Here is a 72089-nt window from a genome sequence, read left to right on the forward strand (position 1 = left end):
TCGTCCGTGTTTCTCCCCAACAGCTCATCAAATGGTTTTATCTTCATTGGCAGGTAAGTGTTCATTTACATGTGAACACAAGTCTCAAAAAGGTTTTAAAATCCTTTTAAAATGCTGTTAAAGTCCACAAAAGTTAAATAACACGTTTGTAACAGAACATTGAATGGAACAGCTTTGACCATACTGGCAGTGTTAAACATTATTACTCATTAATCATTATTAATCATTTTTCCTATCATCTCTTTTCCTCTTTGTGAGCTGGTGAAGAGATCAGGCTGGTCAATGGCACTAGTCACTGCTGTGGGACAGTGGAGATTCTTTACAAGGGCCAGTGGGGAAGAGTGTGGTCAGAAGTGGGACAAATCCAATGTGGTGTGTGGCCAGCTGGGCTGTGGGAGAGCTGTGAGTGTCAAGAGTATGCAAAGCTGTCATCAAGGCAAAGGGTGGCTACTTTGAATGATCTAAAATCTAAAATAGATTTGGATTTGTTTAACACTTTTTTTGGTTACTACATGATTCCACATGTGTTATTTCATAGTTTTGATGTCTTCACTATTATTCTACAATGTATAAAATAGTAAAAATAAAGACAAGCCCTTAAATGAGTAGGTGTGTCCAAAATGTTGACTAGTACTGTAGGTCAGGGTAGTGGTGGCAGGCCGACTTGGCCGGATGAATTTGGGTGTAAAGGCAGTGAGAGCTCTCCTCACAGAATGCTCACATGGAGGATTGACACCCCAAGACTGTTTACAGTCTCAAGATGCCAAAGTTGTCTGCTCAGGTAAGAAAAGTCCCTCTGTGTTGCTATTGTGGTTGATAAAAGTCAAAATACCTTGATTATACTTGTGTCACCTTGACATTGATTTCGTTGAATATTATACTGAAATGCATTTATTTTATCCTTAATTGTCAAATTAAAACAAAATAAATATTAATGATTTCATTCATCAAATCAAAATCCAATCAAATTTTATTTGTCACATGCACATGGTTAGCAGATGTTAATGCGAGTGTAGCGAAATGCTTGTGCTTCTAGTTCCGACAATGCAGTAATAACCAACAAGTAATCTAACTAACCATTCAAAAACTACTGTCTTATACACTCAAGTGTAAGGGGATAAAGAATATGTACATAAAGATATATGAATGAGTGATGGTACAGAGCGGCATAGGCAAGATACAGTAGATGGTATCGAGTACAGTATATACATATGAGATGAGTATGTAAACAAAGTGGCATAGTTAAAGTGGCTAGTGATACATGTATTACATAAAGATGCAGTAGATGATATAGAGTACAGTATATACGTATACATATGAGATGAATAATGTAGGGTATGTAAACATTATATTAGGTAGCATTGTTTAAAGTGGCTAGTGATATATTTTACATCATTTCCCATCAATTCCCATTATTAAATTGGCTGGAGTTGAGTCAGTGTGTTGGCAGCAGCCACTCAATGTTAGTGGTGGCTGTTTAACAGTCTAATGGCCTTGAGATAGAAGCTGTTTTTCAGTCTCTCGGTCCCAGCTTTGATGCACCTGTACTGACCTCGCCTTCTGGATGGTGGCAGGGTGAACAGGCAGTGGCTCGGGTGGTTGTTGTCCTTGATTATCGTTTTGGCCTTCCTGTGACATCAGGTGTTGTAGGTGACCTGGAGGGCAGGTAGTTTGCCCCCGGTGATGCGTTGTGCACACTGCACCCCCCTCTGGAGAGCCTTGCGGTTGATGGAGGTTTAGTTGCCGTACCAAGTGGTGATACAGCCAGACAGGATGCACTCAATTGTGCATCTGTAAAAGTTTGTGAGAGTTTTAGAGGACAAGCCAAATTTCTTTAGCCTCCTGAGGTTGAAGACTCGCTGTTGCAACTTCTTCGCCACACTGTCTGTGTGGGTGGACCATTTCAGTTTGCCCGTGATGTGTATGCTAAGGAACTTAAAACTGTCCATCTTTCCGCTGCTGTCCCATCGATGTGAATAGGGGTGTGCTCCCCCTGCTGCTTCCTGAAGTCCAAGATCATTTCCTTAGTTTTGTTGACATTGAGTGAGAGGTTATTTTCCTGACACCACACTCCGAGTGCCTTTACCTCCTCCGTGTAGGCTGTCTCGTCATTGTTGGTAATCAAGCCCACTACTGTTGTGTCGTCTGCAAACTTGATGATTGAGTTGGAGGCGTGCATGGCCACACAGTCATGGGTGAACAGGGAGTACAGGAGGGGGCTGAGCACCCACCCTTGTGGGGCCCCAGTGTTGAGGATCAGTGAAGTGGAGATGTTGTTTCCTACCTTCACCACCTGGGGGTCGGCCTGTCAGAAAGTCCAGGACCTAATTGCACAGGGTGGGGTTGAGACCCAGGGCCTCCAGCTTGATGATGAGCTTGGAGGGTACTATGGTGTTGAATGCTGAGCTGTAGTCAATGAACATCATTCTTATATAGGTGTTCCTCTTGTCCAAACATTTGTCACTGTCCCAATACTTTTGGAGCTTACTGTATATATTTAAGATTCAGAGCCTTGATAGAGACAAGAGGCTGATTACCTAGTCCATCAACACACATTTCTCAGTTAAAAGGTGTGAATATGGAACCACATGACTTTCAAATTGCTGTTTACTTCCTTCCCAGTGGTCCTGCTACAGCCCAACATCTCTCTCAGTCCTCCAAATGGAGGGATGTTTTGGGAACCTCAAGGGCCAGAGGTGATCAGGGGCCACAGCTTCTTCATCACCTGCTCCATTCAGCCACAGTATCCTGGAGGCCTCTTCTATCTGGACTTCTCTGGGTCCAACAGGACTGAAACTAAGCCAGCAGTCAACCACTCTGCCTCCTTTCACTTCCTTGTTGCAGAGTATACAGACTGTGGGAAATCCAGCTGCAGCTATGTAGTCAACGTTTCCACTGGGTCATTCAGCTTGGCTAATAGGGAACTAGCTGTCACCATTAGAGGTAAAGTAACACACGCTTTTAAAAAAATCATATTTAAAATAGCTTTTACGTGAGAGAAAAATCATAGTATTGTAAGATGATTCATAGTCCTTCATATCACCATTTTTTGTTTTGATATCCTATGAATTTGCCATCTACAAGTCTTCATGGTCCCCATCATTGTCTCTGGAGGGATTGATGGGGTAGGACTGCTGTTTCTGCTTCTTCTAGTCATCTGTCTAGTCATCTGGAGGACAAGGATGAACAGAAAGCCATCTACAGAGGCTGACCAGAGAGAATGTAAGTGATATCACTATACTGTAAACTTGATTTACGCCTTGAGCCTGAAAAGTTAAGCAGCATCTCAAATTCGGGCCAACGATTTTTGTTTATATAATTTTGTTTGTAAGGTTTTTTTTATTCCCTTGAGTTTGCTTTTACGAAAATTCATGAGCAAACTGTTATGCAACAGACACAACAGAGGGGAGGACAACGAAGAGGAAGAGGACTATGTTAATGTTGAAAACGTCTGTTACCAGAGAGGTCTGAAGGGTGCAAAGAAAAATGAGAAGGAAAAAGGGCACAGCTATGGAAAATCAGAGGATGTCTATGTCAACGAGGACGGAAACACTCAAAGAAATGGTGTTTGTGGGGGGTCTCATGAGAAAATGAATAGTGAAGACGATGATGAAGTTTACGTTAATGTCTCAGCTCAGGACAATACAGCACATGATGTGAATGAAGACATTTATCAAAACTATTAGGAAAAGTAACAGTGGACTGTATGCAACCTGTCACTAAAGTAGCTGATTGGCATCAACACATGGATTTGGTCCTTCGTGACATGTTTATAAAGGGGCGGCAGGTGGCTTAGTGGTTAGAGTGTTGGGCCAGCAACAGATCGAAACCCCGAGCTGACAAGATAAAAATCTACCATTCTGCCCCTGAACAAGGCAGTTAACCCACTGTTCCCCGGTAGGCCGCCATTGTAAATAAGAATTTGTTCTTTACTGACTTGCCTAGTGAAATAAAAAATTATAATTAAGATGCAAAAGTATAACAACTACGGTGGCTGTAGTTGACACTTAAACTAGACATTTGAAATAATGGTATTGCTTTATTCTATTTAGCTTTTTGTATCCAATCAAAATGTTCAGCATATTTGATGCATTGGGTCGAATTCCAAACTAGTTTTTTTTTAGGTCAAGACCATCAATCTATGCATTCTCTTTTGAGTCTCTTTTGGTTTTCCACCAATCATACAAGGGCTATATTGACCACAGAACTGTCTACTCTGCAGTAAATACAGCCACAGCACAAATGGGGAAGTGACAGTGAGCTGTGAACTGGAAATGCATACTTATATAGTAGCATCTACATTCACAAGACATTTTGCGACAGAGAATGGTCAACACACTTTTCACCAGAACGCTTGTTCAGGTCGACTAGAGAAAATACCTGTCTTTATTTCTGACATGAAGACCCAAATATGGAATATCTTCTGTCTGACAATGGGTGAGTTTAATTTCCAAAAAAAGTCCAATCTACTGGAATATGTCAGAAAATAAAGAAAACAGTAATATCTTGAAATGAATATTTTTAAGGGCTGCATGTTGGATACAAGTACTCAGGGATGGATTCTACTTCGAATTGAGAAAAGTGTATCATGTTAATTAATCATTCATTTATTTGAATGGTAAATTTGCTTGAAGCTTTTATACTTGCACTGTTAGACCTCCACAGAGGGTTGAGTGTCTGCAGGTTCTCTCCTGTCTTGGGCTTGGTTGATTAATGAAGGTAACTGATTTATAAGGAACTCCCCTCACCTATAAGTCTTAATTGAAAGGAAGAATCTAAAAGCAGCAGACGCTAGGCCATCCATGTAATGAGTTTAATCTCAAGTAAAGATTTGGATCTCTGTCAGTAATGGGGAAGAACTAGGAGTAATCTCTCCAGATTATCATAAATCACTAGCCAATAGTCAAATGATCGGTCAATGTTTAGTAAAGGGATTGATATGCTCAATAGTATTCTTGAATAAGGAAATACTGACTTTTGCCAGATAATTGATGCAAGCAATTTATATTTTCATAGAATTGACGTATCTGACTACATTGAGATTGAGTTTTAAAACTAATTTCAATAATAATTCAACTTAAAATAATGATAACAATTACCAGTAGATGTATTTTAAAAGAGTGACTGAACTTCCTGATTTGGCCTCGTTTTGAAGCTTAGTCATTAAGAAACACTTGTGGCCTCATGATTGAAACCAAACAACAGTTTTCTTGGGGGTGTGGTTTTGACGTGGGTGTTTCTTGGGTTTGTTTTTGCCATTCAATCACAAGAAACATTGGAAGTAGTGAGTACAGAGGTAAGCTAAGTTATCTTTGCTATGGAGAGAAGAAAGTTTTGAAGTCGAGGACTTCTCCCCTCCTGACTGAATCGCCCATCTCAAGATCAGCTCAGTTCAGTTCCACATGTGTAGGCTAAAGCCTGCACTGACCTTGTGTTTAACCAAGCTGGCAGCAGCTTGCTAGCAAAGCTTGGGGATAGCTGAAGCTGGCTAGCCAATCAAGCTGAAATTCCCCTGTCAAATCAGTAATAGAAAAGAAGCAAGAGCCAGTGGTTTGGAATGTGTTTCATAAGACACTCGTTCTACAACGAGGGTGGCAGGTAACCTAGTGGTTAGAGCTTTGGACCTGTAACCAAAAGGTTGCTAGATCAAATCCCCGAGCTGACGAGGTAAAAATCTGATGTTTTCTTCCCCTGAACAAGGGAGTTAACCCACTGTTCCTAGGCCGTCATTGTAAATAAGAATGTGTTCTTTAACTGACTTGCCTAGTTAAATGAAGATAAAATCAAAATATATACAACATTTTGCTATGAAAGTAGCTTGCAATGTAGTTTCAACAAGATGTAAAGACAGTGGGACTGTGGAAACAGTATCAACTGCGAGTTGAATGCCCAGTCAGCTCAGCTTGCCTACAACACAATGCTCTAAATAAATATATCACTAGCCACTTTAAACAATGCTACCTAATATAATGTTTACATACCCTACATTATTCATCTCATATGTATACGTATATACTGTACTCTATATCATCTACTGCATCCTTATGTAATTACATGTATCACTAGCCACTTTAACTATGCCACTTTGTTTACATACTCATCTCATATGTATATACTGTACTCGATACCATCTACTGTATCTTGCCTATGCTGCTCTGTACCATCACTCATTCATATATCTCTATGTACATATTCTTATCCCCTTTCACTGTGTATAAGACAGTAGTTTTGGAATTGTTAGTTAGATTACTTGTTGGTTATTACTGCATTGTCGGAACTAGAAGCACAAGCATTTCGCTACACTCGCATTAACATCTGCTAACCATGTGTATGTGACAAATACATTTGATTTGATTTGATTTCTATAGCCTCGCTGGCTAGTCTTGGCTCGTCTCTCCTTATGTCCACTCTTAGACCTTTGCCCGGAGGACAAATCCCAGAACCACTAGTATCCCAACAGGTGTAGGCTACACGTGGAAATTACACAAACATCGCCCAGCTTAAGTCTGGATACCTTTTATCAACTAAAAATTGGCGAATGTGTTTTTTTTACAAAGACAAAACATATCCTATAAATATCATATTGGTGTGCTTATGAAGACAATATTTCTACTCTTACCTAGCAAATATATGTAAGTTCTGTGTAGAGTACAACTTCAGCTGTCTAACTACAATGGTATTCTATTTGGCGTCAATGCAAATGTTTTAGAAAATCAAATCAAACATGAGAGCCCATGAGCTCATGTTGCGCAACATAGGCTATGTAATTCGCTATTTATTTTCTATCCCATGCCCCTGATCCAAGACAGGTACATGATAATGGTCCATTCTATATCAAAACTATTCACACATACAGTGCATTCGGAAAGTATTCAGACCCCTTCACTTTTTCCAAATGTTGTTACATTGTAGCCTTATTCTAAAATTGATTAAATAAATAAAAAATCATCAATCTATCCACAATACCCCATAATGACAAAGCAAATACAGGTTTTTAGATACTTTTGCAGATTTATATATAATAAAAAAACACATTTTATTAGTCACATGCGACGAATAGAACCGGTGTAGACCAGTGAAATACTTACTTACAAGCCCTTTCTTTACCAACAATGCAGTTTTAAGATAAATACCTATAAAAAAAAAGAAATAAAAGTGCAGCAGTAAAATAACAATAGCGAAGCTACATACAGGGGGTACCGGTACAGAGTCAATGTGCGGGGGCACTGGTTAGTCCAGGTTATTGAGGTAATATATACACATGTGGGTGGAGTTATTAAAGTGACTTATGCATATATAATTACAGAGAGTAGCCGCAGTGTAAAAGAGGGGGGCAATGCAAGTAGTCTGGGCAGCTTCTTCACCTGTGTGATACTCTCGGGGGGGTTAATAATCATTCTGGTTGGCTGGGCTTGGCTCCACAGTTATGTGGAATCCATAGATTAGGGCCTAAGGATTTTATTTAAATTGACTGATTTCCTTCTTTGAACTGTAACTCAGTAATATCTTTGACATTGTTGCATGTTGCTTTTATATTTTTGTTCAGTATAAATACCACAGGAGTCCTCTTACTTTTGAAAAGTTTTACAGTCCTATTGATCAAACACTATGAACTGGTAGGCTCTCTCCCTCAGTTGCCAATGCACATCAACAACAACACGATCAACAACTGATGTTAGCTAGGCTAGGGGTAGAGGTTAGGGTTAAGGTTAGGATTAAGTTTAGGAGTTAGGTTAAAGGGTTAAGGTTAGGGGAAGGGTTAGTTAACATGCTAAGTAGTTGCAAAGTAGCTAAAAAGTAGTAAGTGGTTGAAAAGTTGAAAATGAGCTAAAATGCTAAAGTTGACTGTGATGAGATTTGAACTCACAACCTTCGGATTTCTAGAATTACTAGACGTTATACTGTCCTTGTCACGGATGGGCAGCAGATGACTATACTGGGTTCCAGTCCTATCAGCTAAAAACAAGAAGAGTTTTTAGCTGATAGTGGGCACGGGATCACCAACAATGGACAATTGAGGAGTGGAAATACATTGCCTGGTCTGACAAATCTCTGTTCCCGTTGTATCATGCTGATGGCAGAGTCAGGATTTGGCGTAAGCACCATGAGTCCATGGCCCCATCCTGCCTGGTGTCAACGGTACAGACTGGTGGTGGTGGTATAATGGGGTGGGGAATGTTTTCCTGGCACGTTAGTTCGTTTTATGCCAATTGAGCAACGTTTGAAGCCCAGCCTCGTCTGGGACACTCAAATTAGTATGATATGTTACATTTGGCATGGTTACATAAGATAGATGGTTACTTATGGCAAAAACAAAAGTAGGGTGGATGGGTAGGCATCTAACGCAAATATCTAGTTAAAATCTCATCATGAACAACACATGTCTAGCAAACCAAAGTTTGTGAGTTCGAATCTCATCACGGACAACTTTAGCATTTTAGCTAATTAGCAACTTTCCATAATATAATACGAAATGCTCTGAGACCAGGTTAGAATGCTGCACCTTGTATCATCCACTCCCCGAATAATTCAAGGTGTTCTGGAGGCAAAGTGGTGTCCTACCAGGTACTAGATGAACGTACCTAATAAATTGGCCACTGAGTGTATATAAAACAACAGCAAATCCAGTTTTAGACTGCCCTGGGCCTTTACGTAGTTGTAGTGGACAATTAGGAATACAGTAATAGTTTAAGGCAAACAAGAGAAAAAAGGTCCTGGAAGCAGACGGCTATTTTGTAATTTTTTAACCGCCGTAACTGCCATTTCCTGTAGTCTAGAGCAAACAGTACCCTATTAGGGTGTGTTGCCTGGCCTTAAATGATAACAAATAGAGTCAAATAATGCCCACATGTGGTTCAGCGCCACTCTTACATTCTTTGGGCAGAACTCTGATTAGTACATCTTCATGTTTGATTGAATTTAGTTTGTGCTAGCTAAACATTCTCACTATCCTCACTAAAATAGACATTGCCTTACACATATTGAACTGACCAATCACACAGCATGCTTCTTGTGACAGTTTGTGGTGAACCACAGAATATTGCCTGCTGGCTCATCTTCAGTTTTGTCTTGCTGAAAGGTTTGTGTCTCAGCTATGTGAATATTTTGAGACATTGACTACCACTAATTTCAATTTCAATTTCCTTTTATTTATTAGTCTATCTATGGAATGGACCTCTACCTGCAGGTAAGTGAATCTCCTTTGGTTTTAGTCATGTCAATTCCTGAAACCATTGCGTGAAACAAAACAATATCTTTAGTGTAGACATCTTTCTGACATCCAAATATTGATATTAAGATGTCTTAATAACATGAACATTAGAATCAGTAGTAGTTCATACTATACCGCATTCATAGTATGCTGCACATATCACAAAAGAAAATGCTGGGTTGTTTGGATGACCCAACTGCTGGGTTGCAGGCTCGTTATTGATGCTGGGTTGTTTATGCTGGGTTATTGAGTATATCTCAATAACCCAGCATAAACAATCCAGCACCTAGTGGGTCAAGGAGGTGTGGCTTGATAATAATTTTTTGTCATTCCGGTTAATACGTTCTGTTGTATTGTTATCACATATTAAGGCTGAACATTGATACGTTTGTAACTTTAATGAAGCTTATAAAAGTGTATGAGTTCGTTAAAAGCCTATGCACATCCCAATGTTGGGATATGTACATTTCAATGGAGGCTCCTCAGAGTTGGAAGGGGAGGACCATCCTCCTCAGTGAAATTCATAAAAAATTGTACATTTGAAACATTTACATAGTTATCCTATTTAGATAAAACAATAGTAAATATAGTCACCAAATAATTGCTTAAAACACATTATTTTGCAAAGGCTTACAGTAGCCTCAACTGCACTCTGTAGGGTAGCACAATGGTGTAGCTTGAGGACAACTAGCTTCTGTCCTCCTCTGGGCACATTGGCTTCAATACAAAACCTAGGACGCTCATGGTTCTCACCCCCTTCCATAGACTTACACAGTAATTATGTCAAATTCTGGAGGACATCCTGCAGCCTATCAGAGCTTTTGCAGCATGAATTGACATGTTGTCCAACCAGTCAAAGGATCAAATAATTAATCTAGTACTGAAAGTGTACACTACAGCTGGCTAGCAGTGCAGTGTATAAAATGTGGTGAGTAGTTGACTCACCCCCCCCGCCTGACACATTTCCATTGGGTGGTGAGATAAAAAAAAAACCTTCATTTTGTCCCCCCTCCCCCACTTTAGTTGATATCACGTAATGGGTGGTGAGATAAAAAAAAAAAGATTAAAAACTGTCCAGTTCCATGACTTGAATGACAATGGCCTTCATTTTTGTCCCCCCCAAACCTCCCCTCCCCAAACCTGCAAGGTGCCCAGGTCAGGCTGGTCAATGGGAATGGTCGCTGCTCTGGGAGAGTGGAGATCTATCACAACAGCCAGTGGGGATGAACAGTGTGTGATGACAACTGGGATATGAATGATGCTAAGGTGGTCTGTAAACAGCTGGGCTGTGGGAGTGCTATGAGTTCCCCAGGGTCTGCCTACTTTGGTCAGGGCACTGGGGAGATCTGGATGGATGATATTAAATGCTCTGGTAGTGAAAGCACACTCAGACAGTGCTCACACACTACAAAACATAACTGCAATCATGGTGAAGATGCTGGTGTTGTCTGCCTCTCAGGTAGGAGGTGGTTTTATCATGCTATTGACATCTTGTGACATGAGTGATGCACAAACAATTTGAGATCCTCGCATGAATGAATGCTTTGGCTGGGCAGGCTATGCACTGGGCAGATCTGGATGGATGATATTGAATGCTCTGGTAAGAAAAACATTAATATAAAAAATGAGTGATGAAATGAACAATGGGGTAGAATCACAACAAAATTATTTTGCAATACCATTGCTAGTGAATTTAAATGTGTTGAGTCAGTTATATGCAATGTTCATAGATGACCAGCAGGGTCAAAAATGAATCATAATCACCGTGGTTGTAGAGGGTGCAACAGGTCAGCACCTCAGGAGTAAATGTCAGTTGGCTTATCATAGCCGATCATTCAGAGTTAGAGACAGCAGGTGCGGTAGAGAGAGAGAATCGAAAACAGCAGGTCCGGGACAAGGTAGCACGTCTGCTGAACAGGTCAGGGTTCCATAGCCACAAGCAGAACAGTTGAAACTGGAGCAGCAGCATGACCAGGTGGACTGGGAACAGCAAGTGACCATCTAAAATCCCCAAATAAATCTGAGATCTGCCACAGAGGTTGCCTAGGGTGACGGAGTTGACATCCTCTGCTCCGTCACAACACAACACTTGGGTGGAGCATTCAAATTTCAGAAGACTTTAGGCTCGTTCAGAATGGACAAAACCACAAGTAGCAACTCTGTAATCTTCAACATTCCTAAAGAGGTCTTTAGCCATGAGGGGTCATACCGATGTCAGTATGAGTCAAGGGTATCCAGTCGAGACTTCAGCTCCCCTCAAAGTGACTCTGTTGAATTATCTGTTATAGGTGAGCAACTAAACATTAATGAGTGGACACTGGGTTCAGAGATTATACGTTCTTTAATGCAAGAGTTTGGATATCTCTTCATAATGTATTCTAACATAGTGTTCTCTTGTCGAGAAATATTACTGTTATGCTGCAGTTAAGTGCACAGGTTAACAACCTGCTCTTGTCTTTTGCTAGTTGTCTTGTTACAGCCCAACATCTCTCTCAATGCTCCAAATGGAGGGATGTTCTGGGGACTTCAGGGGCCAGAGGTGACCAGGGGCCATAGCTTCTCCATCACCTGCACCATTCAGCCACAGTATCCTGGAGGCCTCTTCTATCTGGACTTCTCTGGGTCCAACAGGACTGAAACTGAGCCAGCAGTCAACCACTCTGCCTCCTTTCACTTTCCTGTTGCAGACTATACAGACCAGGGGAACTACAGTTGTGTTTATGAAGTTAATGTCTCCACCCTGTCATTCCATTCTACCAAGACAGAGTTGCTGACAGTCAGCATTCGAGGTAAAATACATTTTATATTTATGTTTTCAAGTGCATTACCATGAAGGCCATATGTAATAATTGTGAGTAGACAAAAATGTTTTACATTGCAGAAGAATTTGATAGCTATACGAATGATAAAATGTGGTCTTCTGAAAGATGTTGAATATGGTGTTTCTCTCCATAGCATCCATAGTCCCCATTATTGCCTCTGGTGCAATAGGTGGGCTACTGCTCCTCCTCCTGCTGCTCATTCCTTGTCTAGTCTGGAAGAAGATAAGCAGCAGAGAGCAGTCTATTATGATAAACCCAAGAGAAAGTAAGATCTAGCTGCTCTAAACAGGATTCAGGTTCGGGCTGCAAAATACCCAGGTTTTCAAGAATACTCAGTTGGAATTGGAAAATTCCTGAAAATCAGGAAGGATTCATCAGGAAATATGGAATCCTCCAACCAGGATATCTTGAAAACCTGGACATTTTGATTACTGGAATTTTTCAACCCTAATTTTGTTGTGGTGTTGTACTGTTTATGATATTTATTCCTGCGTATATTCACTGACGTTATTTATATGAATTAAACTGATCAATCCCAACACTGTGGCTGCAGCGAGGGAGGGAAATGATGAAGAGGACTATGTCAACGTAGAAACCTTTGTCAACAAGAGAAAAGATGAAGACCCGAAAAAAGGATGCGATGCAGAAATGTATATGAAAAAGGAGTTGCTTAGCAGTAAAAATAATGAGTAAGTTATGCGTTGTCTCTACCTTCTTGCCCTTTGTGCTGTTGTCTGTGCCCAATCATGTTTTACCCTATTTTGTGCTGCTACCATATTGTTCTGCTGCCATGTTGTGTTGCTCCCATGTTGTTGTCATGTTGTGCTGCTACCATGCTGTGTTGTCATGTGTTGCTGCCATGCTATGTTGTTGTCTTAGGTCTCTCTTTATGTAGTGTTGTGTTGTCTCTCTTGTCGTGATGTGTGTCAGCGAGGGAGGAACATGATGAAGAGGACTATGTCAACGCAGAAACCTTTGTCAACAAGAGCAAAGATGAAGACATGAAAGAAGGATGCCATGCAGGAATGTACAGTGGGGAGAACAAGTATTTGATTCACTGCCGATTTTACAGGTTTTCCTACTTACAAAGCATATAGAGGTCTGTAATTTTAATCATAGGTACACTTCAACTATGAGAGATGGAATCTAAAACAAAATCATTTGCACTTCTTGACGCTACCCATCCCTTAAGCGGGATAATTGTCATCGGCAACCGCTGAATAACATAGTTCCTCAGTCAAATATTATGCTTTACAGCGAAAGCAATCCAAGCATTTGTGTAAGTTTATTGATCGCATGACAAACATTAAGTACACTTAGCATCAGGTAGCTTGGTCACGAAAATCAGAAAAGCAATCAAATGAATCGTTTACCTTTGATGATCTTTGGATGTTTTCACTCACGAGACTCTCAGTTACACAACAAATGTTCCTTTTGTTCCATAAAGATTATTTTTATATCCAAAATACCTCTGTTTGTTTGGCACATTATGTTCAGAAATCCACAGGAAAGAGTGGTCACGACAACGCAGACCAATTCCAAATAATATCCGTAATGTCCACAGAAACATGTCAAACGTTTTTTATAATCAATCAGGTTGTTTTTAAAATATATAATCGAAAATATCTCAACCGCAAATGTTTTTCACAGTGGGAGAGGGAAAAGCTATACCTATCCAAACTCTGTTGCGGGGGCAAAACTCATGTGACCACTTAACGCAATATTATTGTTTTGGCTCATTTTTCAAAATAAAAGCCTGAAACTATGTCTGAGTACTGTTGACACCTTGAGGAAGAGATAGGAAAAGGAATCTGGTTTATATCCCTTTAAATGTAGCAATGGGAGGCTATGGAAAATGAAGTTTTCAAAATAGAAGTCACTTCCTGGTTTGATTTTTCTCAAGGTTTCGCCTGCAATATTAGTTCTGTTATACACAGACAATATTTTGACAGTTTTGGAAACTTTAGAATGTTTTCTATCCTAATCTGTCAATTATATGCATATTCTATCATCTGGTCCTGAGAAATAGGCCGTTTACTGTGGGAAGGTTATTTTTCCAAACATAAAAATAGTGCCCCCTAGCTTCAAGAGGTAGCTCTCAGCGCTACCCCCCTACTTTATTCAATTTCCACCTGAAGACATACCCAAATCGAACTGCCTGTAGCTCTGGCCCAGAAGCAAGGATATGCATATTCTTGGTACCATTTGAAAGAAAACACTCTGAAGTTTGTGTAAATGTGAATTGAATGTAGGAGAATATAAAACAATAGATCTGGTTTAGATAATACAATGAAAAAAAGCATATGTTTTGTATTTTTATTGTTGTATCATCATCTTTCAAATTAACAAGATAAAACAAACATTCAGATAGGATGATGGGGACAATTTCAGTGAAAAATACAAGAGGGCAACAGTACTTGTGCAAAGTTTCAGAATGATAACTTCCAAAATGAGTGTGCTACATGACATTTATCATGAAGTCACCCAGGTGTCCCACACAAGTAGTCCAAATGTACCCAAGTGGCCAAATTGGTGAAGGTATACATTTTGAAACAAATAACTATACTACACAAAATGCCAAAATGGTATTCTAACACACACCCCCAAGAAATGGAGAAAAGAATATGGAAAAAAAATAAGAAAAAAATATATACATTTACAAAATAACATGGGTAACTATTTACATACTTTCAATATTTGGAAGACCCTCAGTCCTCTATCAAATCAAATTGAATCATATAGCCCTTCGTACATCAGCTAATATCTCAAAGTGCTGTACAGAAACCCAGCCTAAAACCCCAAACAGCAAGCAATGCAGGTGTAGAAGCACGGTGGCTAGGAAAAACTCACTAGAAAGGCCAAAACCTAGGAAGAAACCTAGAGAGGAACCAGGCTATGAGGGATGGCCAGTCCTCTTCTGGCTGTGCCGGGTGGAGAGTATAACAGAACACGGCCAAGATTTTCAAATGTTCATAGATGACCAGCAGGGTCAAATAATAATAATCACAGTAGTTGTAGAGGATGCAACAGGACAGCACCTCAAGAGTAAATATGAACAGTTTAGGGTTCCATAGCCACAGGCAGAACAGTTGAAACTGGAACAGCAGCAAGGCCAGGTGGACTGGGAACAGCAAGGAGTCATCATGCCAGGTAGTCCTGACACATGGTCCTAGGGCTCAGGTCCTCCAAGAGAGAATTAGAGAGAGCATACTTAAATTCCACAGGACACCGGATAAGACAGAAGAAGTACTCCAGATATAACAAACTGACCTTAGGCCCCCGACACATAAACTACTGCAGCATAAATACTGGAGGCAGGAGGGGTCAGGAGACACTGTGGTCCCATCTGATGAGACCCCAGACAGAGCCAAACAGGAAGGATATAACATCACCCACTTTGCCAAAGCTCTACACAATATTGTGCTGCTTGGGAATCGCTAAATGAATCGTCCTACAACAATCTCTGGCTCACTTTTCCGATCTATTTCTTCTAAAATTGTGTGTACATCTGTATATCTAGACTTAGATTTAGCTTTCCCTGACTTAGTTGCCATACTGATTGATATATAAACAGCTGAATCTGCGCGTTTACCAAAACAACGCTGTGCGTAAAATGCGTAGCTCCTTCCGGAATAAATCTTCAATAGCGAATGACTCTCTTTACTCCGGAGTTTACGACATGGGTTGGTCTTCCAACACACAACCACTGCATATTGCCGTTTACCTCAGCTCATTGGCTATCTACCCAGCTAGATTTCAAGACGATCAGTGGTCATTGGGTTAAAATACAGTCAATCAACGAAACAGTGGTCATATCATTGGTGCACAGTGATGTCATTACTTGTTGTCTTCAAATCGGTTTCTTTCAGTCAATACGTCCCGCGAAATGGCCCATCATGTTTGGTTGTGTTACAAACAAACCAGTTTATTGCAATGAAACCAAACATAACTGGAAAAGTCACGTTCTGTGTGGGTTATTTACCTGGAATGTGTCGTCGAAAATGGAATGAGACGGAATTCACGACACAAGCGGTTCACAAAATGTTTCGTGTTAGGCTATAAAAAACTGATTTTATCAAACAAAAGATCATTCATTGTGTAACAATGAGCATTGGGATTGCAAACAGATGACGATCGTCAAAGGTAAACTATTTATTTTAATGCAGTATGTGATTTTGTTACGCCTGTGCTGGTTGAAATGGGTTTTTTTGGGGGGGGGGGCTCTCTCCTTAGATAATCGCATCGTATTCTTTCACAGTAAATCCTTTTTTAAATCTGACGTAGTTGGATTAGCAAGATTCTAGGCTTTTGATACATGTGAGACACTTGTATTTTCATGAATGTTTAATATGACTATTTATGTAGCGATCACCGTATGTTGTGGAATTTCAGCCCGCTACCGGGTTCCGTGCTCAGAGAGGTTAAATCAAGTCAAAATACATTTCTACCCAATACCCTAAAATGTAACTAAACTATGATATTTCATACGGAAAGAAGTATGTTCAATAGGAAAGTAGAATTATCAGGTGCATGTCCTCTTCGTTGCGCGTGCACACACTGATTTCCAACTCTGACTCCCAGTACCAAAACTCACAATTCTTCCTCGTTTGGGAAGAAACAAGCCTGAAAACTTGAACAAAGACCGTTTGCATCTAGTGTAAGCCATAGAAATTGCAATCTGGTCGCTGGAATTGCATATGACCCATAGCTTTCCATTGTAAGAGCATGGGCTCTCTCTCAAAAAAAAAGTCTGGTTGGTTTTTCTTTGGATTTTCTCCTACCGTCTCAATTGTGTTATAGTCTTATACATTATTTTAATATTTCTAGAAACTTCACAGAGTTTTCTATCCAATGGTACCAATTATCTGCATATCCCGGCTTCTGGGCCTGAGTAACAGGCAGTTTACTTTTGGCACATCAGTCAGACAGGAAGTGGAGAATAATAGACCCTAGCCTGAGTTTTTTCGTAGGTAATGTTTGGTGAATCTGGGCCTAGGCATGTAACTCAAATGTTTGTATTCATCCTCAGGAATGCTCCAGGAGCCATGAACAAGTTTGGAAACAACCAAGGTGAAGGGCCAGAGGCAAGTGAGGAAGATGAGTCCGACTATGAAAATGCAGATATCTTCACAGAGAGGGATTTTGCTGAAGACATCTACAATGAAGACAGTGAGTCTTTAGACCTGGAGCAGCTCACTTCATGTAAATCTGGAAGGGAGAATGACTATGAAGAAGATGACAACATATACGCAAACAATGAGTGAAGGCCTTGTAATAAGAATGCTGATGCAGAGATATTAATGCCAGGAAAGGCATGAAAGGTTCGCTTTGTGAGTTGAATTATAAGGGCTTAAAAAACAACTTTTTCATCAAAATATTCACTTAGTAGATAAGAGGAAAGGCTTTGTTTGAATATGAATTAGAATTTCTACGTAAATAGTTTGGGTGTATTATTTCTAGTTGTATTGTTTCCAGGTACTTGTATGAGATTTCAGACTTGACTATGTTATATATGTTTTAAAATAATGACATTATATTATGACATTATTTACTTCAGTTTAAAAAGAGTGATTGTCTTGATGAATTGGATGAACGCATTGAACATAATCTATTATTTCATTTTTTAAGTAAATATATTAATACTTTAGACTATGTCTCTCCTATAACGTTCAGTGTGCTGTCAAAGAATAGTCTACAGCAATGACTGGTTGTGATGTGCTAAACTTGAGATCTACTGTATGACAAACTGTAAAAAAAAAAAAAAACATTTGTACTGTGTGTGTTAATCTAACAATAATTTGATTTCAGTGTACATTTTCAATTATTGTGTGTATGGCTTTAAAGAACATGAAATCCATGAACCCTGACTACTTTTTACATTGTTAAATTGTTATTGTTGATGTGAGACTTCACTCGATACAGATATGGTCTTAAAAATATGTGGAGATTTAAATATTGTACAACTATATGGTCAACATTTAGAAATAGATCTCTGGACGCAGGAGGCCAAAATCGACCCAGACCAACAACTTTCATTTAGAAAAAACCTGTTAAGCAAAGGACTTGATGATGCAGATCTTATTATCACCACAAGGAGGAAATTGTGTCACATCATTCATTATGTCCAACACGTTGTGTGTGTGTGTGTGTGTGTGTGTGGTTTTGGGACCGCACAACGATATTAAAACAAGGAAAATTGGGGACATTTGTGGGAACCCCACAAGGAAAAAGGCCATTTTAGGCTCAGGGGTTAGGTTTAGGGTTAGGGTTACTATTAGGGTTAGGTGTTAAGTGTAGGGTTAAGGTTAGGTTTAGGGGTTAGGAAACATAGGATTTTTAATCGGAATCAATTATTTGGTCCCCACAAAGATAGTTAAACAAACCTTTGTGTGTGCGTGTGTGTGTGTGTGTGTACCTGCTTTCTCCTGAGTGTCATTGATTATACCCGAGTGTGTGTATGTGTGCCTGGCTAGAGGTGAGTGGGACTTTAATGTGTGAGGGCACCTGTCACCCAGAAGCACCCAGTAAAACTAGCTGGCCTCGCTCAGAGGCTAACCAAGGCTGACGGGACAGGGGGTAGGGCTGTGGTTGTCATGACATTTTGTCAGCTGGTGATTGTCAAGCAAATAACTGCCATTCTCACATTAATTGACTGTTAATTAACATAAACACATGTAGGATCTCCTGGATTCCACGTATAGCCTACAAGCCAACGATGCAGACCTTTGCAACATCTACATTTGAAAAAGTCGATTAAATCCATGTAATATAGCCTATGCCATCGCAATAAATCCATGTATAGCCTACGCCATCACAATAAATCCATGTAATATAGTCTACGCCATCGCAATAAATCCATGTATAGCCTACGCCATCACAATAAATCCATGTAATATAGCCTACACCATCACAATAAATCCATGTAATATAGCCTACGCCATCACAATAAATCCATGTACAGTGGGAAGTATTTGATACACTGCCGATTTTGCAGGTTTTTCTACTTAAAGTATGTAGAGGTCTGTACTTTTTATCATAGGTACACTTCAACTATGACAGACGGAATCTAAAACAAAAATCCAGAAAATCACATTGTATGATTTTTAAGTAATTAATTTGCATTTTATTGCATGACATAAGTATTTGATACATCATAAAAGCAGAACTTAATATTTGGAACAGAAACCTTTGTTTGCAATTACAGAGATCATACGTTTCCTGTAGATCTTGACCAGGTTTGCACACACTGCAGCAGGGATTTTGGCCCACTCCTCCATGCAGACCTTCTCCAGATCCTTCAGGTTTCGGGGCTGTCGCTGGGCAAAAGGGACTTTCAGCTCCCTCCCTCCTCCCACTATTGGGTTCAGGACTGGAGACTGGCTAGGCCACTCCAGGACCTTGAGATGCTTCTTATGGAGCCACTCCTTAGTTGCCCTGTCTGTGTGTTTTGGGTCGTTGTCATGCTGGAAGATCCAGCCACGACCCATCTTCAATGCTCTTACTGAGGGAAGGAGGTTGTTGGCCAAGATCTCGCGATACATGGCCCCATCCATCCTCCCCTCAATACGGTGCAGTCGTCCTGTCCCCTTTGCAGAAAAACATCCCCAAAGAATGATGTTTCCACCTCCATGCTTCACGGTTGGGATGGTGTTCTTGGGGTTGTACTCATCCTTCTTCTTCCTCCAAACACGGCGAGTGGAATTTAGACCAAAAAGCTCTATTTTTGTCTCATCACACCACATGACCTTATCCTATTCCTCCTCTGGATCATCCAGATGGTCATTGGCAAACTTCAGACGGGCCTGGACATGCTCTGGCTTGAGCAGGTGGACCTTGCGTGCGCTGCAGGATTTTAATCCATGACGGCGTAGTGTGTTACTAATGGTTTTCTTTGAGACTGTGGTCCCAGCTCTCTTCATTGACCAGGTCCTGCTGTGTAGCTCTAGGCTGATCTCTCACCTTCTTCATGATAATTGATGCCCCACGAGGTGAGATCTTGCATGGAGCCCCAGACCGAGGGTGATTGACTGTCATCTTGAACTTCTTCCATTTTCTAATAATTGCACCAACAGTTGTTGCCTTCTCACCAAGCTGCTTGCCTATTGTCCTGTAGCCCATCCCAGCCTTGTGCAGGTCTACAATTTTATCCCTGATGTCCTTACACAGCTCTCTGGTCTTGGCCATTGTGGAGAGGTTGGAGTGTGTGGACAGGTGTCTTTTATACAGGTAGCGAGTTCAAACAGGTGCAGTTAATACATGTAATGAGTGGAGAACAGGAGGACATCTCCTTACTTCCGGCACTGACAGAGATGGCCGCCTCGCTTCGCATTCCTAGGAAACTATGCAGTTTAAAAAATTAAAAAACGTGTTATTTCTTACATTGGTACATCAGGTCATCTTAGGTTTCACCATCAGTACGACCAAGAATATGACTTTCGCGAAGCGGATCTTGTGTTCTGCCTTACACCCAGGACAACGGACAACTTCGTAAAAGGGGGAAACGAAGCGGTCTTCTGGTCAGACTCCGGAGACGGGCACATCGTGCACCACTCTCTAGCATTCTTCTCGCCAATGTCCAGTCTCTTGACAACAAGGTTGATGAAATCCGAGCAAGGGTAGCATTCCAGAGGGACATCAGAGACTGTAACGTTCTTTGCTTCACGGAAACATGGCTCACTGGAGAGACGCTATCGGAGTCGGTGCAGCCAGCTGGTTTCTCCACGCATTGCGCAGACAGAAACAAACATCTTTCTGGTAAGAAGAGCGGCGGGGGCGTATGCTTCAAGGTTAACGAGATGTGGTGTGGCCACAACAACATACAGGAACTCAAGTCCTTCTGTTCACCTGATTTAGAATTCCTCACAATCAAATGTCGACCGCATTATCTACCAAGGGAATTCTCTTCGATTATAATCACAGCCGTATATATTCCCCCCCAAGCAGACACATCGATGGCTCTGAACGAACTTTATATGACTCTTTGCAAACTGGAATCCATATATCCTGTGGCTGCATTCATTGTAGCTGGGGATTTTAACAAGGCTAATCTGAAAACAAGACTCCCTAAATTGTATCAGCCTATCGATTGCGCAACCAGGGCTGGAAAAACCTTGTATCATTGCTATTCTAACTTCCGCGACGCATATAAGGCCCTGCCCCGCTCTCCTTTCGGAAAAGCTGAACACGACTCCATTTTGTTGATCCCTCCCTACAGACAGAAACTAAAACAAGAAGCTCCCGCGCTGAGGTCTGTTCAACGCTGGTCCGACCAATCTGATTCCACATTCCAAGACTGCTTCCATCACGTGGACTGGGAAATGTTTCGTACTGCATCAAACAACAACATTGACGAATACGCTGATTCGGTGAGCGAGTTTGTTAGAACGTGCGTTGAAGATGTCGCTCCCATAGCAACGATTAAAACAGAAAACTGTGGATTGATGGCAGCATTCGCGTGAAACTGAAAGCGTGAACGACTGCTTTTAATCAGGGCAAGGTGACCGGAAACATGACCGAATACAAACAGTGTAGCTATTCCCTCCGCAAGGCAATCAAACAAGCTAAGAGTCAGTATAGAGACAAAGTAGAATCTCAATTCAATGGCTCAGACACAAGAGGTATGTGGCAGGGTCTACAGTCAATCACGGATTACAAAAAGAAAACCAGCCCCGTCACGGACCAGGATGTCTTGCTCCCAGGCAGACTAAATAACTTTTTTGCCCGCTTTGAGGACAATACAGTGCCACTGACACGGCCCGCAACCAAAACATGCGGACTCTCCTTCACTGCAGCCGACGTGAGGAAAACATTTAAACGTGTCAACCCTCGCAAGGCTGCAGGCCCAGACGGCATCCCCAGCCGCACCCTCAGAGCATGCGCAGACCAGCTGGCTGGTGTGTTTACGGACATATTCAATCAATCCCTATCCCAGTCTGTTGTTCCCACATGCTTCAAGAGGGCCACCTTTGTTCCTGTTCCCAAGAAAGCTAAGGTAACTGAGCTAAACGACTACCGCTCCGTAGCACTCACTTTCGTCATCATTAAGTGCTTTGAGAGACTAGTCAAGGACCATATCACCTCCACCCTACCTGACACCCTAGACCCACTCCAATTTGCTTACCGCCCAAATAGGTCCACAGACGATGCAATCTCAACCACACTGCACACTGCCCTAACCCATCTAGACAAGAGGAATACCTATGTGAGAATGCTGTTCATCGACTACAGCTCGGCATTTAACACCATAGTGCCCTCCAAGCTCGTCATCAAGCTCGAGACCCCGGGTCTCGACCCCGCCCTGTGCAACTGGGTACTGGACTTCCTAACGGGCCGCCCCCAGGTGGTGAGGGTAGGCAACAACATTTCCACCCCGCTGATCCTCAACACTGGGGCCCCACAAGGGTGCGTTCTGAGCCCTCTCCTGTACTCCCTGTTCACCCACGACTGCGTGGCCACGTACGCCTCCAAATCAATCATCAAGTTTGCGGATGACACAACAATGGTAGGCTTGATTACCAACAACGACGAGACGGCCTACAGGGAGGAGGTGAGGGCCCTCGGAGTGTGGTGTCAGGAAAAGAACCTCACACTCAACATAAATAAAACTAAGGAGATGATTGTGGACTTAAGGAAACAGCAGAGGGAACACCCCCCTATCCACATCGATGGAACAGCAGTGGAGAGGGTAGTAAGTTTTAAGTTCCTCGGCGTACACATCACAGACAAACTGAATTGGTCCACCCACACAGACAGCATCGTGAAGAAGGCGCAGCAGCGCCTCTTCAACCTCAGGAGGCTGAAGAAATTCAGCTTGTCACCAAAAGCACTCACACAAACTTCTACAGATGCACAATCGAGAGCATCCTGTCGGGCTGTATCACCGCCTGGTACGGCAACTGCTCTGCCCACAACCGTAAGGCTCTCCAGAGGGTTGTGAGGTCTGCACAACGCTGTCAGGACCCGGTAACAAACCCGGGTCTCCGGAGTGAGAAACAGTCACTTAACCAACTGAACCACGAATAGTCGGCAGAACCCAGAAGATAAGGCAGACACAGCAGTACTTGATTGGAGTATTTAATAAAGTAAAAAAGGAAAGTCCTTCAGGCAAACATCAAAAGTAATTCCACGAGAACAAAGGTAATCCTCCAAGACAAAAAGGTAAATCCACAGGGTGGTAGGTATAGCATGAAAAAACCTCAAAGGATACTCAAAACTGTATAAACAAGAACAAAAACAGAATTCCACAAGAGAGTCCAACGGGAGCAACAAAAGTTCACAGCATACTAGGGCTGGGTGCTAACATACAAACACAGAGCAAAGAACTGAGGAAAACTAAGGGTTTAAATACAATCAGGGGAAACGAGGCACAGGTGCAAATAATAACAGGGAACAAGGGAAAACAAAAGGGTCAAAAAGCACAATGGGGGCATCTAGTGACCAAAGACCGGAACAACCCTGGCCAAATCCTGACAAACGCATCACCAGGGGCAAACTACCTGCCCTCCAGGACACCTACACCACCCGATGTCACAGGAAGGCCATAAAGATCATCAAGGACAACAACCACCCGAGCCACTGCCTGTTCACCCCGCTATCATCCAGAAGGCGAGGTCAGTACAGCTGCATCAAAGCTGGGACCGAGAGACTGAAAAACAGCTTCTATCTCAAGGCCATCAGACTGTTAAACAGCCACCACTAACATTGAGTGGGTGCTGCCAACACACTGACTCAACTCCAGCCACTTTAATAATGGGAATTGATGGGAAATGATGTAAAATATATCACTAGCCACTTTAAACAATGCTACCTAATATAATGTTTACATACCCTACATTATTCATCTCATATGTATACGTATATACTGTACTCTATATCATCTACTGCATCTTTATGTAATACATGTATCACTAGCCACTTTAACTATGCCACTTTGTTTACATACTCATCTCATATGTATATACTGCACTCAATACCATCTACTGTATCTTGCCTATGCCGCTCTGTACCATCACTCATTCATATATCTTTATGTACATATTCTTTATCCCCTTACACTTGTGTGTATAAGGTAGTAGTTTTGGAATTGTTAGCTAGATTACTTGTTGGTTATTACTGCATTGTCGGAACTAGAAGCACAAGCATTTTGCTACACTCGCATTAACATCTGCTAACCATGTGTATGTGACAAATAACATTTGATTTGATTTAAAGAAAAATTAACAGGTCTGTGAGAGCCTGAATTCTTACTGCTTGGTAGGTAATCAAATACTTATGTCATGCAATAAAATGCAAATTAATTACTTAAAAATCATACAATGTGATTTTCTGGATTTTTGTTTCAGATTCTGTCTCTCACAGTTGAAGTGCACCTATGATAAAAATTACAGACCTCTACATGCTTTGTAAGTAGGAAAACCTGCAAAATCGGCAGTGTATCAAATACTTGTTCTCCCCACTGTAATATAGTCTACGCCATCACAATAAATCCATGTAATATAGCCTACGCCTTCACAATAACTCCATGTAATGTAGCCTACGCCATCATAATAAATTCATGTAATATTTTGTTTTTATTTTATTTCACCTTTATTTAGCCAGGTAGGCAAGTTGAGAACAAGTTCTCATTTACAACTGCGACCTGGCCAATAATTAAGCAAAGCAGTTCGACACATACAACAACACAGAGTTACACATGGAATAAACAAAACATACAGTCAATAATACAGTTGAAGAAAATCTATATACAGTGTGTGCAAATGAGGTAAGAAAAGGGAGGTAAAGGCAATAAATAGGCCATGGTGGCGAAGTAATTACAATGTACCAATTAGACACTAGAGTGATTGATGTGCAGAAGATGAATGTGCAAGTAGAGATACAGGGGTGCAAAGCAGGAAGATAAATAAATAAATACAGTATGAGGATGAGGTAGTTGGATGGGTTATTTACAGATGGGCTATGTACAGGTGCAGTGATCTGTGAGCTGCTCAGACAGCTGGTGCTTAAAGCTAGTGAGGGAGGTGAGAATTTTTGCAATTCATTCATTGGCAGCAGAGAACTGGAAGGAAAGGTGGCCAAAATGAGGAATTGGCTTTGGGGGTGACTAGAGAGATATACCTGCTTGAGCGCGTGCTACGTGTGGGTGCTGCTATGGTGACCAGTGAGCTGAGATAAGGCGGGGCCTTACCTATCAGAGACTTGTAGATGACCTGAAGCCAGTGGGTTTGGCGACGAGTATGAAGTGAGGGCCAGCCAACGAGAGCGTACAGGTCACGTTGGTGGGTAGTATATGGGGCTTTGGTGACAAAACAGTGCACTGTGCATCCAATTTGTTGAGTAGAGTGTTGGGGGCTATTTTGTAAATGACATTGCCGAAGTCTAGGATCGGTAGGATGGTCAGTTTTACGAGGGTATGTTTGGCAGCATGAGTGAAGGATGCTTTGTTGCGAAATAGGAAGCCGATATATAGCCTACGCCATCACAATAAATCCATTTTAGACAGGTTTAAAGAAACATGATATGAAGAAAATGTAGTCTATTTCAGAAGAACAGAACAGCATACTCTGAGTTGTCCTTATGTTAGGCCCTGATCTGGCTGTGCCATTTGTCTGAGGATTACACTAGTTAATTTTTCTAGAATTCCGTGGCATTATTTTATATTATTATTTAGGAATCCAATTGGACATAGCTGAATAAAATAGAACTGAGGTTTCCTCTAAACAATTTTAGGGAGCATGCACATGCGGCTATTCGGTGTTGAGTGGTTGACAAAGAAATGCTTAATTTAGAGTTATTTATGCAACATTAGTTGGGCTATATGTTTAGATTTTTTGTGTATTCTAAGGCTGCATTATGAGATTCTAATGATGATTTGAAAGAAGCTGCATGAATGGCATGAGCTCTGCTTAGTTTTTAGCTCAGGCTACACATACTTCATCAGTCTCTCATTCACAATTTGACAAGCACTTGATAATGCCTCAAATTTCCCAGCGTCATTCCCCTTGTGTGCCTCTTAAAAAATCCATGCCTTTGGCCGTTGTACCCTTGGGTTGAATAATTATAATTCCCTTCTCCCAGCTGCATGCTCCAAAGCACCTCTTATTCACATGGCTCTCTCAGATAGCTCAATTCTCATTAGCCAATGTCCATCACGTGATTGAGTCTTTCTCACAGGCTTCAGGTGAAGACAGACACATCGGGGACGCAACTGAGCGTGTTCTTATCCATTTCCGAGGCCCATATTGAAGAAATTGGAAGAACTGTGCACGTTTATTTATCGTCAGCCAACAGGATGAGTAGACCTAACAAACAGCAAAAGCACTAGCTTATGTCAATCTACTATCCCCCATAGTATAAAAGTTGACCCATTCTATTTTGTGTGAAAAATAAATATTCCAAACATAGTCTGGTACAGTTGTGGGATGTGATAGATCCCAAATTAATACAACCATTACCATCAAAAAACCTATGCAATGAGACTGACATAATGAGCTTTGAGAGGAATTGAGGAACAAGGATGGAGGAAGAAAGTAAGAATTTGACAGCTCTTCCCCTCTCTCTTGTTCTGGGTAGGCCTTTAGTTTGGCCTGAAATCAACAGCCTTTTCATTTTCACCCTCCTCTCCCTCCTTCCTTCCCTGCCTTTCACACCTTCTCTTCAGAGGTTGTTTTCAATTCCTTCAAATATATTATTTTATCGCTGTACTTGTGTGCACTCCATCTAATGTCATTGAATTATATTGTCGCTAACCTTCCTTTAGTCACACTTCTATCTGTTTTCTCAGTAAGTAAGCAGAGCTACATTAAATACTGTTTTATCCTCATGCCTCTTTTGTTCTGTTTAATGAGAAAGGAGCAAGTGAGTCTTCTCTCTCTATCCGTCTCTCTTCTCCACGCTAGTTAATGGATGTCCTCCATAAACACATTTACAATTACTCTACGTTTTGGAGATTCCTCCTTCTATTTCAGCCATATCAGATATCAAAGATGTTGCTCTCTCTTGGAGATCATAGCCTTTGAGAACTGAGTCTTTACATAGCCTACAATTGGACTCTTTCGGCCTATTTTACGATGGCTGACAGACAGTTTAGCTGAAGGTCGACTTCTTATCATGTCTGTAACTCCATATGTCTCAAACTGGGTCTCAAATGACTGTTGAGAGTAGGAATAGTAGAATATAATAGGTGAAATTTAGAAACTTAGTTGTGCATCAGCAGTTTTCATCTTCATATACAGTGCCTTCAGAAATTATTCAAAATTATTCCCCTTGACATTTTAAACTTAATTTCATTGTCATTTTTTGTCAATGATTTACACAAAATATTCTGTAATGTCATAGTGGAAGAAAAATTAGAACATTTTTAAAAATAAATATGAAAAAAATAAATATAATACATATTTTTATTTGATCTATTTAACCTTTTTTACTAGACAAGTCAATTAAGGGACATGGGCAGCTGTGAGGAGGAGGGTTATTCTCCAGGTCTTTCATTGTTTCCAGAACTTGTCCTTAAAGTATCTAACTTTGGCCTTCCGGATAGCCTGAGTGCACTTATTTCTCATTTGCCTGAACGAGAGCCAGTCAGCCTGAGTATTTGTGTGTCGAGTTTAAGGTGGAGTAACGCTAACAGATCACGGTCAAACCAGGGGCTGAACCTGTTTTTAATTAGCAATTTCTTTATAGGGGAGTGCTTATTAACAATACCACTGGGGGGGAAAAGAAGGTCCACGCAACTTCGACAGAGCGGATAAAGCAGATTCTATACCAATTTACAGAGACCAGGTCATGAAGGAAGGCTTGCTCATTAACGTTTTTCAGCAAGCATCTATGACAGATCAGGACATGTCATTTAACTGAGCAGCCATTACGAACACAGGTTGTAAAACAGTGATGAAATAGGTCATTACAGAAAACACCGGACTGATACCTTTCAGGATTATTTGTGGGGATGATATCAAGGAGAGTTGCCTTTTCTGGGTGTTTGTGGGATTGGTAATACCTTGTGGGATTGGTAATAATCTGAGAGAGATTTAGGGAGTTCCATTGTTTTAAGACACTGTTTAGGTCACTTAGCATTACAAATTCAGACTTAGAGTAGGGTGCCAGGAGAGAGCTTAGGGTATGTAGGGTACAGACCAACGCTGATGGTGGGCAATACCACCCAGCAACAATCAACAAAGAGCTATTTGAAAGCTTAATGGTTAAAACCAGCAAATCAATTGTTTGGGGAACAGACTTGGTGGAGACAATCTAGCACTGAAGGTGTTCCTTGGTAAAGATTGACACTCCACCACCTTTGGAAGATCTGTCTTGCCGAAAAAGGTTATAACCAGAAAGGTTAACATCAGTGTTCAGAACACTCTTTCTTAACCATGTCTCAGTCATGACCAACACATCTGGATTGGAGCTGTGAACCCACACATTCAATTCATACATTTTAGGTAATACGATTATAGTGTGCAGAAAACCCAGACTTTTATGAGAGCATGAATCAGCAAAGCAGAAATTAGATCACAAGTCAGAATTGGGGCTAGCAACAGTCAACAGTCCAGGGTATACATGCATATTTCCAGATATCATCAGCAGTAATATAATCAGTGTATGGCAGAAGACAGTAAGAGCTTGGCAATGTTGTTTTTTATGACATTTGAATGTGCATCAGATGGCAACAAGATCATATTGTACAGAAATTTCATCAGGTAACATGAATACAAAGCGGTTGAGGGGGGGTTATGATGGGACGCAAAGAGTCTGTGTAACTAATAGAAAGTCAGAGTCGCTAGTGTGGGACAAACATGATCTGTCCCACGGTCGGGTGAATGAGCAAGTCATGGAGTCATGGAACAAATAGCACAAGAAAAAAATGGATTGGGGCTAGCCATTGTAAGTTCAAAGAGTCACTAGCCCCAACAAAATAATGTGAGAGAGCTCTCTATGAGTCCAGTAGGCTAGAAAAGTCTGATTTAAATATATAGTATGCTTATGCTAATTAAGTAAAGTGTTTCTGTGTAAAGCTCACACAATAAGATTCACCAGTTAATTAGCCTACATAAAATTCAGATCAATCCAAACGTCTGTGGTGTGTGTGTGTGTCTATATGTAGGTGTGTGTGTGCTGGAGGCGAGTGAAAGCTTGTGAAAGAGGGGGGAGTGTGCTGGGGGTACCTGTGCCAGACAGGGGGAGACAGGCCAGAGCAGACGGGGTGCAGATCGGCGGGTGGGATCCAAGCAGCAGTGCAGCAGGCAATGAGGGAGAAGCTTTTGTCAGGAAGCTGAGTAGGAGAGGAAGAGTTCAACCTTACCATACCGGTGCGTGGTGGGGCAGATAAAAACATCCAAAGTGAAAAGCTTAACGAAAAACATTGGGCATAGACAAGACCAAGATGCAGTAAAAGCGCAAAATTCGTAAGCCAGATCAAACAGCAATTAAAGTTAAGAGTGAAAAAGTAAACACTGCATGTGGACATAAGGGCATATGCAGTGTTACTCTTCCGGGTCACTGTAGTTGTTTGTATCTTGATTACATAAGTATTCCACCCCGTTTTAGAATCACCTTTGGCAGTGATTACAGCTGTCAGTCTTTCTGGGAAAGTCTCTACGAGCTTTGCACACTTGGATTGTACATTGTTATTTAAAAACAACTTTATACTCTGTCAAGTTGGTTATTTATCATTGCTAGACAGACACATTTTAAAGTCTTGCCATAGATTTTCAAGACGATTTAATAAGTCAAAACTGTAACAAGGTCATTGTATATTTGGCCTTGTGTTTTAGGTTATTGTTCTGCTGAAAGTTGAATTTATCTACCAGTGTCTGTTGGAAAGCAGACTGAACCAGGTTTTCCTTTTGGATTTTGCCTGTGCTTACCAGTACTCAATGTATTTTTATCCCCAAAACACTTCCCAGTCCTTTCAGATGACAAGCATACCCATAACATGATGCAGTCACCACCATGCTTGAAAATATGAAGAGTGGTGCTCAGTGATGTGTTGTGTTGGATTAGGCCCAAACTTAACGCTTTGTTTTCACGACATAAAGTTCATTTCTTTGCCACACTTTTAATTTTTTTTAAAACAGTTTTACTTTAGTGACATATTGCAAACAGGATGAATATTTTTTCTTCTTTACAGGCTTCCTTCTTGTAACTCTGTAATTTTAGGTTAGTATTGTGGAATAACTACAATGTTGTTGATCCATTCTTAGTTTCCTCCTATCACAGCCATTAAACTATGTAACTGTTTTAAAGTAACCATTGGCTTTATGGGTTTCCTTCTCCGGCAACTGAGTTAAGAAGGACGTCTGTAACTTTTAAGTGACAGGGTGAATTGATACACTATCCAAAATGTAATTAATAACTTCACCATGCTCAAAGGAATATTCAATGTCTACTTTTTGATATTTTTTACCAATCCACCAATATGTGCTCTTTATTGCGAGGCATTGGAAAACCTCCCTGATATTTGTGGTTGAATCTCTGTTTGAAATTCACTGCTCGACCGAGGGACCTTACAGATAATTGTATGTGTGGGGTACAGGAATTAGGTAGTCATTCAAAAATCATGTTAAACACTATTATTGTACACAGAGTGAGCCCATGCAACTTATTATGTGAATTCTAAGCACATTTTTACTCCTGAACTTATTTAGGCTTGCCATAACAAAGGGGTTGAATACTTATTAACTCAAGACATTTCAGCTTTTCATTTTTAATTCATTTGTAAAAATGTCTATAACATAATTCCACTTTGACATTATGGGGTATTGTGTGTAGCCCATGACAAAAATATCTATATTTAATCCATTTTAAATTCAGGCTGTAACACAACAAAATGTGGAAAAAGTAAAGGGGTGTGAATACTTTCTGAAAACATTGTACTGTATATTGAAAAGGGTTGGGCTTAAGTTGCATCCCTGTCTCACCCTATGGCTCTGAGAAAATACATCTGTGTGTTTATTGCCAATTTTAACAGCACAATTGTGACCCGATTCAGGAAACTAGGCGTATGTCTCAAGTCACGACTTCACAGGAGAGCCGTTTGAACCTAAAACATATATTTTTTTTTATCAAAGTGTGTTTTTTGGGCAGAAATGCCCTCTCGAACATGTGAACTTTAATGTGCCTTAATATCAAACTTGTATGTCATCTGTAAATACGAATACAATATTAAATTTTGAGTCTAGTTGGTTTAGCCACAGAAAAAGAGAGCCACCATCCCTCTAGCCATGATCGGCTGAGATAATGAGTGCGCTGGACATGCCGAGAGATGAGTTTGGATTTGTCTGCTGTGAAGCATCTTTTTGTCTATAAAATGAGCTGCTCGTAATGCGTAAATAATCCTTTCTACTGCAACTTTTTCTAAAGATATAACCTTAGCCATGGAGAGTTGCAAATATGTTGTTACTGCTCTCAATAACATTGCTGCCCTGAATTTATCAGGCACAGTCGACAAAGGTCAGTGGGAAAAAGTTGCGATGGACTACTTTCTGGAGGACGATCGTGCCATGCTGACTCGCTCTGACTCTGAAAATGAATAAGGAAATCCTTGATTTAGGTTAAAAAAAAAATTAATTGAAGAAGACATTGGAGAGTCTTGTGATGACAGTGATGGAGAAGAAATGGTGACAATCAACAGTGTTGTTGTCACGGATGTAGTTGACCGAGTTTTGAAATCTGTGGAATGTCTGGTAGAAGCAGCGTATGATAAGGAGATAAATAGAATTCTGGCGTTTGATTGCAAATGCATACGGCTGTTGTATAAAACTGTTGTATAAAATCTCTCCGGATTCTTCAAACTATGGGCAACCATGGCATCGGTGACAGAGAGGGAGAAAAATCTGATGATTCTTATGGCATTGCACACGGTCAGTGTGAACCAGAGTGACTTGACACAATGGGCCAAACAAGCTGTTCAAACTAAATGGAAATGGCACAAGATGTCTTATTTAATAAAAGGGGTTGCAGTCTACCGTGAATCTTTCACTCATGTGTACGGGTAAGAATCTAATATTGAAGTTATTTTGGTTAATCTAATATTGAAGTTATTTTGTAAAGCTTATGGGGTCCCCTACAGGATAGCTCCCGCATTACACTAATTGCTTTCACACATAATCTCCTTTATAGCTGAACATTGTGTGCCCGAAGAGGATTCTACGATGAACGCCAATGGCGGAAGACTACAGACTACACCCCAGCTGAACCAATCCAAAGATTCTTCCAGAATCAACCTACTTTCTGTGTGGTGTATTGATTGTAACGGTCTCTTTGCCTGCAGTTCCGTGGTCGCTTGTCATACAATTTACCACCTTGTCTGAATCGATCCTTGACCGACTCGCCCGTCTACATATCTAATTTCTAACACTAGCTAACGTTAATTTTACAGGTCTAAATAAAAGACCCCAAGTTAAAGTTTGTTGTTAGCCAGCTAACGTTAGTGGAAGTTAGATGGCTGGCTTGCTAGCTAACATTGAACATATTTTGGTTAACTTTAGCTAGCTATGACAATCGGTTTGTATTGCTAGTTAAAGTTTGCTGTTAGCTAGCCAGCTGGACTTCAATGGCTGGCTTACTAACATTACTCTGGATTGGGATTTTAGTTCCCTTGTTAGCTAGCTAACGTTAACGTTACATGTCTAAACAAAAGACCCCAAGTTAAAGCTTGCTGTTAGCTAGCTAATGTTAGCAGAGGTTAGATGGCTGACTTGCTAGCTGACATGGACTTACATGTATGAAGTGTTTGTAACATTAGTATCATTAGGATTTGTCTTTCAGCATCAGTAGAACACGCCTGACTCTCCTCCACCAGTCATACAAGGAGAATGGTCTAATGCCTCCCATCAAAAAGAGAGCTGGCCCAAGCTAGCACAGGAAACACCTGAAGCATGAGGACTTGCAGCGAGTGGTGAACTTCATCAACAACTACGCAGAGGCCTCATCAAGCAGCTCTTCAGAAAGACCAGAGGGAACACTTTGTCTGAGATTGCTGGTGTTGTGAAGGACAGCACTGTGACAGGGGTCAACATCCCACAGCTGGTTGGATTGGAGGATGTTACGGTGCTGGTGGAAAGCTATGGCTGGCAACAACACCTGACTCCGTACTTCAGGCCGCTGCCACAGATCAAGCAGTACCAGCACTTCAGGTCAATATCATTTTCATTGCATTGTATGAGGTAATTCTTATCTAAACTTGGGAGGTGAATTGATGTTGTGCAAGGTTGTAATGTCTTCAAAATGCAACGCTGACATCCTTCCTCCCATAGATGGTCTGCCTGTACAAGGACCACCTGGCCTGGACACAGCTAGACAAACATATATTTTTAAGAAGATCAGGGAGTTTTGTGACAAAGAGGCTATAGACATCACATGCCCTGTACTAAAGTCAAGGGCAGAACAGAAACAGGCTCTCCGAATATAGATTCCATTGTCCATGCGTGGTCCGGACTGACCAGTCATCAGCACTATCTGCTCTCTCCTAACACACACGCCATACGTTGTTGCTACTAAATAAAAATTATCCTGCTGCTCAGCCACTTTACCCCTGATTGTGTGCATACAACTACCTCATTTGTCACTATCGTTATTGAAGTTGTTTGTGTACATAGTGTATATTATTTTATTTATATTGACATGATCTATTTCTGATATTGCTACTATGCAAGTAACCATTGGCTGTACAGTTTACACCTTCTGTAGAGACCCATCCACTTAGCAAGACTTAACAAAATCTAGATTTTTTAAAATGAATATTGATATGTGTGGTCGTGACATGATTTTGTGACATATCATACCGACTCACTAAACACAAATGCTTTGTTTGTAAATTATGTCTGAGTGTTGGAGTGTGCCCCTGGCTATCCGTCAATAAAACATTTAATTGGGCCTTCTGGTTTAAGGAATTTGAAATGATTTATACTTTTGATACTTAAGTATATTTTAGCAATTCCATTTACATTTGATACTTAACAATTTTTAAAACCAAATACTTTTTGACTTTTACTCAAGTAGTATTTTACTGGGTGAGTTTTACTTTTACTTCAGTCATTTTCTATCAAGGTATCTTTATCTGGACACTTTCTGTTTTCCTGGAATTTGTCCTTATTGTAGGCTACTACCACTTTTAGTCTTATTCTTTACTAAACTGCTCACTGTTTAGCACATGACATCCCATGTGAATCCTTAATGAGACGGGTGGGGCTGGCATAAGAGGGTATGGAACAATGCTGAATGGGTGTAGACAAAGGAGAGCTCTCGAGTAATTATCAAAACATTCAAAGGCCCTTTTCTCAAAAGTGAGTTCACAAGTTTATCAACTTTCAAAGCAGAATTAAATTCCCATTGTTCCTTTAAAAAAATGCAGTGTATTATTTACCATTTTGTATTGTATATATAAATATACACTGCTCAAAAAAATAAAGGGAACACTAAAATAACACATCCTAGATCTGAATGAATGAAATATTCTTATTAAATACTTTTTTCTTTACATAGTTGAATGTGCTGACAACAAAATCACACAAAAATGATCAATGGAAATCAAATTTATCAACCCATGGAGGTCTGTATTTGGAGTCACACTCAAAATTAAAGTGGAAAACCACACTCCAGGCTGATCCAACTTCGATGTAATGTCCTTAAAACAAGTCAAAATGAGGCTCAGTAGTGTGTATGGCCTCCACGTGCCTGTATGACCACGCTCCTGATGAGGTGGCGGATGGTCTCCTGAGGGATCTCCTCCCAGACCTGGACTAAAGCATCCGCCAACTCCTGGACAGTCTGTGGTGCAACGTGGCGTTGGTGGATGGAGCGAGACATGATGTCCCAGATGTGCTCAATTGGATTCAGGTCTGGGGAACGGGCGGGCCAGTCCATAGCATCAATGCCTTCCTCTTGCAGGAACTGCTGACACACTCCAGCCACATGAGGTCTAGCATTGTCTTGCATTAGGAGGAACCCAGGGCCAACCACACCAGCATATGGTCTCACAAGGGGTCTGAGGATCTCATCTCGGTACCTAATGGCAGTCAGGTTACCTCTGGCGAGCACATGAGGGCTGTGTGCATCCCCAAAGAAATGCCAACCCACACCATGACTGACCCACCGCCAAACGGGTCATGCTGGAGTATGTTGCAGGCAGCAGAACGTTCTCCACGGCGTCTCCAGACTGTCCCGTCTGTCAGATATGCTCAGTGTGAACCTGCTTTCATCTGTGAAGAGCACAGGGCGCCAGTGGCGAATTTGCCAATCTTGGTGTTCTCTGGCAAATACCAAACGTCCTGCACGGTGTTGGGCTGTAAGCACAACCCCCACCTGTGGACGTCGGGCCCTCATACCACCCTCATGGAGTCTGTTTCTGACCGTTTGAGCAGACACATGTACATTTGTGGCCTGCTGGAGGTCATTTTGCAGGGCTCTGGCAGTGCTTCTCCTGCTCCTCCTTGCACAAAGGCGGAGGTAGCGGTCCTGCTGCTGGGTTGTTGCCCTCCTACGGCCTCCTCCACGTCTCCTGATGTACTGGTCTGTCTCCTGGTAGCGCCTCCATGCTCTGGACACTATGCTGACAGACACAGCAAACCTTCTTGCCACATCCCGCATTGATGTGCCATCCTGGATGAACTGCACTACCTGAGCCAGTTGTGGGGGTTGTAGACTCCGTCTCATGCTACCACTAGAGTGAAAGCACCGCCAGCATTCAAAAGTGACCAAACATCAGCCAGGAAGCAGAGGAACTGAGAAGTGGTCTGTGGTCCCACCTGCAGAACCACTCCTTTATTGGGGGTGTCTTGCTAAATGCCTATAATTTCCACCTGTTGTCTATTCCATTTGCACAACAGCATGTGACATTTATTGTCAATCAGTTTTGCTTCCTAAGTGGACAGTTTGATTTCACAGAAGTGTGATTGACTTGGAGTTACATTGTGTTGTTTAAGTGTTCCCTTTATTTTTTGAGCAGTGTATATATACTTTGTAAGAAACCCAATTTCCAAACCGAATCCAGGTGGTGAGTCACAATTGTTGTTTGTGTACATTCATTTTATAATATCGTATGTTTTCCCCCCAACACCACTTTCCATAAATTTGGATAGCAGACCCTCATGTCAAATTGAATCAAACACGTTTTTAATTGTTTAACTATTTTGATTATGCCAGATCATTGGGCGAAGAGAATAACATTTAATAAAGAGCCATGTCTGTGTGTGTTTTTAAATGTTGTTTCTTAACTGGTGGTGGGTCCACTATTAGGCTGAAAGTAAGATTGTGGTGGGACTTGAAGGTCAGCATTTCGGTGAACCAGGGACTATAGCAGGTCACGTTTCAATAACACATACAAGATTCAGAGACCCTTTAAGGGTTGTACTACAGTTTTTGTTTGGGGTGACATTTACTCCTGAGGTGCTGACTTGCTGCACCCTCGACAACTACTGTGATTATTATTATTTGACCATGCTGGTCATTTATGAACATCTTGGCCACGTTCTGTTATAATCTCCACCCGGCACAGCCAGAAGCGGACTGGCCACCCCACATAGCCTGGTTCCTCTCTAGATTTCTTCCTAGGTTTTGGCCTTTCTAGGGAGTTTTTCCTAGCCACCGTGCTTCTACACCTGCATTGCTTGCTGTTTGGGGTTTTAGGCTGGGTTTCTGTACAGCACTTTGAGATATCAAAGATCTCCGCCACGGCACAACCCAAGGGGGTGTCAACAGACAGGAAGATCACATCAGTGACTTAACCCACTCAAGTGACGCACCCCTCCTAGGGACGGCATGAAAGAGCACCAGTAAGCCAGTGACTCAGCCCCAGTAATAGGGTTAGAGGCAGAGAATCCCAGTGGAATGCGGGGAACCGGCCAGGCAGAGACAGCAAGGGCAGTTCGTTGCTCCAGAGCCTTTCCGTTCACCTTCACACTCCTGGGCCAGACTACACTCAATCATATGACCCACTGAAGAAATGAGTCTTCAGTAAAGACTTAAAGGTTGAGACCAAGTTTGCGTCTCTCACATGGGTAGGCAGACCATTCCATAAAAATGGAGCTCTATAGGAGAAAGCCCTGTCTCCAGCTGTTTGCTTAGAAATTCTAGGGACAATTAGGAGGCCTGCATCTTGTGACCGTAGCGTACGTGTAGGTATGTATGGCAGGACCAAATCAGAGAGATAGGTAGGAGCAAGCCAATGTAATGCTTTGTAAGTTAGCAGTAAAACCTTGAAACCAGCCCTTGCCTTGACAGGAAGCCAGTGTAGGGAGGCTAGCACTGGAGTAATATGATCACATTTTCTTGTTCTAGTCAGGATTCTAGCAGCCATATTTAACACTAACTGAAGTTAATGTTGTGCTTTATCCAGGTAGTCAGAAAGTAGACCATTGCAGTAGTCTAACCTAGAAGTAACAAAAGCCTGTATTAATTTTTCTGCATCATTTTTGGACAGAAAGTTTCAGATTTTTGCAATGTTACGTAGATGGAAAATTAACTGCCTTGTTCAGGGCCAGAATGACAGATTTTTACCTTTTCAGCTCAGGGATTCAATCTAGCAACCTTTAGGTTACTGGCCCAATGCCCTAACCACTAGGCTACCTGTCCACTTTCAGAGCAGCATTTCAGTGGACCTGGGACTATGGTATATCACATTACAAGAACAAACACAAGATTGGCATCAAACACAAGAACATGTTTGGGGGGGTGACTTATTTTTTACTTTCTGTGCATTTCTTATTGGCCCCTCAGTTAATTTTCGTGTTTTATGGGTTTCATATTATTTGTTTTAAAAAAATTAAACAAATTATGTTTGTGGCGTTGAGCTCAGTGTTGAGCTCAGTGTTGAGCTCAGTTTAGTGGAATTGGTGGCCAGACCAGAGACTAAATACAGTAGTGGGCCAGGATTTCCTGTTTTGTGGCTGTGTGACTCTGAAAGTGTGTAGAAGATCACACATTGATCTTTTTTACATGGATGTAGCATTGCCAGACCATGGTAATTTAACTCTCAATTTCGGTTCAGCAGAATTTTGGTTGTATTAATAGTTGAGTCCATTGTATTGTAACTTGAAAATAGTTAAATCTGGGGTAAAAATTGCAATTTACTGCCAAGTATTGGTGAGAATCATACCTGATATTGGAGGACATTACAAGGATCAAGATGGTGACAATTCTACTCTTTATGGCATTAGGTGAGTCTTTGTGTATTACAATAACTAAGTTTTCATGAAGGAAGGTCTTTCAAGTGCCTCACATGAATAACAATAGACTCTATATATAGATTGGTATCTGTTGTCTCTGTGACTTCTGCTATATCCAAGTGCACTATTATATTGTTCCTTTCTAGTTTAGCCGTGTTTCAATAGGCTATGATTTATGTACTGGATATACTTATGTCTGCAATGGAATTTTAACGTGCTAGATTTGTGGATTTTGGTCTCCATGAATTGATGATATTGCTCACGAGCGACTTGGTAGACAGTCACAAAATCAAACTGACCTATAACAAAGGATTAATTTCCAGTTCTCATGTCTGCTTTCTTGGCTCACACAACTGTGACTTCAAAGTTAAATATATGTGTGCTTTGTGGACCTATACTGTAAAAGTTGAGCAATTTTGCAATTATTAACTTTGATAGAAAATGTAGCAAAATAGGATCTTGAAACTGCGGAGAGGATAACTCCGGTCCATCTATGCAAAAAATTACACTGATTAATTCCCTAGTGATATCATAGTTTACATATTTATTAATGGTCTAGAATCGTCTTTCAAGTCACACGATAATTGTTTTTTATTTGAAATGGCAAACCAAAGTTAAACAGGCATAGGGTTGGGGTCAATTTCAATTCTTGAATTCACTCATGAAGTGGAGAATTTACATTGTTGAAATTTTGAAATGAATTCAATCTTCAAGTTTTAGAATTGTAATTTAAGTGTTTGGACTGTTTTGAATTGGAATTCAATTAGAATTCAATTTTTGTACATTTCCCAGTTAATTGAATGAATGGGAAAGTTTTCAGACCCCTTCCCCTTTTCCAAATTTTGTTACGTTACAGGCTTATTCTAAAATGTATTAAATAAAACATTTTCCTCATTAATCTACACAGAATACACTATATTGAAAAAGTGAAAACAGGTTTTTAGAATTTCTGCAAATTTATAAAAACCAAAAACAGGATTGTGTCGAGGCACAGATCTGGGAAACGTACCAAAACATTTCTGCAGAATTGAAGGTCCCCAAGAACACAGGGACTCCATAATTCTTAAACGGAAAAAGTTTAGAACCACTAAAACACTTCCTAGAGCCAAACTCAGGGAGGTGACCAAGAACCCAATGCTAACTCTCACAGAGCTCCAGAGTTCCTCTGTGGAGATGGAAGAACCTTCCAGAAGGACAACCATCTATGAAGCACTCCAACAATCAGGCCTTTATGGTAGAGTGGCCAGAAGGAAGCTACTCTTCAGTAAAAGGCACATGACATCCCGCTTGGAGTTTGCCAGAAGGCACCTAAGGGACTCCAAGACTATGAGAAACAATATTCTCTGGTCTGATAAAACCAAGATTGAACTCTTTGGTCTGAATGCCTATCGTCACGTCTGGAGGAAACCTGGCACCCTCCCTATAGTGAAGCATGGTGATGGCAGCATCATGCTGCGGGGATTTCTTTCAGCGGCAGGGACTGGGTGACTAGTCAGGATCAACGTAAAGATGAACGGAGCAAAGTACAGAGAGATCCTTGATGAAAACCTGCTCCAGAGCACTCAGGACCTCAGACTGGGGTGAAGGTTCACCTTCCAAAAGGACAATGACCCTAAGCACACAGCCAAGACAATGCAGGTGTGGCTTTGAGACGAGTCTCTGAATGTTCTTGATTGGCCCAGCCAGAGCCCGATCAAACATCTCTGGAGAGACCTGAAAATAGCTCTGCAGCGACACTCCCCAAACAACCTGGCAGAGATTGAGAGGATCTGCAGAGAAGAATGGGAGAAACTCCTCAAATACAGGTGTACCAAGTTTGTTGCGTCATACCCAAGAAGACTCGAGGCTGTAATCGCTGCCAACGATGCTTCAACAAAGTACTAAGTAAAGGGGCTGAATACTTATGTAAATGTGATATTTCCCATTTCACCAGTTCTTTCCATTAAAGGCGAAGGTCCAGGACCTGTGGTCGGCCTACTGAGGATGGAGGTTTTTCTCTCTCCTCGAGAAAGGTCCAGCTTGAGAGGTCCAGCAGGATAAGAGGCTAAGAACGACGAGAGTGAGTGGGAGACAGGAAGCACCAGTGACTCTGTCAATAAAGAAGTGGTCAAATGATGCAGATGCTAAGTTACAGGATGGGTTTGCTAGCACAGACTGGAATATGATCCGGGATTCTTCCGATGGTATTGAGGAGTACACCACATCAGTCACTGGCTTCATCAATAAGTGCATTGATGACGTCATCCCCACAGTGACTGTACGTACATACCCCAACCAGACGCCATGGATTCCAGGCAATATCCAAACTGAGCTAAAGGGTAGAGCTGCCGCTTTCAAGGAGTGGGACTCTAACTCGGAAGCTTGTAAGAAATCCCGCTATGCCCTCCGACGAACCATCAAACAGGCAAAGCGTCAATGCAGCACTAAGATTGAATCATACTAGACCGGCTCAGATGCTCGTCGGATGTGGCAGGGCTTGCAAACTATTGCAGACTACAAAGGGAAGCACAGGAGAGAACTGCCCAGTGACACGAGCCTACCAGATGAGCTAAATTACGTCTATGCTCGCTTCGAGGCAAGCAACACTGAAGCATGCATGAGAGCGTCAGCTGTTCCAAACAACTGTGTGATTGCACTCTCCGTTGCCGATGTGACTAAACCCTTTAAACAGGTCAACATTCATAAGGCCCAAGGGCCAGATGGATTACCAGGACGTGTACTCCGAGTATGCGCTGACCAACTGGCAATTGTCTTCACTGACTTTTTCAACCTGTCCCTGACCGAGTCTGTAAAATTGATTCTCCCAATGGTAGCTGTCATGCCTGCTCCCGCTCTCCCTCTCCTGGGCTTGAGGGCGCCAGACTGCCTATCATTACGCACACCTGTCCCCTTCATTATGCGCACCTAAGCCTTATTGGACCCACCTGAACTCCATCATTATTTCATTGGCTCTATCTGTCTGCTTCCTCTGTTTATTCTCTGTGTTGGCATTGATGTCGTTATTTTGTCCCCTGTCCAGACGCTGTTCCTGTCCTGTTTCTTGTCCGTTATTTATTAAATGTGCTTCGTGTCTCCAGCGTCAATCCTCACAGGTAGCTATAGTGTAGCTGAATTTTTTACTCCAGTGTGAAGTAGCTGGTAGCAAGCTAAACTATATTTTCAGAGTAGCTTCCTGCTGACATTTTATATCAGGAAATAACATAAGTCAACATCAAGTGGAGAAACAATTTCACAAAATAAAGTATTGAGAGTCATTATTAGCATTTAGCAGAAAGCAGGACTAGCTGATTTTTAAACAAAGGAATTGGGCCATTTTGTGTGAAACTGATACATTCTTTTATCTGTATACTAAACAGAAGTTTGTGAGAGTCGGGCAAATGTCAACCACGACAAGTTCACTGATGTACATGAGAGACAGGGTAGTTTCAGGGCAGTTTCAGGGCAGTTTCAGGGAAGTTTCATAAAGGAAATCCTTGAACTCGATATAGACCCACCTATCTGGCTTTACAGATGGTGAAAATACCACAACAGCATATGCAAATAATGTTTGCTTGCCTGATTTATGTTTAAAATTGTTTATAAATATGTAAATAACTGTCTATATACAGCTTACTAACATTTACAAATGTAGCAATAACAATTCATAAATGGTGAGAACTTACATATAAAAAATGTAGGATTTTTTAATTGACATTATTATAAGCTGTTATCCATTTACAAATGGCAACCTCAGTAAATGTGTGTTTAATTGAAATGTTTTGGTTGTCTGTGTTTCTACCCAACAGCTCATCAAATGGTCAAATCTTCATTGGCTGGTAAGTATTCCTGTGTGGCGGCAGGTAGCTTAGTGGTTAAAGCGTTGGGCCAGTAACCGAAAGGTTGCTAGATCGAATCCCCGAGATGACAAGGTAAAAATATGTCATTCTGCTCCTGAACAAGGCAGTTAACCCACCGTTCCTAGGCTGTCAAGTAAGGATTAGTTCTTACCTGACTTGCCTAGTTAAATAAAAAAATATATGTGAACACAAGTCTCAAAGGTGCTGTTAAAGTCCAAAAAGGTTAATTAACACATTTGAAACAACTTTTAATAGAACACTTTTGACAACTGGCAGTGTTAAATTTCATATTTGCTTATTAATCATTCATAATTTTTCCTATCATCTCTTTTCCTCTTTGTGAGCTGGTGAAGAGATCAGGCTGGTAAATGGCACTAGTCACTGCTCTGGGACAGTGGAGATTCTTTACAAGGCCCAGTGGGGAAGAGTGTGTGGTCAGAAGTGGGACGTTGACGATGCCAATGTGGTGTGTGGCCAGCTGGGCTGTGGGAGGGCTGTGAGTGTCCAAAGTAGTGTCCATTCAGGTCAGGGTAGTGGTGGAAGGCCGACTTGGCTGGATGATGTTGGGTGTAAAGGCAGTGAGAGCTCCCTCACAGAATGCTCACATGGAGGATTGAAACACCATGACTGTTTACAGTCTCAAGATGCCAAAGTTGTCTGCTCAGGTAAAAGTCCCTCTGTGTTGCTATTGTGGTTAATGAAAGTCAAAATACAATTGATTATAAGTGTGTCAACTTGGCATTGATTTAGTCGAATATGATACTGAAATGCATTTATTTTCTCCCACATTGTCAAATGTTTTTAATTTTCTTTAATTCCTAGTTAAACATAATATCAGACTGGTCAATGGGAGTGACCTCTGCTCTGGGAGGGTGGAGGTCTATCAAATTGGTCACTGGCAAACCGTGTGTAACGACATATGGGATTTAAATGACTCTGCTGTGGCATGCAGACAGCTTGGCTGTGGGAGAGCTGTTAGTGCCCCAGAGAGGGCTTACTTTGGTCAGGGCAGTGGGCCTATCTGGCAGGATGATGTTGGCTGCTCTGGCAGTGAGTGCTCCATCACACAGTGCCCACACACAGGAGGAACACATGACTGTCATCATGGTAACGACGCAGGTGTTATTTGTTCAGGTAAGGGAGTCTCTTTTCCTTGTCTAGACTTGAGTTTTGGTTTGAATGGTTTGAATTGTGCAAAAATGTCTTATCGGAGAGAAAATCCTAAAAAGCATATTACTGCAGTATAATAGCCTGCTCTGCCACCTAGTGGAGACTTGACTGTTGCACAAAGAATCTTAACCCATGCCAGACTTGGTGCTATGTGACCAGATGGGGGCAGCCTAGATCAGAGCAGGTGTCTAATACAGTATGAAGACCCAGTAGATAGGTTGTGATTACTGTTGCCTAACTAAACTACATGTCTTTGACCAACAGGTGTTGTCATGCAGAAGCCTTCACTCTCCACAAACCAATCATATTCTGCCTTATTGCAAGGAGAGGAGGTTCAACTCACCTGCACTCTTCCATCCCGTATCCTCTGTAATGCTGTGGAGTTCATCTTCTATCTGAATGGAGACTCCATCATGACCGTGACCGTTGGATCCTCACAGCCCAGGGCTACTTTAACAAAGTTTAAGATGGATGCTTCACACCAGGGCAGTTACCGCTGTCTCTACAGAACCCTCTCCAACAGCCAAGCCATCAGCTCCCCTTACAGCAACATTACTAAAGGTGAGGTGGTAGTTGGGAAACAAGTGTTGCTTAATCTACAGTGAGCTCCAAAAGTATTGGGACAGTGACAAATATTTTGTTTTGGCTCTGTATTCCAGCACTTTATATTTGAAATGATACAATGACTGAGGTGAATGTGCAGACTGTCAGCTTTAATTTGAGGGTATGTTTATTTATATCAGGGAACCGTTTAGAAATTAGAGTACTTTTTGGATCTAGTCCACACATTTTACAGGACCAAAAGTATTGGGACAAATTCACTTGTACAGTATGTGTATTAAAGTAATCAAAAGTTGAGTATTTGGTCCCATATTCCTAGCATGCAATGATTACATCACGCTTGTGACTCTACAAACTTGTTGGATGCATTTGCTGTTTGTTTTGGTTGTGTTTCAGATTATTATGTGGGGTATGATATTTGTGTCTAACTTTCTCACTCATCATTATTCACAATTTATTCAGGACTATCCGTAAACATGGTAGAACATTAATGTAGAAGTGTTTAGAAACATATTCTATTCTTATTTAAAATAAAGGTATATCCAAAATGACACAATGCACTTACCATTCATTTCTATTGGGCGTATTATTGTGGCCCTGGTGGCACAAAATCAAAGGTCTGACTGCATGGAGATGCTTGGGAAATGGTCACTACAGGGGACCATGTTGTGGGTGTTTCAGGGGAAGGGGGTATATCTGACCTCCATCATCTAGGATGTGACAATGGTTAATCAAATCTCCCCATTTCTGCCCATTTGTTTTGCACAATTTTGCAGGCCTTTTCATACAGCTGCAACTGTATATGCATTTGCAAATCAAGACCTTTCTTGATTTGGGCTCTGGGATGGTGCAACTGCTGAGAATCTGAGTCTATGGTTGTTGTGGGGGAAAGGGGTTGAGTGTGTGAGTGTGTATCCCACAACTCTTGCGAGGGAGTAAAAGATGTTAGAGACAATACAGGATGATTCACAATAATTGTTTGCTAATATAATAACTGCTTGCCATACTGTAATTTTGGTAATGGTGAGACTGGTGAGAGGTAAAAATCCTTTGCATAAATTACTACAACTATTAATAGCTAATTATGGAAAATAAGAAACAGGATTTTAAAAATATATAGAGATTTTTTGATGGCTATATATAATACAAATCAAGGTGAGGGCGATGGAAATGCGTTTGGCGGTTGATCTGCCTCTATTCTGCGGGTGGCACTGTGCTCTTTTCGAAGGATATAGGTCCCAGTCTCTCCGGGGCTGTGGGATCCGGGGGTTGATCTGCCGGGCATTGGGATGACAACCCAACTCGGGATGAATAGGGGTTTTAGCGGGTGGAATTGGAGGTTTATTTATTAGCAATGCAAATATCGTGGTACAGCTACATAGACACTCATTCATCATGTTATTTTTTAATGGTACGTTTACAAACATATATTTTGATAAATAGAATTAAAACTTGTGACTCATTATGGTAAGTGGTGAAATAAGTATAGCCAGTTATAATGGCTTAGCAGATAATAAGAAAAGGCGATCGGTATTTACCTGGCTAAAAGAGAAGGAAAATAATATATATTGTTTACAGGAAACTCATTCAACAATTTGACGTTTTGTGGAAAAAGGACTGGGGGGCAAAATATGTTTCTCCCATGGGCAAAGAAATTCAAAAGGGGCGATGATATTAAATAACAGTAATTTTGATACAAATGTGCAAATTGTCCAAACAGATCATCAAGGTAGATGGATTATTATAAATGTTATTGGACAGTAAACAGATTTGTTTTATTAACCTATATGGTCCAAATAATGATGATCCAAGCTTCATTGAAAATATATATAAGAATGTATCAACTCTATAAGCAACAGTAGACTCTATTATCATGGTGGGGGATTTTAATAGGGTTTTAAAATACCTCTATGGACCGCAAAGGAAATCTTGGGTTGGGTATTCTATGTTCTTTAATTTGTATTTCTATGTTTTGGCTGGGTAGGGCTCTCAATCAGGGACAGCTGTCTGTCATTGTCTCTGATTGAGAACCATCCTTAGGTAGCCCTTTCCCACCTGTCTTTGTGGGAAGTTGACTTTGTTTATGGCACATAGCCTCTAGCGCCACGGTTTGTTTTGTAGTGTTTATTGTTTTATTTGTCGTCTTTTCTAAGTAAAAGAATATGTACGCTCACCACGCTGCACCTTGGTCCAGTTCGGCCGTGACGGCCGTGACAGAACTTCCCACCACAAACGGACCAAGCAGCGTGGTAAGGAGGAGCAGCATGTTCAGGAGGACTGGACATGGGAGGACATCCTAAATGGCAAGGGATCCTGGACATGGGAGGAGATCCTGGCGGGAAAGGATCGCCTATCGTGGGAGCAGCTGGAAGCAGAGAGGAAGGTGGATTCAGCGAGAAAGAAGGCCCAGGTTTACACAGGGTCACAGCTGGCACTAAAGACCGGGAGGCCACGGCAAAAAAATGTTTGGGGGGAGGCACACGGGGAGTGTGGCAGAGTCAGGATTCAGACCTGAGCCAACTCCCCGTGCTTACCGTGGCGAGCATGTGACGGGTCAGGCACCGTGCTATGGGGTGATGCGCACGGTGTCTCGAGTGAGCATTCACAGGCCGGTGTGCTCTGTGCCAGCGTCCCGCATTTGCCAGGTGGAAGTGGGCATCCAGCCAAAACGGATTGTGCCAGCTCTGCGCTCGAGACAGCCAGTCACCTCCACGGCCCAGTCTATCCAGTGCCTCTGCCAAGAACTAAGCCTCTTGTATGTCTCCCCAGCCTGGTGAGTCCTGTGCCTGCTCCCAGAGCCATGCCTCCCGTGTGTCTCTCCACTCCAGTGATCCATGGCAAGAAGCCTACAGTGATGAGCCATGGCACAAAGCCTCCAGTGATGAGCCATGGCACGAAACCTCCAGTGATGATCCATGGCACGAAACCTCCAGTGAGGATCCATGGCAAGAAGCCTCCAGTGATGATCCATGGCACAAAGCCTCCAGTGATGATCCATGGCAAGAAGCCTCCAGTGATGATCCATGGCACGAAGCCTCCAGTGAGGGTCCATGGCAAGAAGCCTCCAGTGATGATCCATGGCACAAAGCCTCCAGTGATGATCCATGGCAAGAAGCCTCCAGTGATGATCCATGGCACGAAGCCTCCAGTGATGATCCATGGCACGAAGCCTCCAGTGAGTAGTTATGGCACAAAGCCTTCAACGACGGTCTCCAGTCCGGAGCCTCCAGAGACGGCCTCCAGTCCGGGGCCCGCAGCGAGGGTGCCCAGTTCGGGGCCCACAGCGAGGGTGCCCAGTCCGGGGACCACAGCGAGGGTGCCCAGTCCGGGGACCACAGCGAGGGTGCCCAGTCCGGGGCCCGCTACGAGGGTCCCCAGTCCGGGGTCGGTGACGAGGGTCCCTGCACCAGAGGTGCCACCAAAGTGGGGTGAGCCAGTGGTGGAGCGGGGTCTGCTTCCCGCACCTGAGCCGCCACAGCGGATAGATGCCCACCCAGACCCTCCCCTATATGTTCAGGTTTTGTGGCTGGATTCCGCACCTTTGGGGGCGGGTACTGTCATGCCCTGAACTTAGAGATCCTTTTATGTCTCTATTTGGTTTGGTCAGGGTGTGAATTGGGGTGGGTATTCTATGTTCTATTATTTGTATTTCTATGTTTTGGCCGGGTAGGGTTCAGAGGCTTAATTAAGCTAGTCGTCTTGATTACTTTCTCATGTCATTCTCTCTGGCACCAAAAGATTAAAAAAGTTTTGATAGGGGACAGAATGCGGCCCGGATCATCACATAGTTGGTATATTTATTACTCTTACAGAATTTTTACGTGGGCGAGGATTTTGGAAATTGAACCAAAGCCTACTGCATGATAACTTGTTTATAACTAGGACAGAAGAATTTATAACTTACTTTTTCATAACATAGGTACAGCAGATCCCCTTATTGTATGGGGCACTTTTAAATGTGCCTTTAGGGGCCATGCAATTCAGTACTCATCTATAAAACAAAATAAATTTAGATCTAACAGTACAGTTAGATAGCAATAAAAACTGTACCATAGAGGCACAGAATAAGTTTGAGGGAAAAGAAATGGAGGAAATTATTCAAAAAAGATCCAGTGTAATATATTATAAAAATAAAGTGAACTGGATAGAATATGGGGAAAAATTTAACCAAATTCTTCTTCAATCTTCAACATAGAAATGCTACTATTTTGTTATTGAAACTTGTTACAAATGAAGGAGTCACACATGATTCACCGAATGATATTTTGAAAGAGGAAGTAAAGTACTTTAAGAATATGTTTTCATTTCAGTTTTCTGCTAACCAAAGCTAATTGTATGGATTTTCTTCCTATTAATAATGTAAAATTAACATCTGTACAGAAATACTCATGTGAAAGCCAAATTACGTCTTGATGCAATTAAAGCCTTTAAGGCTAGGAAAACTCCAAACTTTTTTGATATACTCAGAGGACCATTATTAGCATATTATAACCACTCCTATATAAACGTTAGATCATTGAGCACACAACAAGAAGGTCTGTTTTTATCTCATTGTATGATTTTTAAGTAATTCATTTGCATTTTATTGCATGACATTAATTACTTAAAAATCATATAATGTGATTTTCTAGATTTTTGTTTTAGATTCTGTCTCTCACAGTTGAAGTGTACCTATGATAAAAATTACAGACCTCTGCATGCTTTGTAAGTAGGAAAACCTGCAAAATCGGCAGTGTATCAAATACTTGTTCTCCCCACTGTATATATATATATAGATAGATAGATCCAGTCCATTTAAAAAATGGAGGCCTCTTACACCAAAAATTCTAGCTAAATGCTTGGTGCATAGAATTAAGAAGTTATTGTCAGATATTATTCATCCTAATCAGAAACATTTTTTTTCATGGACGAATCATTGGAGATAATGTAAGACAAGCACTGGAAACAATAGAATACTATGAAATAGATTTTGAAAAGGCTTTTGATAAAGTACAATTGGATATATATATATATATATATATATATAAATGCATAGAATATTTAAATTTTGGAGAATCGCTTATAAAATGGGTTAAAGTTATGTATAGTAGTAACCCTAGGTGTAAAATAGTCAATTATGGCTACATCTCAGAAAGTTTTAAACTATCAAGAGGAATAAAACAAGTTGTCCACTATCGACATGTATTTATTATTGCCATTGAAATGTTAGCTGTTAAAATAGGATCTAACAATAATATTAATGGATTAGATAGCCGTGGCTTAAAAACAAAGGTGTCATTGTATGCTGATGATTCATATTTTCTTTTAAACCCACAATTAGAATCCCTCCACAGCCTCAAAGGGGATCTAGATACTTTTGCTAACCTCCCTGGATTAAAACCAAATTTTGATATTACGTATTGGATCACAAAAAAATACAACTTTTACATTACCATGTAGTTTACCAATAAAATGGTCTGACGGGGATGTGGACGTACTCGGTATACATATCCCGAAAGAAAGAAATGATCTCACTCCAATACATTTTATATAAAGTTAGCAAAAATAGATAAGATCTTGCTACCATGGAAAGGAAAATACCTGTCTATTTGTGGAAAAATCACCCTGATTAACTCTTATCACAGTTGACCTATTTGCTTATTATCAAGGCTGTGGGTAACTGGTGAAAGGAGTCAGGCGCAGGAGAGCTGAGATGCGTGGACAAGGTATTTAATACAAGACAACACAAGTATAAACACAATACTATGGTGCGGGAAAAATACCGGTACAACGAAATAAACGGGCATAATAACAAAACCCGGCAACAAAATATCGGCCGTCAGTAACAGCCTGAACAATAGAACAAACACGCACACAAACATGGGGGAAACCAGAGGGTTAAATAATGAACATGTAATGGGGGAATTGAAACCAGGTGTGTAGAAAACAAAGACAAAACAATTGGAATATGAAAAGTCTTAAAGTAATGATGGACTGTTGTTTCTCTTTGCTTATTTGAGCTGTTCTTGCCATAATACGGACTTGGTCTTTTACCAAATTGGGCTATCTTCTGTATACCCCCTACCTTGTCACAACAGAACTAATTGGCTCAAACACATTAAGAAGGAAAGAAATTACACAAATTAACTTAACATAGCACACCTGTTAATTTAAGTGCATTCCAGGTGACAACCTCATGAAGCTGGTTGAGAGAATGCCAAGCGTGTGCAAAGCTGTCATCAAGGCAAAGGGTGGCTACTTTGAAGAATTTCAAATATAAAATATATTTTGATTTGTTTAACACTTTTTTGTTTACTACATGATTTCATGTATTATTTCATAGTTTTGACATCTTCACTATTCTACAATGTTGAAAATCGTAAAAATGAAGAGAACCTTGAATGGGTAAGTGTTGTAAAGCTTTTGACTTTAATTGTAGGTGAATTTGTCCCAATACCTTTGGTCCCCTAAAATGGGGACGTTGTACAGAAGTGCTGTCATTTCTAAACTGTTCACCCGATATGGATGAATAAACCCTCAAGTTAAAGTGGACAGTCTGCACTTTAACCTCATATTCATTGTATAATTTCAAATCCAAAGTGCTGGAGTACAAAGCCAAAACATTTGTCACTGTCCCAAAACTTTTGGAGCTCACTGTATATATATAACATTCAGAGCCTTGATAGGGACGAGAGACTGATTACCTTGTCCATCACACACATATTTCTTAGTCAGAAGGTGTGAATATGGAATCACATGACTTTCAAATTGCTGTTTACTTTCTTCCCAGTGGTCCTGCTACAGCCCAACATCTCTCTCAGTCCTCCAAATGGAGGGATGTTTTGGGAACCTCAGGGGCCAGAGGTGGTCAGGGGCCACAGCTTCTCCATCACCTGCTCCATTCAGCCACAGTATCCTGGAGGCCTCTTCTATCTGGACTTCTCTGGGTCCAACAAGACTGAAACTAAGCCAGCAGTCAACCACTCTGCCTCCTTCCACTTCCCTGTTGCAGAGTATACAGACCAGGGGAAGTACAGCTGCAGCTATGTAGTCAATGTCTCCACCCGGTCATTCAGGTCGGGTAATAGTGAACTAGCTGTCACCATTCGAGGTAAAGTAAAACATGCTAAAAAAACACATTTAAAATTGTGAGAGAAAAATCATAGTATTGTAAGATTTATAATCCTTCATGTCACTTTTTTGTTTGTTTTTATATCCTATGAATTTGCCATCTACAAGTCTTGATCTGTAGATCTAAACCTTAATATACCTACATTTTCTTCAGCGTTCATGGTCCCCATCATTGTCTCTGGAGGGACTGGTGGGGTAGGACTGCTAATTCTGCTTCTTCTAGCCATCTGTCTAGTCAGCTGGAGGACGAGGATGAACAGAAAGCCATCTACAGAGACTGGCCAGGGAGAATGTAAGTGATATCACTATACTGTAAACTCAAAGGCTGAATATGAACTTGATTTATGCCTTGAGCCTGACAAGTTAAAGCAGCATCTCAAATTCGGCCGAAATACTTTTGAAATCATTTTCTTTGTAAGGCTTTTTCCCCCTTGAGTTTCCTGTAACGAATATTCATGAGCGAACTGTTATGCAACAGGTATTGACAACAGACACAACAGAGGGGAGGACAACGAAAAGGAAGAGGACTATGTTAATGTTGAAAACGTCTGTTACCAGAGAGGTCTGGAGGGTGCAAAGAAAAATGAGAAGGATAAAGGGCACAGCTATGGGAAATCAGAGGATGTCTATGTCAACGAGGATGGAAACACTCAAAGAAATGGTGTTTGTGGGGGGTCTCGTGAGAAAATTAACAGTGAAGATGATGAAAATGATTATGTTAATGTCTCTGCTTAGGACAATGCTGTAGCACAGGCAGGTGTGTCAGTTGACTATAGCTTTAAGACCAAAAAGTTAAAAGTAGGCTACAAAAAAAGTTGACTAAAATCATTCAAATCCGCCATTAAAATGCAACGGCTGTTTAGCGTATCTATGGGCTGGCTTTAGGACTACGCAGCAATTAGCTCGGAGGGCCTGTGTGCCTTTCTCTCAGCATTGAGCAGAGACAGTACCTAACAGCTTGCTTGAGGTCAACCTATTTAGGCAGTTCGCCGATTGCTTTAAATTTGATGTCGGCATTTGAACTTGGCCTTGTAAGCCTCACAGCCAGTTTTATGCACCTGCTACTTATACATTGATGTCGGCATAAGCGGCGCATCCGGTAGGCTAGGGGAAGATACGCTTCGCCTAATGTCAATAGAATGACATTTCCAAAATGAGCTATATAATTACTTGTGCCTTATACAGAAATAAATAACATTACAAATACAACACCATATGATTTGACCATAGAGATTCATTAGCTTCTTTTAAAAATGAGCTGTTTTTATTGAAATTAGTCATTTGGGCAGCAGGCGGAAGATAGCCTACAAAATAGTTGATTGTTGAGTTGCAGCAGTCCGTGGAAAGAAGTTTAGTAGGCTTAGGCCGATCTCAATATTTCAAACTACAATCACGGGAAAAACATAATTTAGAAAGCAAATGTCTATTGCTGAGAAGAAAAGGCTCTAATTTGTCTTCTCAACTCACATTTGAGTAAACAGTAGCCTCTTATTGGCACCAGAGGAGAGCATCAACCATATCCCCAATGAGTGCACCATATTCACTTGCCTTTATCATTGGATCCCCAAACATTTGGGGAGACAAATTCCCTCCTCCAGGCTAAATGGATGTCATATTGTAGAATTTGTGACTCTCCTTTTTGTAGGCCTGGATTAGATAGTTACATAGTTGATAGTTGTTTTTACTCATCTGTTTGTGAGTGTCAGCAGAGTAGGCTACTATTTTTTGTCGTATTGAAAAATATGTTGCTTATTCCTCCAGTCATATAAAGTGTATTAGAATTGCATAAAATGTGTTTAGAAAAAGGCAACATTTTTCCTGTGCAAAGAAAGGAGAAGAAACGTCTCTGTTTAATCCTACACTATGTCATTACGCGCTCAGAAATGCATTGTTCAGAATTATCTGTTTTGCTTACAGTGATTGAGTTATGTGATTAACCTAAATTATGACTGAAATCTACTCATCACATTAGCAATAGTAGCAGATATTGCATTAGTCCGCAAATGCGATAGTAGATGCATGAAATCCCTTTATTACACTGAACAAAAAAAATGCAACAATTTCTAAGATTTGACTGAGTTACAGTTTATCTAAGGAAGACAGTCAATTGAAATGAATGAATGAATTAGGCCCTAATCTATGGATTTCACATCACTGGGAATACAGATATTTTGTTATTCACCGAACGTTTGCGAGTCTGATGGCCCCACAACGCTACTGTTTTTTTTTTTAAAACAATACAGCCATAACCATTTAGGTAAAAATGCTCAATACTTAGATGTTGACTTATATCAATTACAAACAAAGACAGCATGCATGGTTCAAATTTGGCATTTATCCCTGGTAGATCACAATTATCAATAACAGCGCGATTTGTTTTATTAGATAATCAAGACATTGGTGGAATAAATCATGTTTATCTTGAACAAACATAAAAGAAACAAGGTTTTCATCACTATCGATGTTTATTGCTTTGAATTGAACAAATTGTAAAGGCAAATTTTACGTAGTATTTTATGGAAATTATAAATTGCCCTATTGAACACAAATTAAGGCCGATCCACACACCACATGAGGGACAGAGTTTTACTGTGTGTGTGTGTTGCAAATGTATTTCTTGCACTTGATGCATGTGTACTGTGTCTTCCTGTCCTTCTTGGGTCCACACACATCGCAGCACTTCTTCTTGTTGCTAACGGCTGCAATATAGAATGATGAAAACACTTAGTTCAGGAATTTGACTAACATCTCACTCACTCACATATATAGTTACAGCAGGCTAAGGCAGGAGAGTCAGACACACACACACACAACATCATCACTCACACTTACTTCTGGTATTGGAGTTGTTGGTTCTGTGGGCCGGGCAAATGGGGCACCAGCATCCTCCACCTGAATCTTCCTCAAGATGGCTGCAGAAGCTGGGGTCCTTGGGATATGTTGCCTCCTCTGGAGAAAGAGCCATCTCCTCTGGAGCTTCCCTCTGTTCTAATCTGGGTTCAATGCCATCCAGATGACAAACGCAATGTACGCCAAGATGTTGAAGAATATCACAAGTGGCCAGCGTAGGGTTCTTCTCTTACAGCTGTAGCCAATCACCAGCTTGTCTAAATTGTCCGTTGAGATTGCCTGCAATGACAACAAGCTCAGTCCGATGATGCTGTGACACACCACCCCAGACCATGACGGATCCTCCACTTCCAAATCGATCCTGCTCCAGAGTACAGGCCTCGGTGTAACGCTCATTCCTTCGAAGATTAACGCGAATCTGACCATCACCCCATGTGAGACAAAACCGCGACTCGTCATAGAAGAGCACTTTTTGCCAGTCCTGTATGGTCCACCAACAGTGGGTTTGTGCCCATGGGCGACGTTGTTGCCAGTGATGTCTGGTGAGGACCTGCCTTACAACAGGCCTACAAGCCCTCAGTCCAGCCTCTTTCAGCCAGGCATGTTCACACAGATGAGCAGGGACCCTGCCACAGTCGTATCTTTCTTTTGGTGTTTTTCAGAGTCAGTAGAAAGGCCTCTTTAGTGTCCTACGTTTTGATAACTGTGACCTTAATTGCCTATTGTCTGTAATCTGTTAGTATCTTAACAACCGTTCCACAGGTGCATGTTCATACATTGTTTATGGTTCATTGAACAAGCATGGGAAACGGTGTTTAAACATTTTACAATGAAGATCTGTGAAGTTATTTAGATTTGTACAAATTATCTTTGAAAGACAGGGTCCTGAAAAAGGGACGTTTCTTTTTTTGCTGAGTTTATTTCATGTGACATGAAGTCTGCGTGAACATATCACCTTTTAATTAACAATGTGTTCATTATATTGAATTATGTTTGACAGACCAAGAAATATGAATTATGCAACTTAAATCAAGTCCAACAAGCAATTATTTGCCAGAAACCCAATAGTTTAATAGAGTTCACTTTATGAAGTCTTATTTCAATATCCTCATAGCCTCCAGTATAATTCACATGAATTCCTTTCATCTCACTAACAGGAATGTATTTTTAAAATTATGAATCTGCTTTAGGAACAGACCACTGAATTTGGCTTCTGTCACACACACGCACAAACACACACAAACATGATTAACGGCCACAAAGCACACAGTAAAACTCTACACCCTTTCCCCTTGCTCAACATTTGGAAACTGGGCATGCCGACGGATCATCCCTGGCCTCCCCATGACGTAGGATGGGAACAAATACAGGATGGTATTTTCCTGTCGTAATGGAACTACTAAAACCCTGCCCTTTGACAGTGGTATCCAGCCACAGTCGTACTGGAACTGCTAAAACCCTACCCCTTGACAGCGGTATCTAGCCACAGTAGTACTGGAACTGCTAAAACCCTGCCCCTTGACAGCGTTATCTAGCCACAGTCGTACTGGAACTGCTAAAACCCTGCCCCTGACAGCGGTATCTAGCCACAGTCGTACTGGAACTACTAAAACCCTGCCCTTTGACAGCGGTATCCAGCCACAGTCGTACTGGAACTGCTAAAACCCTGCCCTTTGACAGCGGTATCCAGCCACAGTCATACTGGAACTGCTAAAACCCTGCCCCTTGACAGCGTTATCTAGCCACAGTCGTACTGGAACTGCTAAAACCCTGCCCCTGACAGCGGTATCTAGCCACAGTCGTACTGGAACTACTAAAACCCTGCCCTTTGACAGCGGTATCCAGCCACAGTAGTACTGGAACCGCTAAAACCCTACCCCTTGACAGCGGTATCTAGCCACAGTAGTACTGGAACTGCTAAAACCCTGCCCCTTGACAACGGTAGCTAGCCACAGTAGTACTGGAACTGCTAAAACCCTACCTCTTGACAGCGGTATCTAGCCAGAGTCGTACTGGAACTGCTAAAACCCTGCCCCTTGACAGTGTTATCTAGCCACAGTAGGACTGGAACTGCTAAAACCTTGCCCCATGACAGCGGGATCCAGCCATAGTCGTAGTGAAACTACTAAAACTACAGGAACCCTTGGCAGCGGTATCTAGCCACAGTCGTACTGTAACTGCTAAAACCCTGCCCCATGACAGCGGGATCCAGCCATAGTCGTAGTGAAACTACTAAAACTACAGGAACCCTTGGCAGCGGTATCTAGCCACAGTCGTACTGGAACTGCTAAAACCCTGCCCCATGACAGCGGTATCTAGCCACCGTCATACTGGAACTAGTAAAACTACTTGAACCTTTGACAGTGGTGTCAAGCCACCGCCTGCTTTCTGTCTATCTTAAGTGATCTGTCATGGAGGATGGGGCAAACCTCTCTCTCTCTCTCAATTCAATTCAATATTTATTGTCACGGGGTATGGTAGTAGGTGCCATGCCTACCGGTTTGTGTCAAGAACTGCAATGCTGCTGGGTTTTTCATGCTCAACAGTTTAAAATCAAATCAAACTTTATTTGCCACATGTGCCGAATACAACAAGTGTAGACTTTACTGTGAAATGCTTATTTACAAGCCCTTAACCAACAGTGCAGTTCAAGAAGAAGAAACTATTTACCAAGTAGGCTAAAATAAAAAGTCATAATAAAAAGTAACACAATAAGAACAACAGTAATGAGGCTATATACAGGGGCACCGGTACCGAGTCAGTGTGAAAGGGTACAGGCTAGTTGAGGTAATCTCTACCTGTAGGTTACCTCAACTAGCCCTTTGCCACTGCACACTGACTCAGGTTTTTCACGCTAAACAGTTTCCCGTATGTATCAAGATTAGTCCACCACCCAAAGGACATCCAGCCAATGTGGGAATTGATTAAATGGTTGAATTTAGCTGCTGCTTTTGGTCCAGTTGCTCTAAAGGTTCACTCTATGGCCTTCTGATGATTATTCTGGATCACATCAAATCAAATCCAATTTTATTTGTCACATACACATGGTTAGCAGATGTTAATATGAGTGTAGCGAAATGCTTGTGCTTCTAGTTCCGACACTGCAGTAATTACCAACGAGTAATCTAACCTAACAATTCCACAACTACTACCTTATACACACAAGTGTAAAGGGATAAAGAATATGGCCTTCCTGTGATATCGGGTGGTGTAGGTGTCCTGGAGGGCAGGTAGTTTGCCCCCCGGTGATGCATTGTACAGACCTCACTACCCTCTGGAGAGCCTTACGGTTGTGGGCGGTGCATTTGCCGTACCAGGCAGTGATACAGTCCGACAGGATGCTCTCGATTGTACATCTGTAGAAGTTTGTGAGTGCTTTTGGTGACAAGCCGAATTTCTTCAGCCCTCTGAGGTTGAAGAGGCGCTGCTGCGCCTTCTTCACAACGCTGTCTGTGTGGGTGGTACAATTCAGTTTCTCCGTGATGTGTACGCCGAGGAACTTAAAACCTACGACCCTCTCCACTATTATCCCGTCGATGTGGATAGGGGGGTGCTCCCTCTGCTGTTTCCTGAAGTCCACAATTATCTCCTTTGTTTTTTTGACGTTGAGTGTGAGGTTCTTTTCCTGATCTCCTCCCTGTAGGCCGTCTCGTCGTTGTTGGTAATCAAGCTTACCACTGTGGTGTTGTCCGCAAACTTGATGATTGAGTTGGAGGCGTGCATGGCCACGTAGTCGTGGGTGAACAGGGAGTACAGGAGAGGGCTCAGAACGCACCCTTGTGGGGCCCCAGTGTTGAGGATCAGCGGGGAGGAGATGTTGTTACCTACCCTCACCACCTGGGGGCGGCCTGTCAGGAAGTCCAGTACCCAGTTGCATAGGGCGGGGTCGAGACCCAGGGTCTCGAGCTTGATGACGAGTTTGGAGAGTACAATGGTGTTAAATGCTGAGCTGTAGTCAATGAACAGCATTCTCACATAGGTATTCCTCTTGTCCAGATGGGTTAGGGCAGTGTGCAGTGTGGTTGCGATTGCGTCGTCTGTGGACCTATTTGGGCAGAAAGCAAATTGGACTGGGTCTAGGGTGTCAGGTAGGGTGGGGGTGATATGGTCCTGGATAGTCTCTCAAAGCACTTCATGATGACGGAAGTGAGTGCTACGGGGCGGTAGTCGTTTAGCTCAGTTACCTTAGCTTTCTTGGGAACAGGAACAATGGTGGCCCTCTTGAAGCATGTGGGAACAGCAGACTGGGATAAGGATTGATTGAATATGTCCGTAAACACACCAGCCACCTGGTCTGCACATGCTCTGAGGACGCGGCTGGGGATGCCGTCTGGGCCTGCAGTCTTGCGATGGTTAACACGTTTAAATGTTTTACTCACGTCGGCTGCAGTGAAGGAGAGTCTGCAGGTTTTGGTAGCGGGCCGTGTCAGTGGCACTGTATTGTCCTCAAAGCGAGCAAAAAAGTTATTTAGTCTGTCTGGGAGCAAGACATCCTGGACCGCGCCGGGGCTGGTTATCTTTTTGTAATCCGTGATTGACTGTAGACCCTGCCACATACCTCTTGTGTCTGAGCCGTACTTTGTCTCTATACTGACGCTTAGCTTGTTTGATTGCCTTGCCGAGGGAATAGCTACACTGTTTGTATTTGGTCATGTTTCCGGTCACCTTGCCCTGGTTAAAAGCAGTGGTTCGCGCTTTCAGTTTCGTGCGAATGCTGCCATCAATCCACGGTTTCTGGTTTGGGAATGTTTTAATCATTGCTGTGGGTATAACATTGTCAATGCATTTTCTAATGAACTCGCTCACCGAATCAGCAAATTCGTCAATATTGTTGTTGGACGCAATGCGGAACATATCCCAATCCACGGGATCGAAGCAGTCTTGAAGCGTGGAATCAGATTGGTTAGACCAACGTTGAACAGACCTGAGCGTGGGAGCTTCTTGTTTTAGTCTCTGTCTGTATTCTGGAAGCAACAAAATGGAGTCATGGTCAGCTTTTCCGAAAGGAGGCCGGAGGAGGGCCTTATATGCGTCACGGAAGTCAGAATAACAAGGGTTTACCAGCCCTGGATGCGCAATTGATATACTGATAGAATTTAGGGAATCTTATTTTCAGATTAGCCTTGTTAAAATCCCCAGCTACAATGAATGCAGCCTCAGGATATGTGGTTTCCAGTTTACATAGAGTCAAATAAAGTTCGTTCAGGGCCATCGATGTGCCTGCTTGGGGGGGAATATACAGTATATGGCTGTGATTATAATCAAAGAGAATTCCCTTGGTAGATAATGCAGTCGACATTTGATTGTGAGGAATTCTAAGTCAGGTGAACAGAAGGACTTGAGTTCCTGTATGTTGTTATGATCACACCACGTCTTGTTAATCATAAGGCAAACCCCCCGCCCCTATTCTTACCAGAAAGATGCTTGTTTCTGTCTGCGCGATGCGTGAAGAAACCAGCTGGCTGCACCGACTCCGATAGAGTCTCTCGAGTGAGCCATGTTTCCGTGACATTGTGTTAGGTGAGTCCAGAATTAGGTGTCTCTTTTCTTATGTTTTAACCCACAGGCTAGGTTTGGGGCATTTTTATGTACAATTATTTTTGTACAAAATTCCAATTGTAAGATTTCGGTGGGTTTTTTATCCCATGACGTATATTTTAAGTTGTAATGGAGCGGAAACACATTAGGCTGCCATATAGAAGAATTGGAGTTATGACGGAGTCTATAGTCAGACCAAGGTAAGTACAGTGGGGAAAACAATTATTTGATACACTGCTGATTTTGCAGGTTTTCCTACTTACGAAGCATGTAGAGGTCTGTCATTTTTATCATATCATCACTTCAACTGTAAGAGGCGGAATCTAAAACAAAAATCCAGAAAATCACATTGTATGATTTTTAAGTAATGAATTAGCATTTTATTGCATGACATAATGACATTTGATACATCAGAAACACAGAACTTAATATTTGGAACAGAAACCTTTGTTTGCAATTACAGAGATCATACGTTTCCTGTAGTTCTTGACCAGGTTTGCACACACTGCAGCAGGGATTTTGGCCCACTCCTCCATACAGACCTTCTCCAGATCCTTCAGGTTTCGGGGCTGTCGCTGGGCAATACGGACTTTCAGCTCCCTCCAAAGATTTTCTATTGGGTTCAGATCTGGAGACTGGCTAGGCCACTCCAGGACCTTGAGATGCTTCTTACAGAGCCACTCCTTAGTTGCCCTGGCTGTGTGTTTCGGGTCGTTGTCATGCTGGAAGACCCAGCCACGACCCATCTTCAATGCTTTTATTGAGGGAAGGAGGTTGTTGGCCAAGATCTCGCGATACATGGCCCCATCCATCCTCCCCTCAATACGGTACAGTCGTCCTGTCCCCTTTGCAGAAAAACATCCCCAAAGAATGATGTTTCCACCTCCATGTTTCACGGTTGGGATGGAGTTCTTGGGGTGTACTCATCCTTCTTCTTCCTCCAAACACGGCGAGTGGAGTTTAGACCAAAAAGCTCTATTTTTGTCTAATTAGACCACATGACCTTCTTCCATTCCTCCTCTGGATCATCCAGATGGTCATTGGCAAACTTCAGACGGGCCTGGACATGCGCTGGCTTGAGCAGGGGGACCTTGCGTGCGCTGCAGGATTTTAATCCATGACGGCGTAGTGTGTTACTAATGCTTTTCTTTGAGACTGTAGTCCCAGCTCTCTTCAGGTCATTGACCAGGTCCTGCCGTGTAGTTCTGGGTTGATCCCTTACCTTCCTCATGATCATTGATGCCCCACGAGGTGAGACCTTGCATGGAGCCCCAGACAGAGGGTGATTGACCGTCATCTTGAACTTCTTCCATTTTCTAATAATTGCGCCAACAGTTGTTGCCTTCTCACCAAGCTGCTTGCCTATTGTCCTGTAGCCCATCCCAGCCTTGTGCAGGTCTACAATTTTATCCCTGATGTCCTTACATAGCTCTCTGGTCTTGGCCATTGTGGAAAGGTTGGAGTCTGTTTGATTGAGTGTGTGGACAGTTGTCTTTTATACAGGTAACGAGTTCAAACAGGTGCAGTTAATACAGGTAATGAGTGGAGAACAGGAGGGATTCTTAAATAAAAACTAACAGGTCTGTGAGAACCAGAATTCTTACGGATTGGTAGGTGATCAAACACTTATGTCATGCAATAAAATGCAAATTAATTACTTAAAAATCATACAATGTGATTTTCTGGATTTTTGTTTTAGATTCCGTCTCTCACAGTTGAAGTGTACCTATGATAAAAATTACAGACCTCTACATGCTTTGTAAGTAGGAAAACCTGCAAAATCGGCAGTGTATCAAATACTTGTTCTCCCCACTGTATGTGGTGCGTTTCAGAATTGTTTCACCTAGGGTGAAATGTTATCTACTTTCCTGAGATTTGGACTTTTTCTGAAAGATCATTACCTTGGTTTTCTCAATATTAATGGATAGTGCCCATTCCTCACAATACTGTTCTAGCAAGGACAGGCTTTGTTGTAGCCCCTGTTCTGTTGGTGATAAGATTGCTAAGTCATCTGCATATAAAATAAACGTTGTTTCTTTGTCTTCTATGGTGAGTCGCACTGATGCAGATTGTTCTATTATGGTAGCCAGTTCATTTATATAAATATTGAATGTTGGACTAATATTGCAACCTTGTCTTACTCCTCTGTCTTGATTAAAGAATTGTGTTATTTTGTTGTCAACTTTTACACATTTGTTTTCCTTATAAATCACATGAATAATATCATAGACCTTGCCATACCATATTAATGCCCATGATTTTGGAATGAGATGTTCGACGAGCGTACTTTTGGTCATGTAGTGTATTTCTCATTTGAGTTTGGTGGACATGTTTTTGACCAATGTTTGGAGGATATATACCTGTATGTGATTTGTTGTTTGGTGTTTAGGGAAGACTTTTACTTAAAATGTTGTGTTCATTTAAGGTCTGAATTTGGGCTCCCGAGTGGCGCATCTGTCTAAGGCACTGCATCGCAGTGCTAGAGACGTCACCACAGACACCCTGGTTTGAATCCAGGCTGTATCACAACCGGCCGTGATTGGGAGTCCCATAGCGCGGAGCACAATTGGCCCAGCGTTGGCCGGAGTAGGCCGTCATTGTAAATAAGAATTTGTTCTTAACTGACTTGCCTAGTTAAATAAAGGTCAAATACATTGAAAACAAGAATAATTCTGGCATTCATGATGCTACAGAAAACACTTCCTAAATTACTGCTAACAGAGATGCCTCTGTAGTTATTAGGGTCAAACTTGTCACCATTTGTTTTATATACATGTAAGTGTGATAAAGCCTTGGCTCCAGATCTCAGGACAGTAGCCTACCCTCATCAGTAGGTTAAACAGCTTGAGAAGAGCCTCTCAGGTTAGAGCTGCTGTGTTTCAGCATTTCTGTTCGAATTCTGTCTGGCCCACAGGCTTTAGCGCTCGGAGGCCTTTACTTCATCATTTAGTTTAGATGTAATAGGATTGTCCAGCTGGTTTTGTTGGTCTCTTACTGTTAATTCTAATTATTTCCATCGTTCTATTACAGATTTTTGGCTGGTGGATTGAAGTTACTTTTCTTGGAATTTATAGAGGTTTTAAAAATGCTGTTTCCAGATTATTCCCATTTTTTATTGTGAGGTCTTTCTCTTTAACAGTGGTATCTATTCCTCCTTTATTCCCAAAATGATTGATTTCCACATACAAGTGGACAAAAACTATGCCACAACTCCCCTTGTCAGACCACTGCCAAATTAGAATTTATCTGAAAAAATATGATAAACCACCCCTAAATTTAAAACCAGAACCTAAACGCTTTCAAATAGATAAATTGCCCTTAGTCTGCTCAACTAGCAGCAATCTCATAATGTCTTGGGTATGGATATGTCAAGCTCATCAGTCATATAGTCAGAGAGGAAGAGGCAAAGCGAGAGGGATAACTGGGCCAAAAATATGTCTTCTCCAGTAGGCGGCGTTGTTTTGTTTCTTTCGTTCACCAATCCAGGAGTTTTTGTATGGAGGTCAATGTGAGTTTCGAAGTGAGATTTCTTTGATTGAATATACGGTAATGAAACGGCAAGGAGCAGGTCTCGAACCCTTGACCGTCTAGCCCGAAGTCCAGCGCGCTATCGACTGTGCCGCAAAAGCATGCTCAAGCGGCAGAGTCGATATCCGTGCTTATAAACCCAGGGTCGTTACAATACGTTTCGTAATGGTTAGGTTGTTACAAGTGTACTGATATAAGTAGGACATGTGACATCCCGGCAACTGTGATATGCGTTATCTCGAGATGGCTATACATATTAATGACATGATGATAGTAGCATAGTAGCTCTCCATTGAATACAGGCGGTTGACGTCAATAACATTCATTGAATATTCAAAAAGTATTAAAATAACCAGATTTATCCACCAACCCAAAGAGAGAAATTGGCTCGACAAATTGACAGCCTGCCATTCTGCTCTGTGGAAAATTAATTCCATTGTTAGGGTGGAGCTATGGGTATCTCGTCATTATACCCAAATCGCTGATATAGAGATGTTTTTCTTGATAATAACTTATTATATTGGCTTAGGTCCTGTTGGTACAGGGCAATTTGCAACCACTGATAGCCACAAAATTATCGCCACCTGATCTCTCATTAAATAGTCTAGATTCTCTACTTCCGACCCTGACATATCGACCTATCAGGAGCATCAGAAACCAAGGATGATTAATGTAAATAAATGAACTGTCTTAAGAAGAAAATGGTATGATATCAAATGAAAATGTAGCTGTCTGGTATCATAATAACTTGACACGGTAACAACGAGTGATCAACTGATCTGCTGTTTTATCGTTGTTGGTTTTTCGTTGCAATCAAGCTTAGTTTTTAGCCCGCAGGTGCATGCAATCTCCTGTTAATAGCGTTTTAAGAAATCCAGCAGTAACGCATTACGTAAATTCTGCCTTATGGTTGCAATTGAGCAATAGTTGTTTGTTTCCAGTTGAACTTTCTTTGTCAACCCCTTTTTCTTTGGGTCGTTTTTACATTTTTGATGTTCAATTTTTCACTTAAAAAAACAATTTTTAGATGTGGCACATATGTAAATGTATCGATCTGCGATTACAATTTCCTTCCTTAGAACTGTGCCAGTTCTTGCTGTGAGATGTTACCCCACTCTTCCACCAAGGCACCTGCAAGTTCCTGGACATTGATGGAGGTAATGGCCCTAGCCCTCACCCTTCGATCCAACAGGTCTCAGACGTGCTCATTGGGATTGAGATCCGGGCTCTTCGCTGGCCATGGCAGAACACTGACATTCCTGTCTTGCAGGTGACGGAACGACCAGTATGGCTGGTGGCATTGTCATGCTGGAGGGTCATGTCAGGATGAGCCTGCAGGAAGGATACCACATGAGGGAGGAGGATGTCTTCCCTGTAACACACAGCGTTGAGATTTTTTTAAACATTTTTTAATCTAATTTTTTCACCTTTTATTTAACCAGGTAGGCAATTTGAGAACAAGTTCTCATTTACAGTTGCGACCTGGCCAAGATAAAGCAAAGCAGTTCGACACATACAACAACACAGAGTTACACATGGAGTAAAACAAACATACAGTAGAAAAATAAGTCTATATAGAATGTGAGCAAGTGAGGTAAAGGCAAAAAAGGCCATGGTGGCGAAGTAAATACAATATAGCAAGTAAAACACTGGAATGGTTGATTTGCAGTGGAAGACTGTGCAAAGTAGAGATAGAAATAATGGGGTGCAAAGGAGCTAAATAAATACAGTAGGGAAAGAGGTAGTTTTTTGGGCTAAATTGATGGGCTATGTACAGGTGCAGTAATCTGTGAGCTGCTCTGACAGCTGGTGCTTAAAGCTAGTGAGGGAGATATGTGTTTCCAGTTTCAGAGATTTTTGTAGTTCGTTCCAGTCAACTTGGGCTGTCGTTGTTGCAATCCTGTACCTGTCCCGCAGATGTGATGTTCGGATGTACCGATCCTGTACAGGTGTTGTTACACGTGGTCTGCCACTGCGAGGACAATCAACTGTCCGTCCTGTCTCCCTGTAGCGCTGTCTTAGTAGTCTCACATTATGACATTGCAATTTATTGCCCTGGCCACATCTGCAGTCCTCATGCCTCCTTGCAGCATGCCTAAGGCATGTTCATGCAGATGAGCAGGAACCCTGGGTACCTTTTCTCTTGGTGTTTTTCACAGTGGGTAGAAAGGCCTCTTTAGTGTCCTAAGTTTTCATAACTGTGACCTTAATTGCCTAACGTCTGTAATCTGTTAGTATCTTAACAACCGTTCCACAGGTGCATGTTCATGCCTTCCTAACCATCTTAAATAAACATGCCCCATTCAAGAAATTTAGAACCAGGAACAGATATAGCCCTTGGTTCTCCCCAGACCTGACTGCCCTTAACCAACACAAAAACATCCTATGGCGTTCTGCATTAGCATCGAACAGCCGTTCAGTGATAGCTGCAGCTGTTCAGGGAAGCTAGAAACTAGCTTCAGGGAAGCTAGAAACCATTATACACAGGCAGTTAGAAAAGCTAAGGCTAGCTTTTTCAAGCAGAAATTTGCTTCCTGCAACACTAACTCAAAAAAGTTCTGGGACACTGTAAAGTCCATGGAGAATAAGAACACCTCCTCCCAGCTGCCCACTGCACTGAAGATAGGAAACACTGTCACCAATGATAAATCCACCATAATTGAGAATTTCAATAAGCATTTTTTTACGGCTGGCCATGCTTTCCACCTGGCTACTCCTACCCCGGACAACAGCACTGCACCCCCAACAGCAACTCGCCCAAGCCTTCCCCATTTCTCCTTCTCCCAAATCCATTCAGCTGATGTTCTGAAAGAGCTGCAAAATCTGGACCCCTACAAATCAGCCGGGCTAGACAATCTGGACCCTTTCTTTCTAAAATTATCTGCCGAAATTGTTGCCACCCCTATTACTAGCCTGTTCAACCTCTCTTTCGTGTCGTCTGAGATTCCCAAAGATTGGAAAGCAGCTGCGGTCATCCCCCTCTTCAAAGGGGGACACTCTTGACCCAAACTGCTACAGACCTATATCTATCCTACCGTGCCTTTCTAAGGTCTTCGAAAGCCAAGTCAACAAACAGATTACCGACCATTTCGAATCTCACCATACCTTCTCTGCTATGCAATCTGGTTTCAGAGCTGGTCATGGGTGCACCTCAGCCACGCTCAAGGTCCTAAACGATATCTTAACCGCCATCGATAAGAAACATTACTGTGCAGCCGTATTCATTGATCTGGCCAAGGCTTTCGACTCTGTCAATCACCACATCCTCATCGGCAGACTCGACAGCCTTGGTTTCTCAAATAATTGCCTCGCCTGGTTCACCAACTACTTCTCTGATAGAGTTCAGTGTGTCAAATCGGAGGGTCTGCTGTCCGGACCTCTGGCAGTCTCTATGGGGGTGCCACAGGGTTCAATTCTTGGACCGACTCTCTTCTCTGTATACATCAATGAGGTCGCTCTTGCTGCTGGTGAGTCCCTGATCCACCTCTACGCAGACGACACCATTCTGTATACTTCCGGCCCTTCTTTGGACACTGTGTTAACAACCCTCCAGGCAAGCTTCAATGCCATACAACTCTCCTTCCGTGGCCTCCAATTGCTCTTAAATACAAGTAAAACTAAATGCATGCTCTTCAACCGATCGCTACCTGCACCTACCAGCCTGTCCAACATCACTACTCTGGACGGCTCTGACTTAGAATACGTGGACAACTACAAATACTTAGGTGTCTGGTTAGACTGTAAACTCTCCTTCCAGACCCATATCAAACATCTCCAATCCAAAGTTAAATCTAGAATTGGCTTCATATTTCGCAACAAAGCATCCTTCACTCATGCTGCCAAACATACCCTTGTAAAACTGACCATCCTACCAGTCCTCGACTTTGGCGATGTCATTTACAAAATAGCCTCCAATACCCTACTCAACAAATTGGATGCAGTCTATCACAGTGCAATCCGTTTTATCACCAAAGCCCCATATACTACCCACCATTGCGACCTGTACGCTCTCGTTGGCTGGCCCTCGCTTCATACTCGTCGCCAAACCCACTGGCTCCATGTCATCTACAAGACCCTGCTAGGTAAAGTCCCCCTTATCTCAGCTCGCTGGTCACCATAGCATCTCCCACCTGTAGCACACGCTCCAGCAGGTATATCTCTCTAGTCACCCCCAAAACCAATTCTTTCTTTGGCCGCCTCTCCTTCCAGTTCTCTGCTGCCAATGACTGGAACGAACTACAAAAATCTCTGAAACTGGAAACACTTATCTCCCTCACTAGCTTTAAGCACCAACTGTCAGAGCAGCTCACAGATTACTGCACCTGTACATAGCCCACCTATAATTTAGCCCAAACAACTACCTCTTTCCCAACTGTATTTAATTTTAATTTATTTATTTTGCTCCTTTGCACCCCATTATTTTTATTTCTACTTTGCACATTCTTCCATTGCAAAACTACCATTCCAGTGTTTTACTTGCTATATTGTATTTACTTTGCCACCATGGCCTTTTTTGCCTTTACCCCCCTTCTCACCTCATTTGCTCACATTGTATATAGACTTGTTTATACTGTATTATTGACTGTATGTTTGTTTTACTCCATGTGTAACTCTGTGTCGTTGTATCTGTCGAACTGCTTTGCTTTATCTTGGCCAGGTCGCAATTATAAATGCGAACTTGTTCTCAACTTGCCTACCTGGTTAAATAAAGGTAAAATAAAATAAATAAATTCATTGTTTATGGTTCATTGAACAAGCATGGGAAACAGTGTTTAAACCCTTTACAATGAAGATCTGTGAAGTTATTTGGATTTTTACCAATTATCTTTGAAGACAGGGTCCTGAAAAAGGGGCATTCCTTTTTTTGCTGAGTTTATGTTTTGCTCAAGGTAAACTACATGACCAAAACTATGTGGACACCTGCTCGTAAAACATTTCATTCCAAAGTCACGGGCATTAATATGGAGTTGGTCACCACTTTGCTGCTATAACAGCCTCCACTCTTCTGGGAATGCTTTCCACTCAATGTTGGAACATTGCTGCAGGGACTTGCTTCCATTCGGCCACAAGCATTAGTGAGGTTGGGCACTGATGTTGGGCGGTTAGACCTAGCTCGCACTAGGTGTTCCAATTCATCCCAAAGGTGTTCAATGGAGTTGAGGTCAAGTCACTGCGCAGGTCAGTCAAGTTCTCCCACACCGATCTCGACAAACCATTTCTGTATGGACCTCTGTTTGTGCATGCAGGCATTGTCATGCTGAAACAGGAAAGGGCCCTCCCCAAACTGTTGACACAAAGTTTGAAGCACAGAATCGTCTAGAATGTCATTGTATGCTGTAGCGTTAAGATTTTCCTTCACTAGAACTAAGATCTCAGAAGTTTTGTTCTGTCTCCCTCATTTCCTAAATTGTCTTGTGATCTGTTTGCTTGATTTCACCTCTGTAATCAAGTTCACTAATTGCTTCAAATTTCAATCTCCAGGTGTGTATGTCTCTGAAAGAAACTGTCTCTGTGGGAGTTGTAAAGGGGCTCCATGCTTGATGCAGCATTATATATTTCTTGGCTAGCTCCTTGTTTGATTCTCCTACTGGCAAGCTAGCAGCATGAACACCTGCATCGTGGGTGTGTGGGTGGGTGTGTGTGGGTGGGTGTGGACTGCCAGGGGGGAAAAAAACGATTCAATTAATTTTAGAATAAGGCTGTAAAGCAACAAAATTTGGAAAAAGTAAAGGGGTATGAATCATTTCCGAATCCACTGTATGTCAACATCATCCGTCATGGATTTGAAGATACATATTTAGGGTCTTACATACAACATTTTGCTGTAGTGGCAGAACCTTGTGGAAAATAACACATGGCCTGTCTTGACCCTCTCTCTTTTTCTCCCATTCTCTCTCCTTCTCCTCCTCCAGCAGTGGAGAGAGTGATCACTCTCTGAAGATGCAGATCCCAGGCTCCATGCCCCCTCTCATCCAGGAGATGGTGGAGAACTCAGAGGGTCTGGAGGGCCAGGGGGCAAACATCAGCGGAGGAGGGGCCCCACCAGGCAGCTGCTCAGCCCACAGCAGCCCCCCTGCACCCTCCCCTTCGACGGGGGTCCACCACCACCCCCCAGTCATGGACAGCCAGAAAGCATGACTACAGACGGAGCCAGGGGGGGTTCTGTACATTTCTTATTGGACCCTTAGTCTAGTTTAAAACATATTCATAGCTTTGATTGATGGCGCCAGAGAGAATGGCTGCTGTTTTATTGGCTCTTAACCAACCGTGCTATTTTGTTTGTTTTTTCGCATTGTTTGTAACTTATTTTGTACATCATGTTGCTGCTACTGCTGCTCTTTAATTATTTGTTACTTTTATCTCTTACTTTTTAAGGTATTTTCCTAACTGCATTGTTGGTTAAGGGCCTTGAAGTAAGCATGTCACTGTTGTATTTGGCGCATGTGACAAATACGATTTGATTTGATCATCGTGTTGTATGCCTCTCATATTCTTGGTTTAAAAAATCCAACAAATGGGGTTTGTGGCTCAGTGTTGTGTGCAGGTGCAGTTCATTGGAATCGGTGACCAGACCGGAGATGAAACATGTTAGTGGGCCAGGATTTCCTGTTTTCTTATACCGGAACGTGTGTAGAAGATCACACGCTGATCGATTGTTCTTGGAGGTACCTGTGCCAGATCATGTGCATTTAAATGTCAATTTTGTTTAATCAGAATTGTAGTTTTGCTCATCATTTGTATTGTAACATGAAAACAGTTACATCTGGGGTAAATATTGCAATAATTTACTGCCAAGTGTTGGTGAGAATCATACCTGATATTGGAGGACATTACAAGGATCAAGATGGTGACAATTCTACTCTTTATGGCATTAGGTGAGTCTTTGTGTATTACAGTAACTAAGTTGTCATAATGGAAGGTCTTTCAAGTGCCTCAAATGAATAACAAAAGACTATATATAGATTGGTATCTGTTGTCTCTGTGACTTCAGCTTCATCCAAGTACAGTAGGATATTGTTTCTGTCGAGCGTAGCCTTGTTTCAATAGGCTATGGTTTATATATTGGATATACTAATGCAATTTTAACAGGCTAATTTGTGATTCTGGTATCAATGAACGTAGCTAACGAATGAACTGTTATAGAGTGTCACAAAATCGAAACCAACCAGGAACAAACGACTCATTCACATTTCCAGGTCTCATTACTGCTTTCTAGTCTCACACAACTGTGACTTAAAAGTTAGAAGTTGATGTGATTGATGTACAAAGGGTGGCTACTTTGAAGAATCTCAAATATAAAATCAATTTTGATTTGTTGAACACTTTTTTGGTTACTACATGATTCCATGTTTTTTTCTTGATATTTTTTTGTCTTCACTATTATTCTACAATATAGAAAATAGTAAAAATAAAGAAAACCCTGGAATGAGTAGGTGTGTCCAAACTTTTGACTGGTCCTGTATATATATTTTTTTATATTTTCCACCAAGCCCTCCAACTAGGGGAGACATGCAGACAGTCAAATCTCAGTAACTGTAACGCGAGCTATATCTGACATAAATGTTGCATTAGCTTGGTTGTAGTTTATCCAAATTCAAATCTTATTTTCAGTAGTTAATTAGTCATTTGCCATGTAGCGGTGTATCTAACTACTGAATCTACCCACTATCTTTTTTTCTCTCCTGAACCACTGGGCTAAGCCGATGCGCTCTCCTATCTGGCTGTTACATAGATCTCCTTACACTGTTAACATCTGACTCTAGAGTTATGTATACTTCCAGTCATGTTTTATTAACATTTTGTGTTATGACATTTCAGATTTACATATCATTTTTCAGGAGGTCGTTTTGATATAGTGAATAACTTTTTCAAAGTAACTTTATTTACACAAACTATATTTCTCTCATCGGTAGCTTTACTGTAGCTCAACTTCCTCCAGTGTGAAATAATTGGTAGCTTGGTAAACTATATCTTCAGAGTAGTTTCCGCAACACTGCTGACATATTATATCAGGAAATAACATCAAGTGGAGAATCTTTTTCCCAAATAAAGTGTTGAATGTCATTTAATAGCATTTAGCAGAAAGCAGGATAAGCCGATTTGAAACATAGGAAGAGTACCATATTGTGTGAAACTGATTCTAAAAATGTAAGCTTCAGCTGTGGCAAACGTTAACTGCTGTACATGAGAGGTACATCTCTAACAGGGCAGTTTCACAAAGGAAATTATTGAGCTTGACATACAGTGCATTCCGAAAGTATTCAGACCACTTCACTTTTCGACATTTTGTTATGTTACAGCCTTATTCTAAAATGGATTTAATTGTGTTCTTCCCTCATCAATGTACACACAATACCCAATAATGACAAAGATTTTTTTTATCACATTGACCTAGCTATTCAGACCCTTTACTGAGTACTTCGATTACAGCCTCAAGTCTTCTTGTGTATGAAGCCACAAGCTTGGCACACCTGTATTTGGGGAGTTTCTCCCTTTCTTCTCTGCAGATCCTCTCAAGCTGTGTCAGGTTGGATGGACGGTGCAAAGCTATTTTCAGGTATCTCCAGAGATGCTCGATCGGGATCAAGTTCGGGCTCTGGCTGGGCCACTCAAGGACATTCAGAGACTTGTCACGACCACTTGGCTGTGGTCCTGTGCACTCTGGAGCAGGTTTTCATCAAGGACCTCTCTGTACTTTGCTCCGTTCATCATTCCCTCGATCCTAACTAGTCTCCCAGTCCCTGCCTCTGAAAAACATCCCCTCAGCATGATGCTGCCATCACCATGCTTCACCGTAGCGATGGTATTGGACAGGTGATGATTGGTGCCTGGTTTCCTCCAGTTATGATGCTTGGAATTCAGGCCAAAGAGTTCAATATTGGTTTAATCAGACCAGAGAATCTTTGGCAAACTCCAAGCGGGCTGTTATGTGCCTTTTACTGAGGAGTGGCTTCCACCTGGCCACTCTACCATAAAGGCCTGATTGGTGGAGTGCTGCAGAGATGGTTGTCCTTCTGGAAGGTTCTCCCATCTCCGAAGAGGAACTCTGGAGCTTTGTCAGAGTGACCATCGGGTTCCTGACCAAGAATCTTCTCCCCCGATCGCTCAGTTTGACCAGGCGGCCAGCTATAGGAAGAGTAATGGAAGGACTTTGGAACCACCAAGAAAGAATGATGGAGGCCACTGTGTTCTTGGGAACCTTCAATGCTGCAGAAATATTTTGGTACCCTTTCCCAGGTCTGTGCCTCGACACAATCCTCGAGCTCAACGGACAATTTCTTCGACCTCACGTCTTTCCAAATCA

At 41.8% G+C, this 72089-nt stretch overlaps 2 protein-coding genes across 4 annotated transcripts; both read left to right on the forward strand.

Annotated features, from left to right (window-relative positions):
- The first annotated feature begins 3103 nt into the window (after positions 1-3103).
- Positions 3104-17890, forward strand: LOC112258525 (deleted in malignant brain tumors 1 protein). 3 transcript variants are annotated; one of them, XM_042327324.1, is made up of 7 exons: positions 3104-3222; positions 9158-9187; positions 10359-10670; positions 11677-12000; positions 12167-12298; positions 12587-12722; positions 17063-17890. In XM_042327324.1, the coding sequence occupies exons 3-7, from the start codon at positions 10463-10465 to the stop codon at positions 17295-17297; spliced, it is 1035 nt and encodes a 344-aa protein (XP_042183258.1). In that variant the 5' UTR covers positions 3104-3222; positions 9158-9187; positions 10359-10462; the 3' UTR covers positions 17298-17890. The 3 variants fall into 3 exon arrangements, with proteins under 3 accessions (XP_042183258.1, XP_042183259.1, XP_042183257.1); XM_042327325.1 differs by lacking the exons at positions 3104-3222; positions 17063-17890 and adding exons at positions 4249-4437; positions 12964-13356; XM_042327323.1 differs by lacking the exon at positions 3104-3222 and adding an exon at positions 4257-4437.
- A 20013-nt stretch (positions 17891-37903) lies between these two features.
- LOC112258523 (antigen WC1.1-like) lies at positions 37904-53324 on the forward strand. The gene is made up of 8 exons (XM_024432945.2): positions 37904-38183; positions 41978-42007; positions 42373-42693; positions 42851-43162; positions 43463-43759; positions 50529-50849; positions 51024-51161; positions 51348-53324. The coding sequence occupies exons 1-8, from the start codon at positions 38153-38155 to the stop codon at positions 51602-51604; spliced, it is 1707 nt and encodes a 568-aa protein (XP_024288713.2). The 5' UTR covers positions 37904-38152; the 3' UTR covers positions 51605-53324.
- Positions 53325-72089: the final 18765 nt, after the last annotated feature.

Source organism: Oncorhynchus tshawytscha, linkage group LG09, assembly GCF_018296145.1.
Source record: "Oncorhynchus tshawytscha isolate Ot180627B linkage group LG09, Otsh_v2.0, whole genome shotgun sequence".
In the NCBI taxonomy this organism is placed as follows: domain Eukaryota; kingdom Metazoa; phylum Chordata; class Actinopteri; order Salmoniformes; family Salmonidae; genus Oncorhynchus; species Oncorhynchus tshawytscha.

Excerpts from the sequence above, each read along its gene's own strand:
- LOC112258525 (XM_042327324.1), top strand. The coding sequence starts at position 10,463 with ATGAATGATGCTAAGGTGGTCTGTAAACAGCTGGGCTGTGGGAGTGCT. Across the intron at positions 12,299-12,586 it reads TATGATAAACCCAAGAGAAA|CGAGGGAGGGAAATGATGAA; the intron begins GTAAGATCTAGC and ends CTGTGGCTGCAG. Across the intron at positions 12,723-17,062 it reads CTTAGCAGTAAAAATAATGA|GAATGCTCCAGGAGCCATGA; the intron begins GTAAGTTATGCG and ends ATTCATCCTCAG.
- LOC112258523 (XM_024432945.2), top strand. The coding sequence starts at position 38,153 with ATGGTGACAATTCTACTCTTTATGGCATTAG. Across the intron at positions 42,008-42,372 it reads GGTCAAATCTTCATTGGCTG|CTGGTGAAGAGATCAGGCTG; the intron begins GTAAGTATTCCT and ends CCTCTTTGTGAG. Across the intron at positions 51,162-51,347 it reads AGAGACTGGCCAGGGAGAAT|GTATTGACAACAGACACAAC; the intron begins GTAAGTGATATC and ends GTTATGCAACAG.